Source organism: Balaenoptera physalus (assembly GCF_965194825.1).
Source record: "Balaenoptera physalus genome assembly, chromosome: 4".
Classification (NCBI taxonomy): Eukaryota; Metazoa; Chordata; class Mammalia; order Artiodactyla; family Balaenopteridae; genus Balaenoptera; species Balaenoptera physalus.
The window spans coordinates 64,473,587-64,545,675 of record NC_138891.1 but is presented as its reverse complement, the minus strand read 5'-3'; the positions used below and the strand labels follow the sequence as shown (position 1 = coordinate 64,545,675).

At 39.0% G+C, this 72,089-nt stretch overlaps 2 protein-coding genes and 1 pseudogene across 8 annotated transcripts in view; 2 read left to right on the top strand and 1 right to left on the bottom strand.

The window, feature by feature from the left end:
• Window positions 1-15,009: 15,009 nt before the first annotated feature.
• Window positions 15,010-46,360, bottom strand: SENP2 (SUMO specific peptidase 2). Of its 5 annotated transcripts, XR_014263499.1 has the most exons (18): window positions 46,060-46,360; window positions 44,018-44,073; window positions 39,949-40,082; window positions 39,248-39,314; window positions 37,282-37,372; window positions 33,887-34,055; window positions 31,679-31,782; window positions 29,891-29,985; window positions 29,260-29,311; window positions 28,513-28,576; window positions 26,774-26,950; window positions 25,101-25,232; window positions 23,448-23,651; window positions 22,329-22,408; window positions 20,166-20,250; window positions 18,332-18,405; window positions 17,838-17,933; window positions 15,010-16,303 (listed from the first exon to the last, which is right to left on the bottom strand). XR_014263499.1 is itself a non-coding variant. In XM_082461497.1 (17 exons), exons 1-17 carry the CDS (start codon window positions 46,158-46,160, stop codon window positions 16,241-16,243), a joined length of 1,770 nt encoding a protein of 589 aa, XP_082317623.1. In that variant the 5' UTR covers window positions 46,161-46,358; the 3' UTR covers window positions 15,010-16,240. The 5 variants fall into 5 exon arrangements, 3 of the variants coding, with proteins under 3 accessions (XP_082317623.1, XP_082317625.1, XP_082317624.1); XM_082461497.1 differs by lacking the exon at window positions 18,332-18,405 and having other exon boundaries at window positions 46,060-46,358; XM_082461499.1 differs by lacking the exon at window positions 18,332-18,405 and having other exon boundaries at window positions 46,163-46,285.
• A 15,473-nt stretch (window positions 46,361-61,833) lies between these two features.
• LOC309660661 (DNA-directed RNA polymerases I, II, and III subunit RPABC4 pseudogene) lies at window positions 61,834-69,038 on the top strand (annotated as a pseudogene). Its single transcript has one exon. The product of its transcript is annotated as a DNA-directed RNA polymerases I, II, and III subunit RPABC4 pseudogene (transcript).
• An 812-nt stretch (window positions 69,039-69,850) lies between these two features.
• The window catches only part of LIPH (lipase H), a 48,649-nt gene continuing 46,410 nt past the window's right edge, over window positions 69,851-72,089 (top strand). For both annotated transcript variants that reach the window (XM_082461531.1, XM_082461530.1), the window contains exon 1: window positions 69,851-70,490. In XM_082461531.1, coding sequence (XP_082317657.1) covers window positions 70,442-70,490 — 49 coding nt within the window. In that variant the 5' untranslated portion in view covers window positions 69,851-70,441. The remainder of the gene's footprint in view (window positions 70,491-72,089) is intronic.

Sequence of the window (72,089 nt, the reverse complement as noted above, 5' to 3'; positions counted from 1 at the left end):
CTCACATCAGCCACGTAAGTCACTGTCTCTCTAGAAGCCATGAGTGCTCTTAATAGCTCTTGCTCTCACAGAAACAGCCAACATGAGGGGAAACCTCATGGAGCAACTATATTCTAACTTGACCTCGATCCTCCTGTGTTCTCTTGTAAAAGCAGGGATCCAAGGTACTTGGTTTGTTCCCATTTTAAGATCTAACCTAATATCAGATGTGGCTGACAATATAAACAGTGAAGAATATTCCCATTTGCCTCCAGTAACCTCTAGTGATCAGGGCAAACTCTGAATGAAAAACCAAACTCAAACAGAGCAGTTTATCTGTAATTGCAACAATTCCTAACACGAAAGAGTCCCCTGACCTCTGTGACTCCTGAATGTCCCTGATTCTCGATAGCTACAAAACTGCTTCCAGTCACCCTTACTGAACCTGGCAAAACCTTTTCTCAACTCTAAATTCACAGAACAGCAGTATTGGGAAAGGATTTTCGAGGTCATTTGGTCCACTTTCCTAATATGGAATAATGTCCTCTATACTCTCTCCAAAGTCTGGCCACCCCCCGGCCAGGGGAAACGCGGCTCCTAAGGCAGACAGTTCTGTCGTCGCACAGTCCAGCCTCGTAGGTCTTCCTTCCAGTGATCTGAAATCTGCTCACCCCACAACCACCACACACTGAATCTGCTACATGTTACTTAGGACAACTCCCCTAATGTTTGAAGACAGTTGTCTAGTTCTCCCTTTACTCAGTTCCTCCAGTCATCATCCCTCATCGCTGGGACTTGCTTTCCCTCGGCTCTGAAAAATCATTGTGAAGGAATACAGCCCCACCTCCTTCCTGCACCTTCGAAAGCCCCAGTAACTGGCGGTCAGCATGGGAGGCCTTGCTCAGCAAACAGAGCAAGGGGCTGTGAAGGGAACTTAACCAGGGTGTAGCTCAGCTTTGCCCTAGGGCAGGCCTGAAGGCAGGCATGGGTGCCTCTTTCCCTGTACCAGATCTCTACCAGTCTCACTTTCTCATCAGGAGAATAAGAAAGCCCAGGCCCAGACGTTTTCTCCCTGGTTGCCTGTACACTAGCTAAATAACCTTGTGCACATCACAGCCTCTTGGAGGCCTGTCTCCTCATCTGTAAAATAAAAGTTTGAACACAACCAAGTCTTTGATTCTAACTGATGTATAAGAAGGGACTTTCAAGTCAAAAATGGCTTCTGGTTAGCAGCCTTCAATGTTCCTTCTTACAATTTCTCATTAAACATCAAGAAAGAGGACTTCCTGGTGGCACAGTGGTTAAGAATCCGCCTGCCAATGCAGGGGACACGGGTTCGAGCCCTGGTCCGGGAAGATCCCACATGCCGCAGAGTAACTAAGCCCATGCGCCACAACTACTGAGCCTGTGCTCTAGAGCCCGCGAGCCACAACTGCTGAGCCCGTGAACCACAACTACTGAATCCCATGCACCTAGAGCCCGTGCTCCACAACAAGAGAAGCCATGGCAATGAGAAGCCTGCGCACCACAACGAAGAGTAGCCCCCGGCTCACTGCAACTAGAGAAAGCCCACACAGCAATGAAGACCCAACGCAGCCAAAAACAAATTTATAAAAAAAAAAAGAAAAATCATAGGGCTGGGCCAAGGAGTAGGAAGACCGTGAGCTCACCTCCTCTCATGGGCACAGCAAAAAATTACAACCATTTACAGAGCAACTATCAATGAGAAAACCCAGAAGACTAGCAGAAAAGATCTACAACTAAAGATATAAGAAACCACAACAAGATAGGTAGGAAGGGTGGAGTTGCACTATTGTCAAAACCCACACCCCTGGGGGGGTAACCCACAAATGGGAAGATAATTACAATTGCAGAGGTTTTCCCCAAGGAGCAAGTGGTCTGAGCCCCACATCAGGCTCCCCAACACAGGCGTGCACTACAAAGATGACCCCCAGAACATTTGGCTTTGAAGGCTAGTGGGGCTTACTTCTGGGAGATCCAGAGAGACGCTACTCTTAAAGGGTGCACACAAAATCTCACATGCTCCGGGACCCCGTGCAGAAGCAGTAATTTGAAAGGAGCTTGGGTCAGACCTACCTGCTGAACTTGGAAAGTCTCCTGGAGAGACAGGGAGCAAGTAGAGCTCACCCTGGGGACAAAGACACTGACAGCAGCCATTTTTGAGAGTTCCTTCTACCATGGGGACACTGGTGCTGACAAGTGCCATTCTGGAATCCTCCCTCTAGCTTGTTAGCCTCAGGACCCAGCCCTACCCCCTCCCACCAGCCTGTAGGCCCAAGTACTGGGTCCCCTCAGGCCAAGTAACTAGCCATGTGGGGACACAGTCCCACCCATGAGCAGCCAGGCTGCCTTAAGACCTCCATAGCCCAGAGCCATCCCTGAACACAGCTCTGTCCACCAGAGGACCCAGGACCTGGACCCAGACACTGGACTCAGGACTTCCAAGACCCTGCAGCCAGAGACCCTGGCAGCCAGCTCTGCCCACCAGGGGGCCAACAGCCCAGGACCTCCTGGGCACTGACCCCACCCACCAGTGGGTAGACAGCAGGAACAGAACCACCATGCCCCACAGCCTGCCTTGTCAGGACTCAGACAGAACACCAGTAGGACAGCAGGACCCTCAGGAGCCCCAAGCTCCAGCCCTTTCCATCAGCAGGCCAGCATCTCCTTTGGGACACCTTGGGCACCTCAGCCAGAGGCCTTTGGATCCAGCCCCACCCACCAGTGAGCTGGCAATAGCTCTGGGAGCCCCTGGGCTCTGGCCCCACGCATCAGCAGGCCAAAACCACCTCTGAGATACCATGCACTATTCAACCAGCCACCGCGGGATCCAGCCCCACACACCTGTGGGCCAGCACCAGCTCTGAGACACCCTGGAACCTACAGTGAGCCATTTCAGGAACTGGCCCCACCCACCAGCAGGCCAACACTATATCCAGGAATGCTGGCTCTGCAACCACCCACTCCAGAACCCAGTTCTGCCCAAGAGTGAGCCACCACCAGCCCCAGAGCCCTCCAGGCTTCTGCAGCCAGCCACATGACCTGGCCCTGCCAAACAGTGGCTGGCAGCCTCCACACAAGGCAGACCCTGGCAACCAACCAGACCAGGGGTCAGCCAGTCCTACCAGACAGCCCACAATAACCAGCTCTCTATAATAAAAGGACCCACACAGCCCACATAGGTTAGGAGCACATCTAGAGCATATAGTACTGGTGACCAGAGGAGAGTACACTTCTGGGATGCATAGGATGTCTTCTACAAAAGGCCACTTCTCCAAGGTCAGGAAATGTAACCAACCTACCAGACACATAGAAATAAAAACAACAAATTCAGAAAAGTTAGGTGACAGAGGGAACATGTTATAAAAGAACAGGATAAAACCCCAAGAAGAACTAAATGAAGTGGAGGTAGGCAATCTATCAGATAAAGAGTTAAGTTTTTACAATAATAAAGATGATCAAAGAACTCAGGAGAAGAATAGATGAACAGAGTGAGAAGTTAGAAATTGCTGGGAATTCCCTGGCGGTCCAGTAGTTAGGCCCTGGTTCAGTCCCTGGTCAGGGAACTAAGATCCTTCAAGCTAAGTGGCATGGCCGAAAAAAAAAAGAAGTTTTAAACAAAGACTTAGAAAATATAAAGAACCACCAATCAGAGATGGAGACTACAATAACTGAAATGACTGAAATGAAAAATACACTAGAAGGAATCAACAGTAGATTAAATGATACAGAGATATGGATCAGTAAGCTGGAAGGCAGAGTAGTGGAAATCACTGATGCTGAACAGAAAATAGAGAAAAGAATAAAAGGAAATGAAGTCAGCTTACAAGACCTCTGAGACAATATCAAAACGTTATAGGTGGGACCTCCCTGGTGGCACAGTGGTTAAGATTCCACCTGCCAATGCAAGGGACACGGGTTCGAGCCCTGGTCCAGGAAGATCCCACATGCCATGGAGCAACTAAGCCCATGTGCTACAACTACTGAGCCTGCGCTCTAGGGCCCATAAGCCACAACTACTGAGCCCGCGTGCGACAACTACCGAGCCTGTGTGCGACAACTACCGAAGCCCGCACGCCTAGAGCCCGTGCTCCGCAACAAGAGAAGCCACTGCAATGAGAAGAAGCCCGTGCACCGCAACGAAGAGTAGCCCCTGCTTGCTGCAACTAGAGAAAGCCCACGCACAACAACAAAGACCCAACACAGCCAAAATTTTTTTAATAAATAAATTTAATTAAAAAAAAAAAAGTTATAGGTGCCCCAAAAGGAGAAGAGAGAAAGGGGCAGAAAACATATTTGACGACGTAATAGCTGAAAACTCCCCAAACCTGGGAAAGGAAACAGACATCCATGTCCAGGAAGTACAGAGAGTCCCAAATAGGATCAACCCAAAGAGGACTACACCAAGACACACTGTAATTAAAATGCCACAAATTAAAGATAAAGAGAGAATATTAAAAGCAGCAAGTGAAAAGCAATGAGTTACATGCAAGGGAATTCCCATATGGCTGACTTTTCAGCAGAAACTCTGCAGGCCAGAAGGGAGTGTCATGATATATTTAAAGTAATGAAGGAGAAACACCTACAACCAAAAATACCCAGCAAGGCTTTCATTCAGATTTGATGGAGAGATCAAAAATTTTACAGACAAGCAAAAGCTAAAAGAGTTCAGCACCACCAGATCAACTTTACAAGAAATGTGAAAGGGACTCTCTACCTGAAAAAGAAAAGACCACAACTAGAAACATGAAAATTATGAAAGGAAGAAAAGCACACTGGTAAAGACAAATATACAGTAATGGTAGTAAACCAACCATGTAAAAAGCTAGTAGGAAGGTTAAAAGACAAAAGTAATAAAATCATCTGTATCCACAATAAGAAAGTAAGGGATACACAAACAAAAAAATGTAAAATATGATGCCAAAAACAGTAATCACTAGGTGAGGGGAGTAAACATGCAGGGTTGTTAAAATGCATTTGAAGTTAAGAGATCAGCAACTTAAAATAATCACACATATATAGACGGTTATATATAAATCTCACGGTAACTACAAATGAAAAATCTGTAATAGGTACACAAACACAAAAGAGAAAGGAATCCAAATATAATACTAAAGATAGGGGTTTCCCTGGCAAGGTTAAGGCTCCATGCTTCCACTGCAGGGGATGCAGGTTCGATCCCTGGTCGGGGAACTAAGATCCCACATGCCATACGGTGTGGCAAAAACAAACAAAAAAACCTCCCAAAAAACTAAAGATAGTCATCACATCACAAGGGAAGAGAACAAAAGAAGAAAAAAGGAACAAAAATGAACTACAAAAACAACCCCAAAACAATTAACAAAATGGCAATAAGTATATACCTATCAATAATAACCTTAAATGTAAATGGACTAAATGCTCCAACCAAAAGACACAGTGTGGCTGAAGAGATACAAAAATAAGACCCATATATACGCTGCCTATGAGAGACTCACTTCAGATCTAGAGGCACATACAGACTGAAAGTAAGGGGATTAAAAAAAAAGGTATTCCATGCAAATGGAAATCAAAAGAAAGCCAGGGTAGCAATACTTATACCAGACAAAACAGACTTTAAAACAAAGACTGTAACAATAGACAAAGAATGACACTACATAATGATCAAGGGATCAATCTAAGAAGAAGATATAACAGTTGTAAATATATGCACCCAACACAGGAGGAGTTAAATATGTAAAGCAAATATTAACAGGTACAAAGGGAGAAACTGACAGTAACATAACAGTAGGAGACTTTAACACCCCATTTACATCAATGGACAGATCATCCAAACAGAAAATCTGGTCTTAAATGACATGTTAGACCAAATGGACTTAATAGATATATATAGAACATTCTATCCAAAAGCAGCAGAATACACATTCTTTTCAAGTGCAACATGGAACATTCCCCAGGACAGATCACATGCTAGGCCACAAAACAAGCCTCAGTAATCATATCAGGTATCTTTTCCAATACAACATTAAGAAACTAGAAATTAAATACAAGGAAAAAACTGCAAAAAAAACACAACACATGGAGACTAAACAATACACTACTAAACAACCAACAGATCACTGAAGAAATCTAAGAAATCAAAAAATACCTGAAGACAAATTAAAACGAAAACACAACGCTCCAAAATCGATAGGACACAGCAAGAGCAGTTCTAAGAAAGAAGTTTATAGTGATACAAACCTACCTCAGGAAACAAGAAAACTCTCAAATAAACAACCTAACCTTATACCTAAAGGAACCAGAAAAAGAACAAAGAAAACACAAAGTTAACAGAAGGAAAGAAATCATAAAGATCAGAGCAGAAATAAATGAAAGAGACCAGGGCTTCCCTGGTGGTGCAGTGGTTGAGAATCTGCCTGCCAATGCAGGGGACACGGGTTCGAGCCCTGGTCTGGGAAGATTCCACATGCCGCGGAGCAACTGGGCCCGTGAGCCAGAACTACTGAGCCTGCATGTCTGGAGCCTGTGCTCTGCAACAAGAGAGGCCCTGATAGTGAGAGGCCCGTGCACCGCAATGAAGAGTGGCCCCCGCTCGCCGCAACTAGAGAAAGCCCTCGCACAGAAACAAAGACCCAACACAGCTAAAAATAAATAAATAAATAAATTTATTAAAAAAAAAGAAAGAGACCAAAAAAAACCACCAACAACAAAACAAACAAACAAGAACAATTTTAAAAAATCAATGAAACTAAGAGCTGGTTCTCTGAAAAGGTAAAATTGACAAGCCTTAGCCAGACACATCAAGAAAAAAGAGGGCCCAAATCAATAAAGTCAGAAATGAAAAAGAAGTTACAACTAACACCACAGAAATACAAAGTACTGCAAACAACTATATGCCAATAAAACAGAAAACCTAGAAGAAATGGATAAATTCCTAGAAATGTACACTCTCCCAAGACTGAACCAGGAAGTAGAAAATATGAACAAACCAATTACCGGTACTGAAGTTGAATCAGTAATTTTAAAATCCCCAACAAACAAAACTGCAGGACCAGAGGGCTTCACAGGTGAGTTCTACCAAACACTTAGAGAAGCATTAACACCTATCCTTCTGAAACTATTCCAAAAAACTGCACAGGAAAGAATGCTTCCAAATTCATTCTACAAGCCCAGCATCACCATGATACCAAAACCAGAAAAAGATACCACAAAAAAGAGAAAATTACAGGCAGATATCACTGATGAACATAGATGCAATAATCCTCAACAAAATATTAGCAAACTAACCCAAAAATTCATTAAAAGGATCATATAACATGATTAAGTGGGATTTATCCCAGGGATGCAGGAATAGTTCAATATCTGCAAATCAATCAAAATGTGATACACTATATTAACAAACTGAAGAATAAAAGTCATATGATCATCTCAATAGATGCAGGAAAAGCTTCTGACAAAATTCAACACCCATTTATGATAAGAAAAACTCTCCAGTAAGTGGGTATAGAGGGAACATACCTCAACATAATAAAGGCCATATATGACAAACCTACAGCTAACATCATACTCAACAGTGAAAAGCTGAAAGCATTTCCTCTAAGATCAAGAACAAGACAGGGATGTCTACTCTCATCACTTTTATTCAATATAATATTGGAAGTTTTAGCCACAGCAATCAGACAAGAAAAAGAAATAAAGGAATCCAAACTGGAAAGGAAGAAATAAAACTGTCACTGTTTGCAAGATGACATGCCACTATACATGGAAAATCCTAAAGACGCCACTAAAAAACTACTAGAGCTCATCAACGAATTCAGTAAAGTTGCAGGATACAAAATTAATATACAGAAATCTGATGCATTTGTATACACTAACAATGAACTATCAGAAACAAATTAAGAAAACAATTCCATTTACAATCACATTTTATTCCTAGAATAAAATACCTAGGAATAAAACTAACTAAGGAGGTAAAAGACCTGTACTCAGAGAACTTAAGACACTGATTAAAGAAATCAAAGATGACACAAACAGATGGAGAGATATACCATGTTCTTGGATTGGAAGAATCAATATTGTCAAAATGACTATACTACCCAAGGCAATCTTCAGAATCAATGCAGTCCCTATCAAAATACCCACAGCACTGTTCACAGAACAAGAACAAATAATTTTAAATTTATATGGAAACCCAAAAAACCCCAAATAGGCAAAACAATCTTGAGAAAGAAGAACAGAGCTGGAGGTAACTTGCTCCCTGACTTCAGACTATACACAAAGCTACGGTAATCAAAGCAGTATGGTACTGGCACAAAACCAGACACAGACCAGTGGAACAGAAAAGAGAGCCCAGAAATAAACCCACACACCTATGGTCAATTAATCTACAACAAAGGAGGCAAGAATATACAATGGAGAAAAGACAATCTCTTCAATAAGTGGTGCTGGGAAAACTGGACAGCTAAATGTAAAAGAACGAAATTAGAACATTTTCTCACACCATATATAAAAATAAACTCAAAATTGATTAAAGACCTAAATGTAAGACTGGAAACCATAAAACTCCCAAAAGAAAACATAGGCAGAACACTCTTTGACATAAATCTGAGCAGTGTTATTTTGGATCTGCCTCCTAAGGCAAAGGAAACAAAAGCAAAAATAAACAAATAGGACCTAATTAAACTTAAAAGCTTTTGCACAGCACAGGAAACCATCAACAAAACAAAAAAGACAACCTACATAATGGGAGAAAATATTTGCTAATGATATGACTGATAAGGGGCTAATATCCAAAATATCCAAAATACATAAACAGCTCAAACAACTCACATCAAAAAAACAGATAAGCTGATTTAAAAATGGGCAGAAGACCTGAATAGACACGACATACAGATGGCCAATGGGCACATGAAAAGCTCAACATCAGATAAATGTGAATCAGAACCATAATGAGATATCACCTCACACCTGTCAGAACGGCTATCATCAAAAAGAACACAAATAACAAATGTTGGTGAGGATGTGGAGAAAAGGGAACCCTCATACTCTGTTGCCAGGAATGTAAATTGGTGCAACCACTGTGGAAAACAGTATGGAGGTTCCTAAAAGAACTAAAAATAGAACTGCCATATGACCCAGGAACTCCACTCTGGAATAAATCAGAACACTAATTCAAAAAGATACATACACCCCAATGTTCATGGCATTATTTACAATAGCCAAGACATGGAAGCAACCTAAGTCCATCAGCAGATAAAGCGATAAAGAAGATGTGACACACACACACACACACACACACACACACACACACACACAGAGGAATATTACTCAGCCATTTAAAAACAAGAATGAAATTTTGCCGTTTGCAACAATATGAATGGACCTGGAGGGTATTATGCTTAGTGAAATAAGTCAGAGAAAGACAAATACTCCATGTTATCACTCATATGTGGAATCTAAAAAATAAAACAAATGAATGTAACGGATACAGACTGAGATATAGAGAACAAACCAGTGGGGAGAGGGAAGGGGAGAGGGACAAGATAGGGGTAGGGGATTAAGACTTACAAATTACTATGTATAAAATAAATAAGCTACAAGGATATATTGTACAGCACAGGGAATATAGCCAATATTTTATATAATAATTTTAAATGGAATATAATCTATAAAAATTTTAAATCACTATGTTATACAGTTGAAACTAATATAATATTGTAAATCAACTATTTCAATAAAATAAAGAAATTTTTAAAAGTCGTATTTTTTCCTAGTTGCAGTGCATTTCAGGGTAACCAAATCAGTTGATAAGAAGTTTTTCTTTTATAGAAGAATTCAAGGTAATTAACATAGAGAAATGATAGAATTCGAAAATCACCATTTTGTACCTCTTAATAATGGATCATCAATTAAATTTAAAACCAAGAGGAGAAAGATGAATAGGAACTCTGACAGCCTGAATTACAGATCAATCGTAGCACCAGTAAGTGGAACAAGTAGACATTATGCATCATGTGATACAATACAGTATGACCACTAATGAAGTATCCTTGCCTAATAAATTCAACCTGAATCTGATCAAGCCTCTAGATCAAGCTTACCAGTTTACATGAAATACAAGGGATAGAGGAAGTAGTTAAAAACCACCAAGGAGTTATAAGCCAAATTTAGAAGTGGGATTTTCCGCAGGAACACCCGGTTTCTCTAATAAATAATAGTACAAGGAAGGAGACTATTGTTGAATAAAAGAGACTCAAGAGATATAATAACCAACGGCAATGTGTACATTTTACTGGATCCCATATTACTGTTCTGAGACTGCTGTAACTACCACAGATTTGATGGACTTAAACAGCAGAAATTTATTCTCTCACAGTTTTGGAGCCAGAAGCCTGAAATCAAGGTGTCATCAGGGGCCAGGTTCCCTCTGAAGGCTCTTCCAGCTCTGGTGGCTCCAGGCTTCCTTGGCTTGTGGTAGCATCACTCCAGTCTTGCTTCTGTAGTAGTCTCATTGCCTCTTCCTTTTTTTAATTTTTAACTCCAAACACAAGTTTATAAATTAGAAAGCAACAGAGCCTGTCCAGCCAATCATTAACACTTGGGTGTCTTTTTCCAGATTTTGTTTATACCTAAAAATGGGTATAAAAATAAACACTGCCTAGGCCCATTTCAACGCCTCTGCCTTATCCATCTCAAAACTGTCTGCTTCCTTCTTATATGGCATGTGATTGCACTTACGGCACACCCAGACAATCCAGGATAAATTCCTTTTCTCCAGATCTTAATCACATCTTTTGCCAAAGAAAGTAATACAGGTTCCAAGGATAAGGATGTGGACATGTTTTTTGGGGCCACCATTCAACCCACTATATATCCTGATTAGAAGAATGTAATAGAACGTTTTAATCATCAGGGAAACTTGAATATGAACTATTAGATGGTACTGGCAAATTCTTACCAATTTTGTTACGTGTAAAAATGACAAAGGCTTTTTTTTTAAGTTATTATATGTTAGGGAGACATTCTTAAGTGTTTAGGTAGAAAGACATGTCTGGGTTTTGCTTTAATATACTCCAGACTCTCCCCCTCCCATGAAAAAAAGGTGAATCAAGATTAGCCACATTTTAGTAACTGCTGAAAGGTGGTGATGATTGTTTATGTCTTAAAATTTCCATAATAAAAAGTTTTTTGTAAAGTAGTTGAATAAAGATAAAATTGTCCACTAAAATGAGACATTAAATCCTTCAGAATGAACTTATCCAGAAGACCTACACATGAAAAATATTATAAAACTTAAATCAATGGAGGTACAGGTCATCAGCCTGTGCCAGAAGAAAAGTCAAAATACTAATGGGTGATTTTTACCTCTGATTTTTAAAAAAATACATGTAACTTTAATTTAGAAATTTTAATTCTAAGAACTTCTCCTAAGACAATAACTGAAAACACTGCAAGACAGTATGTCTAACAATACTGATTAAATAAATTATGTTATAACCATATGCTGGAACACTACACGACAATTAAGATGTCAATATTTATTGACATGAAAATATGTTCAACATAAATTAAGTGGAAAGGGGGTTATATAGGCCACATAGTGTGATTCCATATTTGTTAATAACAAAAAATATATATATATACTTGCACAAGCGTGCACAACACACACACTTATTAATACACACGTGACAGAGTATATACCAAAGGCCAGGATATATACCAGAATGTTAATGTTAAGAGTCATTAACTCTGGGTGGTGAGTTTACAGAACTCTTATTCTTTAACTTATTTTTTTTTAATAAGGTCTTTTTTTTTTTTTTTTTTTTTTTTTATGGCTGTGTTGGGTCTTCGTCTCTGTGCGAGGGCTTTCTCTAGTTGCAGCAAGTGGGGGCCACTCTTCATCGCAGTGCGGGGGCCTCTCACTATCGCAGCCTCTCTTGTTGCAGAGCACAGGCTCCAGACGCGCAGGCTCGGTAATTGTGGCTCACGGGCTTAGTTGCTCCGCGGCATGTGGGATCTTCCCAGACCAGGGCTCGAACCCGTGTCCCCTGCATTGGCAGGCAGATTCTCAACCACTGCGCCACCAGGGAAGCCCTTATTCTTTAACTTTTATCAGTATTTTATTTTTCTACTATGAACACCTATTACTGATACAATTAAAGAAAAATATAAGTGGCACCACAGACTATGATCACCACATGCCCTTAAGGAGGCAGTGTGTGTGCCTGGCGGGGGGGGCCTGAGATGGGGAGAGGGGATACTTCCCCAATGTATATTTGAAGCATATGCTTCCAAGAACTCTATGTTGCTTCTCCTGGCGCGTGCCAAACTGTATTTCACAAAACAGTTCCACAGGTGTCAACACAGAGGGCTCAACGTCCAAGTTTTTAGACACACTAGGTTAAGACATTAATTTATTACATTTGCCATGCATCCCCAGGAGGAAAAGACATGGTACACACATCCAGTGGGCCACAGAACCCTTTGTTTTACATCCTACATAGAAGTAATAAGACTTCTACTGAACATATTTCACGAAGTTCCAATGTAAAAACCTGAAGAACAAGGATTGTTTAACCACGTATTTCCATTGAGGGTCTGAAAACTTCTGGCCCGTTTTCCTAGATTTAGATTGATTCATCTCAAAACAACCCCACATTTGTTGTATTTTTGTGGTCTCAAGCATTATAGTTTTGAACATAATTTGCATTTTGCTGTCAGTTCATTTAGAGCAGTGTTTTTCAAGCTGGATTTCTATCCATTAGTGGGTTGAGAAATCAATGTGGTGGTCACACTGATTTTTAAAAATTTTTTTAAAAAAATTTGCGGCGCAGCCAAAAAATACATTTATTACTATGAGTTGCAATCAAAAATATTTGAAAGCCACTGAATTAAAGAGGTGAATTTATTGATAAATAGATAAAATCAACACCTATTTCAAACACCCAAACCCTTCCTTGTATATATTAAATTAAAAAAAAAAAAAAATCACCAAAGCAATACAGACACTTAGATCCCCAACTTACAAACAATTACCAAAAATTTGTTTGAATATTGGGTACCTAGAGCTTTTCTTAAAGAAACTATCATAAAGAGATTAGGTTCCCAATTAGTTCACGAAAGCCAATTTTTAAAAAAAATTTTTATTTATTTTTTTGGCTGTGCCGCTTCGCTTGTGGAATCTTAGTTCCCCAGCCAGGGATTGAACCCGTGCCCTCGGCAGTGAAAGCGCAGAGTCCTAACCACTGGACCACCAGGGAATTCCCTCACAAAAGCCAATTTAAACTGTGTAGCTTAACTATAGTACTAAGGTTGTTACAAACTTAAATTTCTCCACCATATTTATTTATTCATATCTGAAGTTCAATATATCTTCAGGGACACATTCTCCCTGCACCCACACCTTGGTCCCAGCACCAAGCAACTCCTCTCAGTGCAGGCAAACATCCACCATTCAACATGGCATTCCCCAAGCTGCGCTTAGGAGGAAAAGATCAGAAGTTCTAATAGCTTTAGGTAACTGAGGTAGAATAAGGGGCTCTCCAGACATCTTCCATAGGCCCCAAGTCTGTTTCCCTCCCACGCTCCTCCTGGCTCAAAGGTCAAAAATGAGAAAGACATTTGCTCACCAACAGTTGTGGGGGTTTTTTTTCTTCTTCATCATCAGTCTTTAGGAGAGACTGCCTACTAAAAAAAGAACAGTGGTTCACTCCAACTTTTTTTCAGACCCCCAAACTACTGCAATAAAATATAGAGAGAGATATAGATATCTTTCTCACTGGTTTTAATGTTAATAATTTGCTACTGATAATTAGCAAATTATCAGTAGCTGGCTGCTTTTCTCATAAACTGTTTAGGTATTAAAATTCTATTACCAACAAGTATCTGTACACAGAAATGTCAGTGCCTAGAGAAGCATGGCTGTGTTATCTCCTATTAAATTCAGAAACTCAGGGTTAAGTAGAATGGCATTCTCCAACTTGACTCTCTGTTCTCATCAATTCATTATGTCCTAGAAGATTATTAAGAGCTATCCTGAAGAATCACATTAGTGGAAAGCTCAGTGAATGCTGCTCTAAGAAGCCCCTCCAAATACTTGTAATACAAATACATTAACCCCCACCATCACTCATTTGGGCTGCCATTCCTAAAAGGATTTACCCCACATGGAACAAATCTTAACCAAGGTTCTAAATTCTCAGGTGAAACCTACTAGTGCCAAGTGGGAACCAGGCATTCAGTGCATTGCTGACCCAGTAAATCTCTGGCCTTTCTTGGCTGTGCCCGCTGCCTGATCCCAATACATACTGGCACAGCTCCAGAAGCCTCAAGAAAAGAACGGAGGCTGCAGGCAGGGTTCTCTGTACAGCCTAAGCTTGAGGGAGACTCAGCCCAACTGGCTCACTATTTAATCATCACCTAAGCACACGTCCTCTGGTTTGACCATCAAGTAGGCACAGCGGTTTCAATCCTCACCACAGGCCCCAGGTCCTATACCAAGACTTTTACACATCTCAGGGAAAACTGCCTGCAAGAGTATGCCTCTGTAGGGCTTCCCTGGTGGCGCAGTGGTTAAGAATCCGCCTGCCAATGCAGGGGACACGGGTTCGAGCCCTGGTCTGGGAAGATCCCACGTGCTGTGGAGCAACTAAGCCCGTGCGCCACAACTACTGAGCCTGCGCTCTAGAGCCTGCGAGCCACAACTACCGAGCCCATGTGCCACAGTTACTGAAGCCTGCGCGCCTAGAGCCCACACACTGCAACGAAGAACAGCCCCCGCTCGCCGCAACAAAGCCCACACACAGCAACGAAGACCCAATGCAGCCAAAATTAAATAAATAAATTTAAAAAAAAAAAAAAAAAAGAGTATGCCTCTGCGACCAGAAGCCAGGGCCTCCAGGTGGCAGACATGTTGATTCATAGCTAACAGATGCCCAGTTTTTCTGGTTTGACCTCTTACTTTTGTGAACAACGAGAAGTGTGGGAGGTTTAAGTAGGGAAAGGGTTAGAAATCAGCGTATACTTTTCAGGTTCTGCCAGACAACCTTTTATTACATCAGAAAAGCAACACTAGGCACTAGATCTTGCAAAATATGTTCTGACCAACTCTAAACTTTCTGAAATTAAATATGCGTAACCACTGTAAGGTTTTTAATGAACAAAACAGTTAAATACAAATTTCATAGGCAAAATAGACTACTGTATAACTGGCAACCACAGAGCCAAGTACTAAATTTTCTTGCACAGATTTCAGTGGCGGTGGAATGGGGAAATGTAAATACTAATGAGTACAAAACTTAATTTTGGCTTTATATATAGAAAAAAAACTTTGAGGAAAATAGCTTTAAACTGAATAGTATCTTTTGAAATAAACAGCTCAGGCCAGCCCTTACATATCTGAGGCTTATACTCAACCAGATCTGGGATGAAAATGAAGATTTAGGGTTTACAGTGACTTCAAATCCAGTTTCAAGAGTAGCCAAGTCACCTCATTTCCAGAAAGGGAAGTCTCTTTAGGATGACCACGACACTCTTCTGAAGACACTTGGATAGCCAGAGTTCCTTGGCCACAGTTCTACTTTTCCACGACACCACGCCAATGCTGTAGTGTGGAACTTCCTCTGAAAGGCAACCAGAGCCCTACACCACAGCGCTTCTCCTGGCATTTTCAAGCCTCAAAAGAAAGAAGACCTCCTGCTTCAAGTCAGCAGTTACTGCTCCAGCTAGAGAAGTTAATTAACCCTTCCTTCCCCCACTGCTTTCCCTCCTGATCTTCAGCAGGGAGTGGCAGCTTAACATTCCTTTCAGAAATAAATAGTTCAAATGAGAAATTTAGAGTTAACTTTAAAAGAGCAGCAGAAAACAGCCACTGCCCATTATGTTTGCAAATGAGTGAGTGAATGAATACACGTGAACAAACACACAGAAAAAACAAATCATAGAATAAATTCTGCATTTTCCACATTCATAGGGAAAAAAAAAAAATCTTAAAAAAAGTATTAATTAGCGTTTGTTCTTGTGTGGGTTGACAGTCCAGGGCTCTGAGCAGGCATGGCCTTATAAACAGGGTTGCAAGCAGCCCTCCACACACCAAGTCAGGACTAGGGTGCAGAGAGGGGCCTTCATGCACTTCTAACAGCTCAGTACCTGTGAGAGAACAGAGGTGATGCAAGGACTTTTTAACCCACAATGCATGAGGTATATGGAAACGTCCATCCGTGAAAGAACCACCAGCAGCGGGAGGGACTGCGGCAGGGCGTTCTCACAGCAACTGCTGATGAAGGATTTCCCACACCATCTTCTTCCGGAACAGAGGCATCTGGTGCTGCAGAGAATCCACAAGTAACACATACATCACACATGAAAGTGCCCAGCGTCAACAGCCTTTAGTTGTAGCATGTAAATAAAGTAGGATGTCAATGTCCTTTGTGTAAGCCTTGACTTTTCCGCATCATGGTACAGACTTACAAAGCCATAAAAAAAGGAGGTTATTTGTATTATTATATGTATCATAAGCATTTTTACGTGTTAAGGAAAATCAAAGCAGGATGCAGAATTACACAATAGAGTCCAACAACAACTTCATAACAAAAACGTGTACCAAAAAGGGATATAGCTAAGTGGTGGCACAAAAAGTAACTTTTCTACTCATCTGTATTTCAAAACATTCTAAAATGAACATATTCTGCTTTCTTATGAGAAAAACATGAAGTCTATTTAAAAAAAGAAAAAAACAAACCTGCAAATTACTCTGTGCTATACCAAATGTTGTCCACGGCCAATTCTGTTCAAAAAGCAACTTCCCCCCTTCAAATCTCATGTCATTAGGTTCAGAGAATAAATAACTCCTTCTTTAGAAGCATCAAAGAATTAGATGCTTTTCTTTTTTTTTTTCTTTTTTTTTTTTTAGATGCTTTTCTTAATATATTATTCTGCTTTAACTGATAATCACTACATGGTCCAATTTTCAAAGCAACAACATGCAAGACAAACCCAAAACCACCTGTAACTCTTTTTGATGAAATCAGATACCCTTGAGGTACTCCTGGCGTTTCCTTATAAATAGTTGGATATACCATTTTACTATAAACTAGTGTGAAGAGGCCTAAAAAGTCTTAACACATGGATTCATAAATTATTTTAAATAGCTCAAAACATGTAGTAAAAAATTACATATTTATTCTTAGTAAAACTGCTGAAGCTAACCAATTGTATTAATTCAGCATGGGAGCCCTAGTTAGTTCATGTTGTTCAAAAGCTTAGAATGGGGTTATTATTAGTCCTACTATTCAATATGTACAATTTGGTAGCTATCAAAATGAGGTCTGTTAAAGCAAACTATTTTTTAAAGGAGGTTGTCCTTGGTTGTAAAAAGACTGAGAATCCACTATTACAAACATAAATACTCAAGAGTTCCCAACATATTTGAATTTCCACTCAAATGCAGAGCTATGGAGAACCAAAAATAATCAGAACAGAAAGGAAAATCAGGATTCATAGTTACATCTCAGACCTGCAGCTTAAGTTCTCACAAGGCCTGATTTCCCCATGCTGTTACATATTCTGCTGTGCCTCCTTCTTTGGCTAAAAGTATTAGTAATACTCAAGAACCAGTGAACACTGGAGTTCGGAGATATGCAAATTGCCCCACTGGTCACCAAAGACTAGGATAAACGTGAGAGCAGATACAGTGACAAACCCTGATACTAGCAAGAGTAGGGCTATGGCCAAGGTTTACAGCAATAATAGTAGCACAGCTACCATTATTAAGAGCTTAATGTGTGCCAGGCACTGGTAACATGCTCTGAGTTTATCTTGTTTAGTAACAAGTAAATGGATGAGGAGGGGTCTCCACTCACCTGAGTAAATGTGATAGGTTTGTCCCTAGAGATATAATCTGCATATTTACAAGTAAACATTCCACAATCACTCCCATTCAGCTGTTGAGGAATCTCCTAAAATTACAAAAAAAAAAGAAAGGAAGGGGTGAAATTTCATCAAATACAAACTCCTTTGACTTTTTCTAAATATTACTGTGGATAAACAATATTATAAAGGTAAATGTTAAATCTGGTATTACACAAACACACACACACAAACACAATTAGTCTTTATGTGGCATAAAAACCCAACCCATGACATGGGAGTATGTGAGCCTCATGGAAAATGTTTTTTAGAAGGAAAGAGAAAAGCAAAGTGAGAGTTCCATCTCTCAGCTCTCATATAAACCAAATTGAAAGAAGGTTTATTACCAGGAACAGGAATTCTAGTCAGAACTGTTTCAGAGGCATTCATAAATTTTGAAAAGGGCTAAGTGTGGTTCAATCAGAAATATGCTTACAGTACAACTAACCTATTTCCATACTGCAGAGTCTGACTTGTCTTCCCTAGCCGGAAAACTAAGACTACTGCCTTGGACCCCCACAGCTGCAAGCAGGAGAAAGAAAAAAGCCTCTTTATAGGGTTTAACCAGTTAGGAAATCTTGCCATGATGTTTAGTTCTGTCCTGAAAAAAAAACACTACTGCTTGCAAGCAGCACTTAAAGGCACCATAAACCAAAGGCGGTGGATTCAAAGCCCAGGTGAAGTAAACTCACACATTCCCCAAGCCCGTGTCGCACTAATCTTGGCCAGCCCCTTACACACTTTGGCTGTCAGTTATAAGGGCAATAAGAGTATAAGAGAGTCTAATTCCACTGCTGGAAAACACACTAGATGACAACTCAATTTTTATTCAAAAAAATACACATGCTTATTGTAAAAAGGAAAAGACTGAAAATGCACACCACCCATACATACGGTAGGTACCTCGAACTTCTCTCCTGAGCCCAGCATCTCTCACAGAGTGGAGAGAACTATGGACTCCACCACACAAACGAAGAGAATTTGTCTTCTTTATTACATTTCCCATTCCCGAACACAGTTACTCATCCTAACAAACTCTTCTTTTATCTGTGCTTTCCTCGGGAAATTTCAACACTTACTCTTCTAATTATTCAACTTAGAAATGAAAATGCTTTTGGATAAAGATAGTCAGCCATTATATAGAGGTTAGGGCTAAAATTGAACTCATGTAGCTTACTTTAAAAAGGAGCCATGAGGGGACTTCCCTAGCGGTCCAGTGGCAAAGACTCCACGCTCCCAATGCAGGGGGCATGGGTTCAAACCCTGGTCCGGGAACTAGATCCCACATGCTGCAACTAAGAGTTCACATGCTACAACAAAAGATCCCACTTGCCGCAACTAAAGATCCAGCACGCGGCAATAAAGATCCCACGTGCCGCAACTAAGACCCGACACTGCCCAATAAATAAATAAATAAATATTTTTTAAAAAAAAAGAAAAGGAGCCATTAGGACTAAAAGACGTATGCATTTTTTAATTAATTAATTAATTTTTGGCTGCGTTGGGTCTTTGTTTCTGCAAGCAGGCTTTCTCTAGCTGCAACGAGCGGGGCTACTCTTCGTTGCAGTGCGCAGCCTTCTCATTGTGGTGGCTTCTCTTGTTGTGGAGCACAGGCTCCAGGCACCCGGGCTTCGGTAATTGTGGCGCACGAGCTCAGTAGTTGTGGCTCACAGGTTCTAGAGCACAGGCTCAGTAGTTGTGGTGCATGGGCTTAGTTGCTCCGCGGCATGTGGGATCTTCCCGGACCAGGGCTCGAACCCGTGTTCCCTGCACTGGCAGGAGGATTCTTAACCACTGCGCCACTAAGGAAGTCCCAGATGTATGCATTTTTAAACCCTGAATGAGATTCAAATCTGGCACGATCCAAAGCACATTCACAAATAGCACACCTGACTGTTGAGGGCTCACAGCATCGAACCCTTAAGATATAAATATACAAATTTCTCAGATAAGTTTTGAACAGGAGCTTTAAAATTTCCATTAATGCCAACCAAGAAAAGTAGCTGGCTTGAATTTACTGTGTTGTGTTTTTTTCTCAATTTTTTGAGACATGCAGATATTTAACATTTATAGTTTAAGAAACAAGATAAAGGCTTAAAAGCAAACAACTTGGTTAAATGAACTTCTGAAGACTTAGAAGTGATCATTCTAAAGATGTACACCTCAGGAGAATGCATGCCTAAGGATGAGTGAGTAAGGGGAGGAAGGAAGCCAAGTCTAAATAATATGCTACTGACAGGAAACGCAACAAAGTATTTTAAATACAGATGATCACCACTTACATGTGGCTTCATGCTGTAGTGGGTCCACTCTAAAACATTCAGGTCAATATTTCTTTTGGTCTTACTTTCATCCTGTAAATACTGACTGAAAAAACAGCAAAGAAGGAATATATTGATGAATCCCTGTGGAGACTTAGCATTATGACTACAAAGACATTGTGATGTTTAATAGACCTGCCATTCTCAAATCCATCTCTGTTAGATTTTTAAAAATATGATTGTTTTTGGCTTTTTACATTTTATTTTGTGTTTTTTCTGATTACAAAAATCATATATGGTTATATTTTAAAAATTAAAACATAATATGTAAAATGCAAAAGACCCCATAATAACCACTCTGGAAATATTTACTATTAACAGTTTGCTGTTTGCTATTCTAGTTCTCTACTCCACCCCATTTTAAAACACACATTTTATTCTATTTTAAAAAAGTACTTCATTCTATAACTTGCTTTTCCTCACTTAAAAATAGATATAAAACAAGACATCTGGCCTGGAGTCTTAAAAAGAAAAAGGCACTGCCATGGAAAACAAAAAAAAATGTAGGAGACTATTCTAAACTAAAGGAGACTAAAGAGACATTACTTACATGCATGAACCCTGACTGACTTCCTAGATTAGGAAAAAAAGCTATAAAAGATACCTGACGATATCAGAACATGAATCATATATTACACATTAGTGGTTGTCAATTTTCTTAAGTGTGATAATGGCATTGTGGTTATGTAAGAGAATTTCCTCATTCCTAAGTGATATATACTTAAGTATTGAGAGTGATTTAATTTTATCCAAATCTCCAGAGGGTTATCAAATTTAACGCAGGCATCTCAGTTCTCACCCTAACCTGCATAAAAGGTAAACCAGTGCTATGCTAGGGCATGCGCTCTCAACGGGAGCAGCAATGTCACCCCCAGAGAGGTGAAAACTGGTTCTTAGAAGGCAAAAATCTTAGATATTTCAATGGTTTGTAGCCCTCTAAAGCTCAACCCAACAAACAAACAAGTCTCTTCCCTAATACTATTTTCTCTTGTCATGGAGAAATTAAATTAAAAAAAAATTTGGAGTGGGGAGGTGATAATGAAAAAAATTGAGAAAAGTTGGACTAGGGGCATCAGGAAAGGGAGGGGGCCTCAGATACCCAAAGAAGCTGAACTCTTCATATATTAAAAAGGAGAGAGAGAGAGGGAAAAAAAAGTATGAATGTTATAAAAGTATGTTTTTTTGGTATCCTATTATAAGCAACAGACAAAATTTTGCTATATGATTCCAATGAAAACGTTCATAAGTATGTGATTATATGTATGTGTATGTGCACACGTATGTATGTATGCACATTTTACATACATCTTAAGCAGAAAAGACTAGAAGGAAATAACTGCTTTATAAACAATTTGGTTTATCTTATGATTTTTAAAAATTTCTTCTCTATATTTTTTATTCAAGATAAACACCCATAAATAAAAAGGATCTTTTACACTAAAACAACATCAAAGAAGAACTGAATTATTGTTAACTTTTCTTCACATCATTCAACAAGAGTTCCCTACTAAAGTATCCTTATTAAAATTATCCAAGTATCCTTACTAAAATTAAAAACTGGAACCTGCATTTGCTTCCAGTGAGCATAAGGGTTTCAAAATAGACTTGTTTCACTGATTTGCTTCCTCTCTGTGAAATTCCTGTCATCACTTTACATAGCTAATAGATGGCTATGCTTTAAAGGCAGGTTTCTAGCAATTACTATTAAAACAGTTGCCTACAAACCATGTTTTAACTTAAAAATTACCTCCAGGTTCTATGAGATAAACCGAACCATCATGGAAAGCACAGAGACATCAGTGAGTGTGTTTAAGAATTGAGAGAACTAATGTATCAATCCCAGAGAAATCTAATTCAAATCACGGGATTCTGATCAAATATATTTTACATTATGACATATGACAGACTTCTTTTCAATGATGCTATTAAATAAGATTTCTCAGTTAAGATCAGATTTTGGGGTTATTTTTAGACAAAAAGATGGATTCAGGTCAAGTTGTGAACAACGAGGAAGATAGCTCTCACTACACATTAGACTACCATCCACCAGAGGATGGAAAGAAGAAAGACCACTTAACAAAGGGCACACTGAGGCAACACTGAAGTTTTTAAGCCTTTACTTACAGGAGAATCTCACAGATCCTGTGGCCCTTTTGTCCCATAGAATCCAGATATTTAAGACACTTTTTTCTTAGGTCTATCACCTATAATGGAAAAATGCAACATCCAGAAACAACCATCACAAAAATGAGAATTTTATTTCTAAAAAGATAAGCATTTAAAAAAATATCAATATATGTACCAACATGAATGGATTTCTAAGACACATTTTTCATAAAACATCACAGATGATATGAGCTCCATGTCTATAAAATTATATTTTTCTATTCCTAGAGAAAGGCATAGAAACTTATTCCTTAAAACATTAGTGGTCCTCTCAGAGTGATGAGATTTTTTTTTTTGCCTTTTTCTTTATACCTTTACTTTACTACAATAAACCTGTTATCATCTTATAAACAAAAGTAATAAACTAACCCACGTGTATTAAAATTCTTTCCTACTAAAAATCAAAGCTCCTCCACTACACAGACTGTCTTGTAGCTTTCTAAGTTGTTCAACTCAAGAACTAAGAAGGGACTCTGCAGAGTATGCCTTTAACATATACTACGGGACTCTCACTAGACAGAAGAGTCACCTTCATTTCCAGCACACTTCATTTTATTGTGCTTTGCAGACACTGCATTTTTCACAAATTGAAGGTCTGTGGCAACCCTGCATTAAGCAAGTCTATCAGCGTCATTTTTCTAACAGTGTTTGCTCACTTCATGTCTGTGTGTCATATCTTGGTAATTCTTCACATTTCAAACTTTTTCATTATTACTATACTTGTTATGGTGCTCTGTGATCAGTGACCGTTGATGCTACTATTGCGAAAAGATTACAGCTCACTGAAGGCTCAGATGATGGTTAGCATAAAAACTAGTTAGCAATAAAGTATTTTTAAATTAAGGTACGTAGATTGTTTTTTAGATACAGTGTTACTGCAGACTTAACAGACTACAGTGTAGTGTAAACATAACTTTTATATGCACTGGGAAACCAAGAAATTGATGTCACTCTCTTTATTGTAATATTTGCTTTACAGCGGTGGTCTGTAACTGAACCTGCAATATCTCTGAGGTATGCCTGCATTTAACAAAACAGTCATTATCCAAACTCCAACAATTAAACCTCTCGACTTACCACCAGGCTCCAATGTACCTTACGATGAATAGGCACCAGAATAAGTTCCTGTTCAAAGAGATTGACCCCTTTGGTCCATCTTTTCACTGCTTGGTAACCCCCAGACTTTAATTTCGGATAGAAGAAAGTACTGAATGCATAAAGTGCTGGATACCCTTGTTTTTTATTTCTTTCCATCAGGAGATTCATGTAAAAATTAATGACCTGTAATACCAAGAGAGTAAATGTTGGAATATGGCAAGTATATTATCAATACTAGATTTCTACCTAACTGAATTAGGATGAATTAGAAAATAAGCTGAGGGAAGGGAAGGTACTAAGGAAGGGGATAAAAGGGCTGTCTATGACAGAAGATGGAAAACAAAAAATGATCAGTGCAGGGACTTCCCTGGTGGCACAGTGGTTAAGAATCCCCCTGCCAATGCAGGGGACACGGTTCGATCCCTGGTCCGGGAAGATCCCATATAGCGCGGAGCAAATTAGCCTGTGTGCCACAACTACTGAGCCTGCATGCCACAACTACTGAAGCCCACGCACCTAGAGCCCGTGCTCCGCAACAAGAGAAGCCACCGCAGTGAGAAGCCTGCGCACCGCAACAAAGAGTGGCCCCCGCTCACCGCAACTAGAGAAAGCCCGCTCGCAGCAACGAAGACCCAAAGCAGCCAAAAATAAAATAAATAAAATAAAATAAATTTATTTTAAAAAAATGATCAGTGCAAAATGGGAGGGATTAAGAAGGAATGAGACTGTACTTTTGAGGCATATGAGTAGGAGAGACAAGAAAGAACTCAAGGAGAAAGTCTGCAACAATGAAAATGTATATGTAATTATATCACACACAAAATATGCAAAAATATTAACTGGAAGTGAATTTTACTATATATAAATTACACCTCAATTAAAAAAAATTAAATGGAAGGAAATACACCAAAACATTAGTATTTTGTTTATTTTTGAGTTGTGCCACTTTCGAACGATGTTTTTCCTTCACTTCTCCTGTATTTTCTAAATTTTCTATAATAAACGTATTACATTTATAATGTGAAACAGAAACATTCTAATTTTACAAGAATGTGTTTATATGTCACTAGTTATAGCGGGGAGGAAGGAAGGCAAAAGGAGAAAATGCAGGGGCTGAGCAGCTGGGTAAAGAACCAACTGGGAAATTGGCAAGAACCAAGAGCTAGCTTTAGCTAAATACATAAGGATACAAGATGACAATTAGGCAAATTTTACAGTTATCACTCAAATGAAATAAAGAAAAAAATCACATAGTGTACATACAGTGATCAATATATTCCTTTATTATTGAAATAATAAAATGGCTCCTATAAGAATTCATCGAAAATAAAGTATCACTTGCTTGCTTCCTTCCATTTATCACTTGCACCCAGGATTTATAAAAATCTCACTGAAGACTAGTAAATGCAGTGGTGGATGAAATAAAGCACAAATGGAGAAGAGGGAAACATTGCTAGTTAAAGGCAGCAAACAATCAGAATTAATCATCTTTTTAAGGTTTAAGATGTTTTTGTTTTAGATAAACTAAAGTTGCTTTACCAGCCCCTTTTAATTGTGTAGAAACCACTATGGTTACAGACAGAAAATGGTTAAGCATAATGAGAGTCAAAGGGGGAAAAAAAGACAACTTACTTCATCATTGAGCCAGTGATAGTTCTTCAAGGTCTGGATATCTCCTCGAGTGATTCTTAATTTGAAAGCACTACTTAGGATCTCATCCTGTGGGCCATGGCCTAGAGCATTACTGATTTCCTTTTCCATGTCCTGAATTACAAAGTCCAGAGGTTGCTACTTTAATATGGAACCACTATCAGATACTGAAAGTCTGAGATGGAAAAAAGCTTTTCATCTCTGTAATACCTGACCCTTAAGAAAAATATACCATCAAAGACCTACTAAATTGAAGTAGGAAAAGATTTCAATTTAGGAGCACAAAGCAATCTTACTACTAATGGTTATAAAAAATGCTAGTTCAATTATTAGCTTCTGAAAACAATAATTTGGTAATAATATTTAAAGTATACTCTCAATTATCCCACTACTATGTGGGATACATGAGCCAAACATGTACCAGATGCTTGAAGCACACAATTAATCCCTGCTTGTGGGGAAAGTATTATCACCATTTTATAGAAGAAGTAAAGCTCAGAGAATTTTGGTTACATGCTCAAAGTCATATAATGATTAAAAGGCAGAGCCAAGATTTGAACCCAGGAGTGTCTAACTCCTTAGCCTTTGCTCCTTTCACAATACTATAAAAGCATTTTCATACTTTCCTTATCTACCTCCTGAACTTTTATTTTAAAACATCAAAGTAATAAAATTAGGACGTCAAAGAGATCATTCTATCCACTTTTGACATGAAGAGAGTAAGCAGAAACTAGAAAACTAGGCAGCAGTCTAGCAACTGAGTCCTTATTGAACAGATGGCATCATTCTAAAGAATTACAAAGAGAAATGCATATTTAAGCTATAAGCCTGAATCTATAAACCAATAGAAATTATTTCATCCAAATATTTTCAATACTGCTCCCCCCACTACACACAATTTTGCAATTTTATGGATCTCTCTCTCTCCACCTGTATGCCCAACATATAGTAAGTGCTCAATAAATATTCACTGAATAGTACTGACTACCACAACAATGGAGAAGGAGTCAAGATGTGGGCTCACCTTTAAAATGAGAATTTTTAACTACCTTCATTTCCTTGTTTTCTATAAGTCTTTACTTATAGAAATGTTTCAAATACAATAATCATTGAAAGGGACATTTTAGTGAACCATAATCGCTTAACAAAAACCTCAATGAAGAGGAGTTCCCTGGCAGTCCAGTGGTTGGGACTTGGCGCTTTCACTGCCGGGGCCTGGGTTCGATCCCTGGTTGGGGAACTGGGATCCCACAGGCCATGCATCTCGGCCAAAAATAAACAAATAAAATAAAATGTTTAAAAAAAAAAAAACGAACAACTGCAATGAACTCCTTCCTAATGTCAAACCCATACAGTGTAACTCAAAATATTTTAAGTTTAGAAAAAGAATCTACAAAGAACCCATTATATTCCAAGATATGTGACAATTCTGTCTACTCACATTTGCTGAAATTAATCTAATCCCTTAGGCCACTTTCACAGATCACTAAGGATCAGTGTAGCCAGTGACTGAACAGCCCTTGGGCCTGATTTCCTTCATATATACATTCCCCAGCCTGGAGAAACTCTTCAAAACAAAACATTCACTCAAGTCTTAAATAACTGAGGTTATTTAAAAACATGCCCCTTATTCTGATCAACACAAGAAACAATACCTCTGTAAGTTCAAGAAGATCATCTGTCCTTTTAACCCTCTCTTTGCTTGAGCAAGTTTTTTCTTTTGTCTCAAGTACTGACATCTTCCTCCTGAGTAAGCCATTGCTTCCACTGCCCAGGCGGAGTCGGGCTGACACTTCTTCAGATAAGTCAGGTTCCAGCTGGAGTCCCCTCCTCTGATCAAAAAAGTTCCCATATTCTACTGACATGTTTGATGCTTGCACATATAAACATATGTAACACATGAAATATAAAACAGCACCATTATCTTGAAAGAAAAGAGAATTAGTAAATCCCCAAATGAGTAAAGTAGATTAAGCATATCTGCCTGTCCCTGGAAGAGGGAACAAAAATTGTTCAAGACCTAAGGCTCACAACAGGACACCTCAATTATAAACCATGAAACAGAACATTCGTTTTCCCTGGAGGTAGCAAGAAAAGTATTTTCAGTTCTCTTATTTCAATTAAAAATAATACAGTTAAAAGACATTTTGAAAAGCTTTAAAAAAGCAAAAAATATGACCCATAATCCCACCACTCAAAATAAACCACTTCTATCCTTATACCAAGTAAACTTGTTCTACTTCATCCTTTTAAAAAAGTAACTATATATTATAGAAAAATGCACAAAACATTAATGTGCCACTTAATTTTTGTAATATTAACACCTATGTAACCACCATTCACGTCAATAAACAGAATTTTGCCAGCATCCCAGAAACTCTGATAAGAATCTTTCCTTACCATGACCCTACGGAACTGTTAATACTGAACTTAAGTCATCTGCTAGGCAAACTTATCTAAAATTAGGAAATTTATTTAGAAATAGAGCATTGGACTAGAACGACACTCTCAACACACGCAGCCAGTGCTCTTTACTCTAGCTAACTGCCAGGTATACTGGTCCTAGGAAACCAGTAGCTGCTGGCCCTTCCACATGGTCCCAGATTGCAATGCCTTCAGGTTCAGCCAGGATAGAAGCAGGATGTAGTCTTTAGCCAGGTAACAAATACATTAGAGAAGGGAACAATCTAAGACTTAGGACTTAAGATCATGACTTAAGACTATGACTTAGCCTTAAGATTAGTTCTTATGAAGATATCAAATGGGAAAAGAGAATCTTGATCAGACTGATACTTAACACAAAGCAGTTCCCTAAACTTTGGTTATTTCTATTACCTAAAATATGAAATAATCTAAAACTTCAAGTTTGCATTTAATTTAGGAATATAATTCTTTTGGATATGGAGTGCTTAGTAAAACACTTTGCCACTATTATTTAAAATGTTGGTATTGCTACGGAGATCACTGGGACACTTCTTATTCTGATACTTATATAGAAAATGTAAAATCCAATTATGCAGAAGATTGGTAATATTTTCAAGTAAATATGAAATCTTGAATCTGAAAAGAAAGTCCTGAACAACTATTTTCCCTAAAGATGTATGGTTTTAAAAAATTCTCCAAAAGAAGCCAGGCAACAGAGATAAGGGCTGGGATGGAGGCAAGTTAGTCTCTCTTACAAAGGTGGCTACAGCACAGAGATAAAAATCTGGCAACTCAGAAGAAAGCCAAAGGTGTGTATCCTCAATGCCTGCTGCTTCTTCAAAGAAAACAACGGAATTAGAAATCAAAGTAACATGTATCATCTTTCTTATTTTTCATGGGCACCAAAATTTTAACATAAGTCAGGTTGAAAGAATAAAAGACATAAAATTTAACTGGGGTTTCTACTTACACCTTCATTTTCTAGTCTGATTCCAACTGTCTTCTCTGTATCAGAAAGTTTCCCCTTTGAACACCTGAGGAAAAAAAGTGAGAGATTACAGACTGGATGATTGTAATCTGATACATATTAAACTAGTTTCAGAAAGAAGATTTAATAATTGTAAACAAATATTGCCTTGAGTTTATATAGTCCTCTAAACCAAAGGTTAGCAAAATTTTTCTAAAAAGGATTAGACAGTAAATATCTTAGCTTTGCAGGTCTTATGGTTTTTGTCACATTTTCTCAACTTTCATTGTAGTTTCAAAGTGGCCATAAGTAGTATGTAAATGAATGAGCATGACTGTGTCCAACAAAACTTTACTTACAAAAACAGACAGGTGGACCAGACTTGGTCCATGGGCCATAGTTTACCAAACTCTACTATAAATGAACCAGCATCCAAAATCCTAAGGCACACAGAACTGCCTTCACTGTTCATATACTAGAGATGCTGATCACCAGAGATGCCCACCACACCCACGCTCTTGCCTAAGCAGTACCTATGCCTCCCAACCTCTAATGCCTAGGGGAGAAGGGTACCCTCCCAAGCTAGGGTGGACATCTGACACAAGAGCTACCTATGTACCCACATATGCTGACCAGCTACCAGAGCTGAGGAGAGTTCACAATTCCTCAGACATGGTTACTCATAAATATAGTTTATAAAGTAAGAAAATAATATGTCAAAGAAAACTTAGAATAAACTGAACCATGTACCTCTTTTCACTTCTCACTGAACATAGAGGTCCCCTTGTTTCAACAACTCTATCTGTGAGGATGATAAAAAAAAAGAAAAAAAAAGTGTTTCCTTTATTAATCAATCATATAGCTGGAATTTCAATTTACGGTTTCCAAAGTATCAAGATATTAATTTACATTGAAATGCTAAAATGGGTTCCAAAGACATTAGCCTCCATACAAATTAAGTTGCTTAAAAACGCATAAATCTCTTTCTGCTTTAAATATAATCTTTAGTGTAAACTGACTAATATCTGCTCATCTGGTAAGCTATCATTTAGTGTCATTTAGTGAACAGCAACTGGAGAAATACAAGGAAATTAACATACGGAATACAAAGAAATTAATTTTAGGCTCACAAAATATACACTATGATATAGAAGCTAGGAATAATAATCAAGAGGTATTTTATAAATTGGCTTTATTTTGAAATAGCTTTTTTACTAAACTACTGGTACTGGTAGGCCCCCATCAATGCCCTGGGGTCTGATAATGTTTTAAAGTTTGGTACACCATCTTTTACTAGTATGTCATTTTTCAATTTTATATGCACTTGAACTAAGTTCAATATATTAAGACTATTAAGATACAGCTAAATCTGGGAACTCACATTGTTTTGGAACAAATTGAGTTGTTTTGACTCCATGACTTTGCTCTTGCCCCCAGCCTTTGGTCTTTAATGTGTCCATCTGACTTCTTTGAGAACTTAGAAACACAAAAAGTAAAGAAGATCAGATACAAAAGGAAAATCTATTATAAGTATTCATTATCTCTTTCTGGTAAGCTTCTCCAAACAGGAGTTATTGATAACCCAGAAATGTCAAATTACAAGAGAAAGGACGCAACACAGCATCATCTGGGACTAGGATAAAAGGAGTCTGATCCTGATTCTAATATTACAGCCAAGTTACCTAACCTCCAGTTTCTCCATTATAAAAGTGGATGTTCTCAATCCCCAGCACCACCTTGACTGAAAAATCTCAGCATGGTAACACCCAACTTAAAAGATGAAAAATTTTAAACGATATACTGAAATGGATCCCAAAACAACACATTAAAAGAACATAAGAAGAAAAAGAACAACAACAAAAAAACCATAATAAGCAAAATAGTTTGAGGATTTTGCTGACATGACAAAACCAACAGTTCATGAAGCATACTGTTGCTCCCAACAGTGGCTAGTCAAAATGGAAAAAAATATGAACATTCTGATTGACTAAACTGAATTTCTTTTTAAATAAATTTCTTTGTTTTTTGGCTGTGTTTGGTTTTCATTGCTGGGCGTGGGCTTTCTCTAGTGCAGTGAGCAGGGGCTACTCTTCGATGCGGTGCGTGGGTTTTCCATTGTGGTGGCTTCTCTTGTTGCTGAGCATGGGCTCTAGGTGCGCGGGCTTCAGTAGTTGTGGCACATGGGCTCAGCAGTTGTGGCTCACGGGCTCTAGAGTGCAGGCTCAGTAGTTGCGGCACACGGGCTTAGTTGCTCCGCAGCATGTGGGACATTCCCGGATCAGGGCTTGAACCCATGTCCCCTGCATTGGCAGGCGGATTCTTAACCACTATGCCACCAGGGAAGTTCCTGAATTTCTTTTTAAAGTTCACAACCAAAGTTAAAATTCCCAAAGTTAAAATTCTTGTTATTTCTGCATTCAACAAGCTAGACAGTCTTGTGACTTCTTCACCTTCAACTTACTGTTACATAATTTCTGGGACTCCCCTCTGTGTATTCTCACACCGCTTGTCAGAATTATCAAGTAGATCTCAAACCTGAGCTCGCATATTTTTTGTCCCCTTGTTTACAGGGAAATAAAAGGCCAGACATCAGTTCCTTCTGCCATTCTCATCTATTTGGTCAACTCAGCACAGTTAATTAACAAACTGTCTGTAAGGAAAACTTCTTATGACCTGGAATGATTTTAATCTTGTCTCTAGAGTGGAAGATTTCCGACTGTGCTAAGATGCATCCACTAGGATGCCTCAGAGACTATGTGTACATGGCGGGGGGGGGGGGGGGGGGGTGCGGGTGGGAGGAGATGAAGGGAGGGAAGAGCTGGGGAGAAGAGGGGGAAAAAGAGAGGAAGACAGAGGTCATGAGAAACGTGTGTTGGGGAGGTTGAAAAAACTCTCTGCTCCCTGGGAACCTGACTTCAACCAATGATTCCACTTTTCTGTATCAGAGTTTTATGTAAGAGTTCACTTGAACAAAGGACTCTTAAAGCTAACAGAAAATTCTATTTTGTAAAACCACTGTTCAATATAATCCATCAGTACAGACAAATTACAGGGCTCGCTCTCTCAATATTAATCTCTTTTTTCAACAAAGCCCTTCCCACCAATCCCTTCTCCAAAAAAAAGGAAAAAGATGTCTGGCAAAGCATTTATCTTGTTAACGCATCTTTACCTATGATGAGTTGAAGTTACAGGAGGAACAGAGTTTCCATGACCACCTTCTTTAAGTCGCTCCAATAACCTTCGGTATTTCTCTCTTTCCTCTTTTTGAACACCCTAAATAAAAGAAAGCATTTAGATAACTACCAGCACATCAAACCTATAATTAAATCATAAACAAAGACTAAGAGGTCAAACGCAGCTCAAAGATGTGTTTCATTCACCAGCACAGTGTTTTTGTAATTTTAGTGTTTTTAATTCCTTTAATTTTAATTACCAACTTTATAAATTAAAAAGAAAAATCCAATAACATCTGGTCTCTTTTGAAACACTGTATCAACAATCCAGAGCTATGTAAGACTATTTATTCCCTTGGTCACCTATTCACTCCAGCCCATTTCACTCATTTACATTATCTGCTAGACCTTGATAGCATCTGAGTTTTTGACAGTGAAACTGGGTTAACCACAAAAAACTCAGCAGAAATAATCCACTTGCATATTCAGAACATTCAGCTTCCAAAACAGAACTGGTCTCACCAAAGTCACTAATGACCCTCTATGGCCAAATCCAATGGACACATTTTCAGCTCTTCTGTCACTTGACCTCTCTCCAGCATCTCACCCTGCTAACCTCACCTTGCCTTGCTGGACAATACACTCTCCTGATTTCTTTTTTTTTTTAATATTTATTTATTTTCTTTATTTTTTTGGGTCTGCGTCGGGTCTTAGTTGTGGCACGCAGGATCTTCGATGAGGCACGTGGGATCTTTTGTTGTGGCGCGCAGGCTTCTCTCTAGCTGTGGCGTGCAGGCTCCAGGGCGCGTGGGCTCTGTAGCTTGCAGCACACAGGCGCTCCCATTGAGGTGCACAAGCTCTAGTAGTTGTGGTGCGTGGGCTTAGTTGCCCCGCAGGATGTGGGTTCTTAGTTCCCAACCAGGGATCAAACCTGCATCCCCTGCATTGGAAGGCGGATTCTTTGCTACTGGACCACCAGGGAAGCCCCTAATTTCTTATCTTCTCAGTCTCCACTGAATATTATTTCTTCTGACTGCCTGTAAATGTCGATGGTTCTGCCCATTATCTCTTCTCACACTACATACTCTCCCTAAATAATCTCTTCAGCTCCCTTGATTTATCTAACACCAATATGCAGAAGATTCAGAAATGTGTCCCTAACCCTGCCTTCTTCTCAAAACTCCCATATATCCAAAAGTCTACAGGACAGGTCTTCTTGCGTGTTTCACAGGCACTTTAAACAATGTCCATAACTGAAGTCATCACCTTCCCCTAAACACGTAGGGTATCCTGGTCAGTGGCACATATTTATCCAAGATTGAAATCTGGGACTCAGGCTCTTCCATCTAACCTTATATCACACTTAACCAGTAAGTATGTCCTTGCTAATACTACCTTCTAATATTTCTAGAATATGGCCTGTGTATACCCCATACATATCTGCTCAGTCCCATCCCTTATTTCTCATCTAGGAGGTACTGAAGCCTACTTTGACACCTCTCCTTAAAATCCCCTCCAGGGCTGCAGTCCATTCCTTTCTCTGCCTACTTGCTTGCTGATTACAACAATTAATGTATAAGCTCCTAGAAAACAGGGACCATATTTTATTCAATTCTGAATTGCTGGAAACTGGCACAGCACCTGGGACCCAAATAAACATTTCTTTGATGAACTAAGCTAAGTGGCTCAGAAAACCATCTAGCAAATTGCAATAGGTGATGGTCTGGGGCAAATGCCAGAGACAGGAATAGTTCTAAATTCTCCTGGAATAAGTGAAGACTTCAAGAGGGAAGGGAAGATTGTTGATGAAGACATCATGCTAGGTGCCCTAAAAATGGAAGGAAAAAGCAGACATGTACACCATTTACTTCCCTTACTTAGTCACAGTTATTATAGCTTATACAAGAAACAAGTTAGAATAATTCAGGCACCCAAAAAGAAAGAATCTATAATCGTACCTTTTCCTAATATGATTCCTTTTTCTTTCTTTTACCTGAAAATTGACTACATATATACAGAAGAATACATATAAGCATTGGAGTCAAACAGGGGCCAGATATAGAAGGGAGACTGGGAAATTTACAGTCCCTGTACACCCATTTATACCTTTTGAATTTTGTACCACAGAACATATACTATTTATCTGCCCCCCCACCCAAATTCCTAAAATTGCTTTTAAAACAGATCAGGCTAAAAGGGCTTACCTCCTCCACAGTACAATGGGGACGCCTCAGACCCTTGCCACCCTCTTCAGAAATCATCTCTGTTACAACTTGTTCCTGAGGCTTCCACGTTAAGGAACTCTCCAGATTGCCTTTGCTATGGCGACGGCCACCTGGTCTTCTATTACAGGCTTCTGAACTCAAAGTAAAACTGAGAGGAAAAAAAAAAGAAAAAGTTATTCCCAAACGGCTTAAATTGCTGGAATTTAAGCTCCAGACAATCCTGTGATTAAGCTGTCTCAGGTTAAGCTTGCTCCTGGCAAATCAGACAACCACCATTCACAAAAATTAGATCTCTAGAGCAGAGGGCACCCCAGAATTCTGCTATAGAATGTCTATTCCCAGTCACCAGGGCTTCCACATGAAAGCCTTTGCCTTTTTCCTCATGCCCAATTTTCCAACTCCAACTCTGGCTTAGCTCGCTATTACACAACATACCCTCCTCTGGTACTACACTTTTCCTTTAGTCATTTGGCACCACTGAAATTAATTATTGGTGTGACTGATTAATTATTGGTGTCACTGTGGGACTGCATCCCACACTAAACTTTAAAGTCCATGAAGACAGAGATTTCATCCTTCCACCACCGTATCCTGGTGCATGATCTAAGCCAAAAGGCACTCAATCAGTATCTGCTGAATACTAAATTAATGAATACTAAATTAATAAATGCTAAAGAATGGGAAGCCATGAAGCCCTCACCTAGTCATTGTTGCTGGTTGATAGAGCCTGCCTCTCTTGCCATTACCGATAATGGAACAAACTGACATCTTACCTCTCTTGATGTGAGGTTTAAGAAAGGACACATCACATATGCAGTATTTTTACCAAAAAATTTGCATAATCTAAAATAAATCATGAGTAAACATCAGATAAAATTAAGGGATTCTACAAAAGCAATGCTTTGTACTCTTTAAAAATATTCATGCTATTACAGACAAAGAGAGGCTGAGGCGTTGTTCCAGATTAAAGGAGATCAAAGAGACATGAAAATTAAATGTAATACATGATCCTGCCCTGAACTGTGGGCCAGAAAAAAATAATCTCTATAATAGAGAAATTTAAATAAGATTATATAATAGTACTATATCAATGTTAAATTTTCTGATTTTGGTAATCTGTGATTATATAAGTGAACGTCCTCATTCTGAGAAATAAACACACTCAAGTACTTATGATTAAAGGGGCATGAGTCTAAGACTTACTCTCAAATGATTCAGAAAAAAATATTATGTACATATAACAGAGAATGATAAAGCAAACTGGAAAAATAGTAACAACTGGTGAATCTAGGTCAAATGTATTCACCTACAGAGTTTCAAAATACTGTACATGAAGCAGAAACTGACATAACTGGATGAGAGAAATAGTCAAGTCCACAATTACAGTAGGAAACATCAACACTCGATACTCATCAATCAATAAAAAAGTAGACAGAAAATCAGTAAGACCTGTAAAACATTATCAGCAAACAATAACTGACATTAACAGAACACTCCACCCAACAATAGCAGAAGACACATTCTTTTCAGTGAACATGGAACATCCAGACTGAATATATTCTAGGACATAAACAAATGTTAACAAATTTAAAAGGAATGAAATCGTACTAAGTATATTCTCTGACCATAATGAAATTAAACTAGAAATCAGTAACAGAAAGATATCTGGAAAGCCCCAAGTATCTGGAAATTAAACAATATAATTCTACCCTTCTAAATAATCACAGGTTAAAGAGGAGGAGTATGAATGAAGAGTAAAATGAAGAGTATAAGCCTGATGTTTTGTAGAATTAACCTTAGTTTCAGCTTAACCAGTTTTCTCATAATTGTATTCAGATTATTGATCTTTTCAGGAATACTGCATTAGGTGATGATGTCCTGCTCAGTGCAATGTATCTGGAGGCCAGGATGTGAGTTTGCCCACTGTGGGTGATTTAAACTTTGATCCTTTGGTTAAGGTGATATCAGGCAGGTTTCTTCACTCTGAAGTTACTATTTTTCCCTTTATAATTAGTAAGTAATTTGTGGGGAAAAATTCTGAGTTTATATAAATATTCCATACTTCATAAAACTTTTACTTACTAGTTTTAGCTCAACTGACAATTCCTGTATATATGTTATTACTGTGATAGTTAAAAGATGGTGATTTTCTAATTCCATCATTCTTTCTACACTTACTAGTTGGCATTCTACTATAAAGACCTTTTCCTCCCACACTATGTATTTATTAACATGTGTATTCTTGCCTTTATTCATTTGATGCTTAAATTGTCCCCAGCTGGCCAGTGAAAGCCCCTTCAAGTTTCCTCCTCTGTCATGTTGATAATGTCCCCAGGTTTTTAGGGCTCCTTTAATTGCTGGCACAGGATGTTCCACAATCATTTTTTACTTTATCTCTCCTAATCCTACAATCAGCCATTTATCCACCTCCAGGGAACCTTACTTTTTATAGTTAGTGTCTCATTTTCAAACATGAGTGGATAGCCAAGGATTACCAGGTATTTGAATAAGAACTCGTAAGAAAGATAAAACCAAAATAAACCAAAGGGGGAGAAGTAACTCAAAGGAAGCAGACAAAGCAAGGAGGAGAAGAAATTTTAAAATAATTAACAGCTTTAAAGAGATAAGAAAAGATATTGCACCTCTATAATAAGAATTCGATGGTTGGAGAAAGAAAAAGCCATGGGGAATAGGGAGTGGGAGGATGCTTACAACTTAAAAACTATGAAGCCAAAAAAAAAAAAAAAGTATACATATATGTTATCTCGGTGGTAGAAGATTTTTTTAAAAAAAGGGTAAGGACAAAAACAAAAGAGAATTATATATGAAAATTAAATTAGATCAATCCATAAGGTCCGATATCCAAGCAACAGAAGTTCTAGAAAGTGAGAACACAGAGAGAAGAAAATTACTAATAAAATAATAACAATTCATTGTATACATGATTTCTGCACTGTTCTGAATGCATATTATACTTCAAAAAAAAGTTTAGAAGTGAGTGACAATTCTTTTTTAAAAGGTTTTAAAGGGCATTCCCTGGCAGTCCAGTGCTTTCACTGTCGAGGGCCTGGGTTCAACCCCTGGTTGGGGAACTAAGATCCAACAAGCAACATGGTGAGGCCAAAAAATAAAAATTAAAAATAATTTTAAAAATTAAAGGTTTTCAAAATCACATTATATAGGCATATGATATGGTAGAAAAAGTAACACACACTTGAGTATGTCTCTCACCAGCTGTATGATATTTGGCAAGTTACTAACCTCAGAGTACTTACTTAACAAGATTACATAATAGAAGTGAGAATGCCTAGCAAGAGTGACCACCTAAAAATTACTAAGTTTCCATTTACAGAAAGGCAGAATTTAACACTTACCCAAAGGAAGGCAGGACTCTGCGTGGCTGATCTCGAGTTACTGTCACTCTGATCTTTGGATAGTCACTTATTCCATTAGGAGATTTATTACCTATTTTTAAAAACCATTTGTAATTGTAAAAGAAAAACAAAACACACACACAAAAATACCTGTGAACAGTCTGCATTAGAAAAGAAAATCTGGACTTCCCTGGTGGCACAGTGGTTAAGAATCCGCCTGCCAATGCAGGGGACACAGGTTGGGGCCCTGGTCCGGGAAGATCCCACATGCTGTGGAGCAGCTAAGCCCGTGTGCCACAACTACAGAGCCTACGCTCTAGAGCCCGTGAGCCACAACTACTGAAGCCCACGCACCTAGAGCCCATGCTCTGCAACAAGAGCAGCCACCGAAATGAGAAGCCCGCACAGCACAACAAAGAATAGCCCCCACTCGCCGCAACTAGAGAAAGCCTGCTTGCAGCAACAAAGACCCAACACAGCCAAAAATAAATTAATTAATTAAAAAAAAAAGAAAAGAAAATCTGTGAGCAGTCTATACTGTAGAACTAAATATCTTATTTTTTCAAATTCTATTACTTTCTAGCACACATTTTGTAAAAGTTAAAGGAAAAGCAATAGTGCTTAGTCTGTCTTTGCTCTCAGGTAGGTAGTAACAATTCATAGGAAAGCTTTACTAGTTTTGCTTGCTGGGGCCAACAAAAGGCATGAAGAACTCAATGATTATAAACTCTGTAATCTAATCAAATTGAGTAAATTTTTCAAATTGTTTCTTCTTCTCAAGAAAACAGAAGTATTTTTAAATGAAAATCTGCTTTGTTACTACATTTCCCTGGAAGCTTCTAATACCTGTGAGACGGTTACTATACCTCAAAAAAGGGTAACAAAATTTTCATCAGCCACGTTATCTGCTGGAGCTACTATAGGGGTTTGGAGTCCCTGAGGACTCCAAAATGCAAAGAGGGCTAAAGCTCAAAGTTTTTTCTTAAGTCAGTAGCAGCAAAACGTGAACTGACCTGCACTCATTTGTTTGTAAAACCTGACTTGAATCAATGTTCAATCCTGTTGGGGTTTTTAAAATAATATTCAATAAACAACTGAAAAATGTGGAATTCCCAAACATATCTCCAAGCATTTCTGATTTGAGATTGTGTATTTCTTTATATAAGAAATCTGCCCTAGGAATACCCATGCTTCTCTGACTAGGCTACACAAACCCACAGAAATATAGTGCTGGTACTTCAGGCACAAGATAAATCTACCATCCTCTCTATATGTCAATTTTCTGAACCCACAACTTCTCTAAAAGCTCTTTTTCCCCCTTCCTCTCAAACTTTACAAGCCTATCTGTGTGGCAGAGATCACAATCATTTTCAGGACTCTGGCTTCTTTCTATTTTTCCCCACCAGAGCATTTTATATAGTATATATAATAATTACAATTCAATTTCGGGATCTAAGGATGATATGGAGGTTCCTAATCCACAAAACCATGAGAACTGGAAACCTAAGGTTGCTCCCCCATCAGATGATGTCCCTCAAAGGCAGGGTTTTATTATTTTGTTATTTTATTATGTTGTTATTTGTTTTGCTATTTTGTTATTAAAGGTTTTATTATTCTATTATTTTGTTTTGTTATTTTGCTACTAAAGGTTTTATTATTTTGTTATTCCTGATAACTTAGCACAGTGTCTGACAGAGTAAGCTCTCAGGTAACACTTTTTTTTTTCTTTTTAATAAATAAGCCCTGATCTAAGTCACATTAAAGACGCTGATAAAGCAAATAGGAAACATAACAGTAAATTCAAAGACAATACTAAAGGAAAGCTATTTGCTTTTTAGAATGGTAGGGAGAATATATCTGTGTTCTCATCTGAAGCCAAATCAGTGTTTTCCTTTCACATTCCCAAAACTCAGAGAACAGAGGCAGAAGGAGGTAGGGGAAGCAGAAATGTTTTTGACCACCTCACCCAGTTTCAGCATGTTGTTCCAGGATCCGGAATCTGTCAGTTCAGAAGATGAAGAGTTCGAAAATACCTTAAAATCAAAAAGAATCATCTCTGTATTAACTCTTAGAATTTAAATAAGTCTTAATATGAAAAAAAAAATCACTCTATTGGTGATGATTTAGTTACCTCACAGAAGAAACTTCATCAGTAAGACCAAGACTCACAAAATGATGTAAAAAGTAACAATTCCAGATTCTTCACACATATTTAAACAAGAAAACCAGATGTAGAGTTGACTCTTGAACAAGGGTCTGAACTCCGTGGATCCAATTAAATGTGGATTTTTTTCAATAGTAAATACTAGTGTATTACATGATTACTGATTGGGAATCCACTGATGCAGAACCTCAGATACGGCAGAACCAAGGATCTGGAAGGCCAACTATGTGAGTTTTTGACTGTGTGGAGAGTTGGGGCCCATAACCCAAGCATTGTTCAGAGGTCAACTGTATTAGTAATTAGGCTCCTTATAAATATTTTTTAAATGTGCAATTCCTTAATCTTTCATTTTTTGGTCTCTGTATCAAGGCTAATTAAGACATGAACATTTCAGAAAGAAGTCATCCTACATATTAATTCCTAAAAAGAGAATATTTCTAAAATTTAACTTTAATGATTAAGTACAAAGACCAGTAGCCCCAGTGAAGCCTTTCCCCACTGACCTCTCCTGAAGGGACCACATTCCGTGTTCCATTACAAGCAGAAGTCACCATGGGCTTTGTGGTCAGCTGGAATGGGAATCCAAATAAGCTGGCAGCATTGTAGAGACTGTTTTTCACTTGGTGAATAAAGCAACCTAGAAAGTGTAATATAGATTACATATACATATATAGAGTACTTAAACTTTTAGCAAGAAAAAAAAAAAGATTATATCTTAGAAAAGGCCTCTCTCAATTTTTATTAGAAGTCCTATCTTCAACCATTGAGAGAAAAAGGTACCTGTAAAAATAATTTTTCTCGTATCTGAATAACTGCAATTCCAGCATTAGCATTTTGGGGTTTTTTTAGTAAAATATCTAGGAGGTTACAAAAGCATGAAACCATCATTTTAGCAAATCACATACTGATTCACAAAAAAAAGTCCTGAAATGACAGCTTTTAAGCAATGAGTTCCCCAGAATATATACTGTAAAATAAATCTTTTCCAGAGACATAAGGGCATAACTTAGACAACCTGGAGCATATAGTTACTAGGTATGGCAGAATTCTAGGAAGCATTACCATTTACTCACTGGTTTGTCCTTACTTCTCAGGCAGGTTAACAATATAGTTGTCCTAAACAACTACTTACTACCTTGGCTATATCCAGGATGGAAATTAGTGAAGTATAAGATATGTGGCTCCTAAACGTCTAGGATGAAACAAAGCTATGCCTCTACTGGAGAAGATGTGTTGGAAGATCTCAGACTCACCCCTCCCTGCCACCAAAAATAAAGATTACAAAATAAGTAAGTAAATAAATAAGGGTGAGGGGTAGATTTCAATGCTTTCCCCACTTCCTCCTTTTATCACACTACCCCCTTCTCACTTCCTACACTGCTGATTTGTTTTCTACAATTTCCTTTCTATTTCCTAATTAAGGTTTTCTAAAGCACTACTTTGAGATAAAGGGGTCATCATGTTTTTTTTTTTAAAAGATCGTTTTGTGATCTCAGATTAACATCTTTATTCTTAAATTTACTTATTTATTTATTTTATTTTTGGCTGTGTTGGGTCTTCATTTCTGGGCGAGGGCTTTCTCTAGTTGCGGCGAGCGGGGGCCACTCTTCATCGCGGTGCGCGGGCCTCTCACTATCGTGGCCTCTCTTGTTGCGGAGCACAGGCTCCAGACGCGCAGACTCAGTAGTTGTGGCTCACGGGCCTAGTTGCTCCGCGGCATGTGGGATCTTCCCAGACCAGGGCTCGAACCCGTGTCCCCTGCATTGGCAGGCAGACTCTCAACCACTGCGCCACCAGGGAAGCCCAAGGGGTCATCATCTTAACGATATTCTGCTTTAGAGAAAAATACCCTGAAAGTGAAATGGTGGCTTTTAAACATCAAGCACTCCAGAACATATAAGATATAAAATACTTTCCAGGAAGACAGGGGAATAACTTAAACAACAAGAAAGATGTGCTAGATGGGTAAAGCAGAATCCAATTTGAAGTAATCTGTCACTATAGAATAGTTAGAAGCACCAAAATTTGCAAATGCCTTATTTCTCATTTTAGGAACTGGAGAGAATTCCAGGTTATCCCTCTAATAACGTTGAGGGATATCACTTACATTCTACTGTGCTGTAAGTGGGAGAAAAAGAACTTTAGGGATTGGTGCTTATCATCCAGACTGTCATCCAGACTCCAAACGGCAGGAAGTACTCGTAATAACATAAATGTGTAATAACATAAGTGCGCACAAACAGTACTGTGATATTTATTTTCCCATAAGTTTTGTCAAAATCTGAGTATGCCCCAAAATTATGTCAAAAGATCTCATTGATTAAAAAAAAAAAAGCAGGGCTTCCCTGGTGGCGCAGTGGTTGGGAGTCTGCCTGCTAGTGCAGGGGACACGGGTTCGAGCCCTGGTCTGGGAAGATCCCACATGCCGCAGAGCAACTAGGCCCGTGAGCCACAACTACTGAGCCTGCGCGTCTGGAGCCTGTGCTCCGCAACAAGAGAGGCCGCGATAGTGAGAGGCCCGCGCACCGCGATGAAGAGTGGCCCCCGCTTGCCACAACTAGAGAAAGCCCTCGCACAGAAACGAAGACCCAACACAGACATAAATAAATAAATAAATTAATTAATTAAAAAAAAAAAAAAAAAAAGCAGGCAGGAAGGCCCACTTCATCTGTAAAATGAAGATAAGACCATCTTATTTTGCTGAGACTAGACTAAGTAGATTGCTTCAGATACCTTTCATCTGTAAGATCATGAGTCTGCAATTCTAAGCTGCTTCTTCTTTTCACTCTTCCTTTTTTTCTCTCCAAAGCAGCCAACAGACTCATACGGTCCAATATAGTAGCCAGTATCAACAGGTAGTTACCCAAGTTTAAATTTAATTAAAATTAAATTCAGTTCCTCAGTTGCATAGCCCCACTTCAGGTACTCAATAGCCATCATCTCAGAGAGTTCTACTGGCCAGCACTGCTAGAGACCTTTACAAACTCTACCAGGAAGTATTATCTCTGCTACCCACTGCTTCCCCCTTGGCTTAGGCTCCCTTCTATAGTTTCTAGTCAGAAAATCTTAATATATATTTCGTGGAAATCATGGACGGTGAGAACCTTAACATACCAGAATTATTTCAGGAACCTTCTCTAATACCACCATCAAAGATTTTTGTTTTTTGTTTTTAACCACATACAGCTGTTTATTTATATTTTTCTATAAAATTGACTCACTTTTTTTTGCTAAACAAATGTATTTGTGAAAGGTAACTTTATATTACTACTGTTGATGTAAAGCAACCTCATTTGCCTTATGAGGAAATGAAAACAACAATATTAAGTTCTAGCTGGGCCTGTTAAAAAAGGGAAGATTAGCATGTATTAGACAAGTTTTAAATACATGCTAGCATTAAATCAACATGTTTTCTGCTTAAAATAATCATAAATTAAAAATAACTGAAAAGGATACAACATTTTTAGTTTATAACATAATTCAGATGATACTTAATGCTATGAATGTTGTATCTTCTAAAATCATTTCTTGAATTGGTATCTATCCTGTGCTTTGGGAAATACTGTCCTAATGAATTTAGTATAAATTCCTGGCATTCAAAGTCCCTCTGTATTTTGAACTCTCTCTTTGGTCAACTTTTTCTCTAAGTTCTATTTGCTATTTCCTGAATTACATAATTTCCCATACTGTTCCCTCTGCCTAGAATGTTTTTCCTTCCTATTGCTCTCTGTTGATACCCTATCTATGCTTCAAGCAAGACTCATTTCACATATTAGATCCTTCATCAAATATTTACTGAGACTCTTAACCAGCAGAAAATTGGACAGTATTTTGTTACTACCTTTCTTATATCACTTATCATATCCTCATAGACATTAGTATTATTTATGTACTTGTCTTAAAAACCCCCACTATATAATCATACACCCCCTACAATTTTAAGGCCCTTAAAAAGAGACCCTGTCATACTTATTTTTGTACTTCCTGTGGAACCTAACACATTGCTTAACAGTAAGACAGGCTCCATAAGCACTCATTGGATTTAAATGAAATCTTAACACAGACATGTCCACTCTTTACCTCATCCGGAGGTAGATTCAAATTCACGTGCATTTTTGAGAAAGAGGAAAGTATTACTATAGTATTCCACTGTGCCTTTTCTCTTTACTCTAATCTAGTTTTATTCTCTTCTACCAAGCAATGTCTAGCCCTTCAGATATAGGGAAGTAAACAATTTGAGGTAACAGATTACACTGGTTCACTCAGCTATCTGAACTAGATGACTCAGTTTGAAGTAGTTTTTACAGTGTTTTCTCCCCAAATTTAAAAAGCACCTTTTCTGTATAGGAAGATTTGGAATTTTGAAATGCACTTTCAACATACAGGCTTATTTATCTGGAAAGATACTTACGTCTCTGCTAACACTGGTTACCTCTAGAGAAGATAACTGAGTAGAAGAGGGACAGGAAAGAGACTTACTTTTCACTGTATGTACTTTTAATCTTTTGAATTTTGTCCATACATAAACTTTTCTTATATAAAAAACTAACTTTTAAAATTAATATTTAATACCTAATCTCGGTCTTTTGGCTGGTATTTCATCAGTGTCCACTGTAGAAAGCAGAGTGCTGAAAAAAAAGAAAAGAGATATATATGCATATATTCATATACACACATACGCACTCCTATAAGTAAGCTTACTATTCATGCAACACACCCCCTTCCATTCACTTTGTCATAAAATGAGATCCAACTAACGTTTATGCTATAGTAGGCCTTTAGCATTTGAGGACATAACACTATGGTTTCAACTATATGAGATCCAAAACTCCCTATTACATAATAATCTGTAGTCTGGCTAAAGTACAAACATGAAACTGGTCAGAAATCATTTAACTAGTAAATGAATATAGGTAAAAGCTTAGGATTATGCTATTCCTTTTCTCTCCAGAAATGATTTAAGAACAAATAATTTCCTTTTGAAAGATGACACCCTCCCCAAAGAAAGTCACTTTCTACTTCAGATAGAAGTAGACAATACAAGAAGCCTCAAAAGATAGTTCTCAGCCAGAAAAAGGTGTTATATTTAACTGCATTTTTATCGTGGAAACTATGTTACAGTGATAACAAAGAATTTGGAAATTCAGGAAACTTTTTGGACCTATACCTCAAGAATGTTAAAGGTTCATGGTATAATCATCCTTCTAAAGATGATTATGAATGATCATATTTACGAAAAAAATGAACAGAATAAATCCCAGGAGAATACCATTCAGTTCATAACTTTAAACATCCCAACAAGACTTACTATCTTCATCTGGACTGAAAAATGGCTTACATTTAAAAGAGTTGTTTTAGATAAAGGATGTGGTAAAGAACTGGAGTTTGACCTACAAGCCACTATTTCCCTGACCAGCAGAGATTCGCAGTAAAAATAAAGGACAGGGGAGAGGAAATTAACATTTCCTTATTCAATAAATATGTACCAAGTGCCTGTCAGGCACCAGCCTCTGCACAAGGCCCTTGGGGCAGAATATACAAACACTACCCTTATATACCCTAAGCATCATTTTAGGTACTTTACAACTTGTTGTCAAATGATCCTTATATCAACCCTACAGAAAGGTAGAAAGAATACGTTAAAACCTTGCCCTCTCTGGAACACATGATGGAATTTAGCTCACAGCCAATTCATCAATGATCTGAATTCTTAGACTCATACATTAGGTAATCATCTTGTTTTCTCAAGCTCCAAGAAACCATCCTCCAATGATCTTGAGGCTTAATTTAAAAAATGAAATTAACACTTGATCATTAAAAGTTGGGAGGTTATGTATAGAATTGGTATGGTACTTTATTCTCTAGATTAATTCTTAGGGAAGGGGATAGACACTATGAAATAGGACAAACCAACAGGTAAATGCTGAGAACAACTTTTAGTTTCCCAAAAATTTTAACTGAATTTTAGAGTACAGACTAGTGATCTTTTTAAAGGAATGAAGTACCTACTTTTTTTTTTCTCATACGCTAATTCTAAAGCACAGAATCACTCTCCCTCCCCAGCAAAACACACACACACACACACACACACACACACACACACACACACACACAGTTTGACAGCTGTTTCAGAACAAGACAGCTGCTGTCTCTCGGTGCTAAGAGAACAGTAAGTGTAACCGAAAGGGCTTTGGGCAAGCTGTGAGTCTCACTTCCCTTAACTGCACTTATTGCGCACAGATAACACTTGGGAGTGTGCTTTGTAAACAGGAGCCACACAAAGACAGTACTCCTTCAATTTTCAGTTTTCAACCTAAGAGCAGCAAAATATGATACAGCCCCATTTGCTGACAGCAACCAGCTTTAACTCTGACAAGAAAGATCCTAACCGTCACCGACCACTAGCTCCTTCCATCATCAGGATTCGCATCTGCACAGCGCGGAGGAGCGACTACGTCACCAGGGCATCCGCGACACGCACCTCTAACCGCCTCCGCCCCAGCTACCTGTTTCTGCCGAGCGGGGCCTGCCTAGCTGGATCAGCGCTATGCCGGCCGAGCCCGGGGTGGGGGAGGGGAACAGCCAGGCCGGCGCTCGGCCCCCTCTCCTCTCACCTGTTCGAGCGCCGCCTCTTCAGGAAGGCCCTGGCAGGGGGCACCGGCCGATCACAGAAACGGAAAATGGTGCCGAGAATCCTAACCAGCCATTTGTACATACCAGGCCCAAGCAGCAGCGGCGGCCGACACACCCCGAGACGTAAACCCCAGAGCTGTCGCCGCCGCTGCCGCCTTCGCTGCCTCGACCACCAACGCCAAAGCTCAGTCGCCGACTTGTGACGCGGTCCTAGGGCCCACAGATACAACGTCACCTGAGCTACAGGACGCCCCCGCTTGCCACCGCTTCTGACGTCACCTCCTCCCGCCCGACCGGAAAGCATCTTCGCCCTCAACCTGCGCAGGCGCAACCTAGGTCCCCACCTCCCGAGCCTAGCAACCAGAATGCCTGCGGGATGGTCCCAGCCCAATCGCTAACGAGATCGCAAGGGCTGTGGGCGGGGTTTTCTCTTCGGCGGAGCCAGTCCTGAGGCTGCCCGCGGGACAAGGCCCACGGGCCGCACGTGAGGTTTCTCCACCCGGGAGGGAGCGCTCCCAGCCCTGAAACACAGTAGGTGATCAGTAAATGTTTGAGTGCACCAAATAAAGGTTAGGTTAATTAACAAACGTTTACGCTGCTAGGCGCCCCTTACTTTTCACATACTTTATGTCTGGTATTTTACACGCAGTCACCTTCATTTCTCCCAGCAACCGCAGGCGATGCGGAGCCTTGTGCCCATTTTTAATAAGGAAATCCAGGCATAGAGCGATTAAGTAATTGCCTAAAGTCAAAAAGCTAGCTAGTGGCACAGCTGGAATTTGAACCGCAGTTGTGTACCAGCGCCACAGTCCCTCGCCCTTGAAGTCCGTCTACTGGCAGAAACATGATTACAAATTACAATACAAGATAATTGGCTGTAAGTAAACTATACTTCAATTAAATTTTTAAAAAGATAATTGGCTGCTCTGATAAAGGTGGGTAGAAAGTGCAGTAGGAGCCAGAGAAAGGAAAACCGTCGGCTAGGGAAGTTAAGGAAAGGGCACAGGTCAAGGAAGGCTTCACAGAAACTTAAGGATGAAAAGCTACCTGTGGCCTACTAGTACCTACTAGTCCCCCCCTGAGCTGGCAGGGAGTGCTGCTAATTACTCTCCCTCTCTTATCTAGAGGTCCTACTTCAGATTAATTATCAACAACAGAAAAGGACCCACCCTCTTACTAAAGGAAAATCCAGTCCCCTGGCCCAACACTCTTGGGAATCCTCAAATGTTTTCATGACCCACGAATCCATCCCTGAATGCACTTGATCCTTAGTCTGTGATTCAGTTAAGGTCAGACTTCCAGATTTGCTTGAACTTCAACACAGGCACTCCCCAGTAAGCCTCATCATTTGCTCGATAGACATTCTTCCTAGATTCTTTCTGCAGCAAGCCACCCACTAGAGCCCCAGAAGCAACAGCAACCCACCTGTGGCTACCACCACACTGGCCTGGGGGGATGAGGGCAGGTCCTAGAGGGTAGAAGCAAATCCTAAGTGTGAACATGGGATCCTCCCTCAGTTCCCTAAAATATAGCTAACACCTGTCTGTTACAGATAGTTTGGGAATAATAGGAGAATTATTAATATAAAGCTGAGAAGGTTCAGAAGTGGCTATTACAAGTACAGCATCTATAGCCCATTGCCTCCCAAAAGGATTCTGGGCCCCTCAAGGTCATCTCTCCACTCTTCTCAGCAACTTCTACGTGTCACCAACAGAAGATAATTTCCCTTCCACATTTGCGTCTACCCATTTCAGGCTGGTCTCGCAAGTTAACTTAAAAGGAGATTACCATTGGCATTATGATGCAGGGCAGTTCAGCTGTGTCCCAACTGTCCATTCCACTATAGAAGTCTTTGCTTTTGCCAAACCAAGAAGACCACTCAAGTATTGGAAAGGAATTCTCCAAAACAAAAGAGTGGTCTTCATTAAAACATAAATCAGAAAACTGCAAGCTGCTTTAGTTAGAAGAGCAGCTTCTCCCAGGTTCTGGCCACCAAGATTTAAGAAACATTGGCATCAGGTCTCAGAGCAGACTACTACGACACCACAACACAATTTTTTTTTCTTTTCTGGCCTCATTAAGAGCACCCTCACATACCCAATACTGAAACATAGGTCACCCGCCATGAAAAGTGGGAGGGCTTTGGGATTACAAACCTCAGTCCGAATCTCTGGACCTCATCAGCAAACAATAACTCTGCCAGCCCCTCTGCACACATACATCACCTTTGTGTCCTCCTAGTTCTCTAGTCACCCTCTGAAATGGAGAAGGAAAGGGGATTCAGCCTTACAGTCGCTTCTGCCTGGGTCTCGTCTGCCAGTTGGTGCCTTCGATGTCCTGTCGTCCACAGTAGAGGCGTGGACCACTGCCCATCCACTGACCAAGGAGTGGGATTATCCTTAACCCCAAATCCACTACTGCCGGAGCCATTCCCAGACTCAGGAACTCTTCACTGGAGGCCCAGAGGAGAATCCCAAAATCACATGGAGTAACAAGGATACTGAGATTTCTGCCCTTGGTTTGGATAACTTGCACCCATGTACCGCCAGAGGAGCACAACCTCATTGCTTCAGTTTTCACAGGATATCCTAACCGGTTACCCTAATTTTCCAAAAAGAGCTCCTCCTCCTCCTCCTGCGGAGATCCTCTCCTTCAAGCCTTTCCATGGCCCCTCCCCCATCTTCCTCAAAACCTACCTCCCCTCCACAGAACAATGAAGACCCAGCCCTCCAAGCCATTCTTTAGTCTTGCAAATTTTCCCTTGGCCAGCATTCTCGAAGTGTTAAAAGATTTCCTCCCAACTTCGTTTTTGCTGACCCCTGTCAGAAGAGAGATCTGGGCCCTTTGACTGAAGCGGGGTATAAACCCATAGGTGAGGTGTTGTTGGTTTGGGCCTAACGTGCCTAAAATCTAACATAATTCACCACCATGAAAATTAATTTCCTTCTGGGGACCAACTCCTCTGGTACTCAAGAAAAGCGAGCCCTTCTAATAATGTGACTTTGATCTTAGTCTGTCCAACAACTTTGGCCATATTATGCCAAAAGCAAGTACAGCTTTCCGTGTCCTAGATTTTATTACAAAATTTGCTCACATCAACTACAAATGGTTTGGCCTGCCTCAAGTGGAGAAATAATAGCATCAGGCCCTACCTAAGCCTATTTCCTCATCTGCAAAACAGAGTTCACCAAACCCGTCTCTCAGATCTGTGGGCACATCAAATGTGTTGATGTATATGAAAGGGCTACTTCAATGCCCAGCATAGCTAAGTGCTTAATGTTTCTCTTCCCTCTCTTTCCTTCTCATATCTAATAAGTCATTTAACTTGACAGTTCTGCATCCTATGTTTTCTACAGATCTGCCTGTTCCCCTCTCCAAATGTTACCAAGACTGTTAGCCTTGAGCTCCAATCCTCCCCCTTCAGCTGCAGGGAGGTGTTATCCTACCTAGTCTTACAGGAAACCACCAGAAGAGAAAAACAAGAGCCCACCAAACCAGTTAGAACCAACTATGTCCAAGGTGGTAGAAAACCTGACCTTCACTAGACCCTCATTATATGCTCACTGTAATACATTTGCATAGTAAATAACACACCTGATAGTTGACAATTGCCACGGAAAGAGCCAGAAGAGCCCATAGAAGGACTGAAAATGGGTGTTGTAAAACGGGTGTTGTCCCAGTTCCTAGCATACCACACCTCTGTTCTCAGATAAGTCATAAATATTCCTCACTCTCTTTTTTTTTTTTTTTTGCTGCGTTGCTTGGCATGCGGGATCTTAGTTCCCTGAACAGGGATTGAACCCATGCGCCCCTGCAGTGGAAGCCTGGAGTCTTAAGCACTGGACCTCCAGAGAAGTCCTCCTCCCTCACTTTACTCAGTTCCCTCCTTTTACCTCGACCCTCCTGTATATGTAGTGTCTCAAGCAGGTTGAGAAGTTGATTTTCTTTCTTTTTTTTTTTAAATAAACATTTTATTTTAGAGTAATTTTAGATTTACAGAAAAGTTACAGAGAATACAGACTTCCCTTATACTCTTCACCCATTTGCTCCTAATACATAACTGTGGTACATGTATAAAAGTAAGACAGTAACACTGGCACATTACTATTTTTTTTCTTTTTTTTTTTTTTGAATTTTATTTTATTTATTCTTTTATAGAGCAGGTTCTCATTAGTCATCCATTTTATACACATCAGTGTATACATGTCAATCCCAATCTCCCAATTCATCACACCACCAACCCCACCCCCTGTTGTTTTTCCCCCTTGGTGTCCATACATTAGTTCTCTACATCTGTGTCTCAATTTCTGCCCTGCAAACCGGTTCATCTGTACCATTTTTCTAGGTTCCACATATATGTGTTAATATACAATATTTGTTTTTCTATTTCTGACATACTTCACTCTGCATGACAGTCTCTAGATCCATCCACGTCTCTACAAATGACCCAATTTTATTCCTTTTTATGGCTGAGTAATATTCCATTGTATATATGTACCACTTCTTCTTTATCCATTTGTCTGTCGATGGGCATGGAGGTTACTTCCATGACCTGGCTATTGTAAATAGTGCTGCAGTGAACACTGGGGTGCATGTGTCTTTTTGAATTATGGTTTTCTCTGGGTATATGCCCAGTAGTGGGATTGCTGGGTCATATGGTAATTCTATTTTTAGTTTTTTAAGGAACCTCCATACTGTTCTTCATAGTGGCTGTATCAATTTACATTCCCACCAACAGTACAAGAGGGTTCCCTTTTCTCCACACCCTCTCCAGCATTTTTGTTTGTAGATTTTCTGATGATGCCCATTCTAACTGGTGTGAGGTGATACCTCATTGTAGTTTTGATTTGCTTTTCTCTAATAATTAGTGATGTTGGGCAGCTTTCATGTGCTTCTTGGCCATCTGTATGTCTTTTTGGAGAAATGTCTATTTAGGTCTTCTGCCCATTTTTGGATTGGGTTGTTTGTTTTTTTAATATTGAGCTGCATGAGCTGTTATATATTTTGGAGATTAATCCCTTGTCTGTTGATTCGTTTGCAAATATTTTCTCCCATTCAGAGGGTTGTCTTTTCGTCTTGTTTATGGTTTCCTTTGCTGTGCAAAAGCTTTTAAGTTTCATTAGGTTCCATTTCTTTATTTTTGTTTTTATTTCCATTACTCTAGCAGGCAGATCAAAAAAGATCTTACTGTGATTTATGTCAAAGAGTGTTCTTCCTATGTTTTCCTCTAAGAGTTTTATAGTGTCCGGTCTTACATTTAGGTCTAGAATCCATTTTGACTTTATTTTTGTGTATGGTGTTAGGGAGTGTTCTAATTTCATTCTTTTACATGTAGCTGTCCAGTTTTCCCAGCACCACTTATTGAAGAGACTGTCTTTTCTCCATTGTATATCCTTCCCTCCTTTGTCATAGATTAGTTGACCATAGATGAGTGGGCTTATCTCTGGGCTTTCTACCTTGTTCCATTGATATATATTTCTGTTTTTGTGCCATTACCATATTGTCTTGATTACTGTAGCTTTGTAGTATAGTCTGAAGTCAGGGAGTCTGATTCCTCCAGCTCCGTTTTTTTCCCTCAAGACTGTTTTGGCTATTCGGGATCTTTTGTGTCTCCATACAAATTTTAAGATTTTTTGTTCTAGTTCCATAAAAAATGCCATTGGTAATTTGATAGGGATTGCATTGAATCTGTAGATTGCTTTGGATAGTATAGTCATTTTGACAATATTGATTCTTCCAATCCAAGAACATGGTATATCTCTCCATTTGTTGGTATCATCTTTAATTTCTTTCATCAGTGTCTTATAGTTTTCTGCATACAGGTCTTTTGTCTCCCTAAGTAGGTTTATTCCTAGGTATTTGATTTGTTTCGTTGCAATGGTAAATGGGAGTGTTTCCTTAATTTCTCTTTCAGATTTTTCATCTTTAGTATATAGGAATGCAAGAGATTTCTGTGCATTAATTTTGTATCCTGCAACTTTACCAAATTCATTGATTAGCTCTAGTAGTTTTCTGGTAGCATCTTTAGGATTCTCTATGTATAGTACCATGTCATCTGCAAACAGTGACAGTTTCACTTCTTCTTTTCCAATTTGTATTCCTTTTATTTCTTTTTCTTCTCTGATTGCCATGGTGAGGACTTCCAAAACTATGTTGAATAATAGGGATGAGAGTGAATATCCTTGACTTGTTCCTGACCTTAGAGGAAATGCTTTCAGTTTTTCACCATTGAGAATGATGGTTGCTGTGGGTTTGTTGTATATGGCCTTTATTATGTTGAGGTAGGTTCTCTCTATGCCCACTTTCTGGAGAGTTTTTATCATATATGGGTGTTGAATTTTGCCAAAAGCTTTTTCTGCATCTATTTAGATGATCCTATATGGTTTTTATTCTTCAATTTGTTAATATGGTGTATCACATTGATTGACTTGCATATATTGAAGAATCCTTGCATCCCTGGGATAAATCCCACTTGATCATGGTGTATGATCCCTTTTTATGTGTTGTTGGATTCTGCTTGCTAGTATTGTGTTGAGGATTTTTGCATCTATATTCATCAGTGATACTGGTCTGTAATTTTCTTTTTTTGTAGTATCTTTGTCTGGTTTTGGTATCAGGGTGATGGTGGCCTCATAGAATGAGTTTGGGAGTGTTCCTTCCTCTGCAATTTTTTGGAAGAGTTTGAGAAGGATGGGTGTTAGCTCTTCTCTAAATGTCTGATAGAATTCACCTGTGAAGACATCTGGTACTGGACTTTTGTTTGTTGGAAGATTTTTAATCACAATTTCAATTTCATTACTTGTGATTTGTCTGTGCATATTTTCCATTTCTTCCTGATTCAGTCTTGGAAGGTTATACCTTTCTAAGAATTTGTCCATTTCTTCCAGGTTGTCCATTTTATTGTCATAGAGTTGCTTGTAGTAGTCTCTTAGGATGCTTTGTATTTCTGCGGTGTCCATTGTAACTTCTCCTTTTTTCATTTCTAATTTTATTGATTTGAGTCCTCTCCCTCTTTTTCTTGATGAGTCTGGCTAAAGGTTTATCAATTTTGTTTATCTTCTCAAAGAACCAACTTTCAGTTTTATTGATCTTTGCTATTGTTTTCATTGTTTCTATTTCATTTATTTCTGCTCTGATCTTTATGATTTCCTTCCTTCTACTAATTTTGGGGTTTTTTGGTTCTTCTTTCTCTAGTTCCTTTAGGTGTAAGGTTAGATTGTTTATTTGAGATTTTTCTTGTTTCTTGAGGTAGGCTTGTATAGCTATAAACTTCCCTCTTAGAACTGTGTTTGCTACATCCCATAGGTTTTGGATCATCGTGTTTTAGTTGTCATTTGTCTCTAGGTATTTTTTCATTTCCTCTTTGATTTCTTCACTGATCTCTTGGTTATTTAGTAACATATTGTTCAGCCTCCACATGTTTGTGTTTTTTACGTTTTTTTTCCCTGTAATTTACTTCTAATCTAACAGCGTTGTGGTCGGAAAAGATGCTTGATATGATTTCAATTTTCTTAAATTTACTGAGGCTTGTTTTGTGACCCAAGATGTAATCTATCCTGGAGAATGGTCCGTGTGCACTTGAGAAGAAAGTGTAATCTGCTGTTTTCAGATGGACTGTCCTATAAATATCAATTAAATCTATCTGGTCTATTGTGTCATTTAAAGCTTGTGTTCCCTTATTAATTTTCTGTTTGGATGAACTGTCCATTGGTGTAAGTGAGGTGTTAAAGTCCCCCACTATTATTGTGTTACTGTTGATTCCCTCTTTTATAGCTGTTAGCAGTTGCCTTATGTATTGAGGTGCTCCTATGTTGGGTGCATATATATTTATAATTGTTATATCTTCTTCTTGGATTGATCCCTTGATCATCATGTAATGCCCTTCCTTGTCTCTTGTAACATTCTTTATTTTAAAGTCTATTTTATCTGATATGAGTATTGCTATTCCATCTTTCTTTTGATTTCCATTTGCATGGAATACCTTTTTCCATCCTCTCACTTTCAGTCTGTATGTGTCCGTAGGTCTGAGGTGGATCTCTTGTACACAGCATATATATGGGTCTTGTTTTTGTATACATTCGGAGAGCCTGTGTCTTTTGGTTGGAGTATTTAATCCATTCACGTTTAAGGTAATTATTGATATGTATGTTCCTATTACAATTTTTTAATTGTTTTGGGGTTTTTTGTAGGTCCTTTTCTTCTCTTGTGTTTCCCACTTAGAGAAGTTCCTTTAGCATTTGCTGTAGAGCTGGTTTGGTGGTGTTGAATTCTCTTAGCTTTTGCTTGTCTGTAAAGCTTTTGATTTCTCCGTCGAATCTGAATGAGATCCTTGCTGGGTAGGGTAATCTTGGTTGTAGGGTCTTCCCTTTCATCACTTTAAGTATATCATGCCACTCCCTTCTAGCTTGTAGAGTTTCTGCTGAGAAATCAGCTCTTAACCTTATGGGAGTTCCCTTGTATGTTATTTGTCATTTTTCCCTTGCTGCTTTCAATAATTTTTCTTTGTATTTAATTTTTGCCAATTTGATTACTATGTGTCTCAGCATGTTTCTCCTTGGGTTTATCCTGTATGGGACTCTCTGTGCTTCCTGGACTTGGGTGGCTATTTCCTTTCCCATGTTAGGGAAATTTTCAACTATAATCTCTTCAAATATTTCTCAGGTCCTTTCTCTCTCTCTTCTCCTTCTGGGACCCCTATTATGCGAATGTTGTTGCGTTTAATGTTGTCCCAGAGGTCTCTTAGGCTGTCTTCATTTCTTTTCATTCTTTTTTCTTTATTCTATTCCGCAGCAGTGAATTCCACCATTCTGTCTTCCAGGTCACTTATCCATCTTTCTGCCAGCGTTATTCTGCAGTTGTTTCCTTCTAGTGTGTTTTTCATTTCAGTTATTGTATTGTTCATCTCTGTTTGTTTGTTCTTTAATTCTTCTAGATCTTTGTTAAACATTTCTTGCATCTTCTCGATCTTTGCCTCCATTCTTTTTCCGAGGTCCTGGATCATCTTCACTATCATTATTCTGAATTCTTTTTCTGGAAGGTTGCCTACCTCCACTTCATTTAGTTGTTTTTCTGGGGTTTTATCTTGTTCCTTCATCTGGTACATAGCCCTCTGCCTTTTCGTCTTGTCTATCTCTCTGTGAATGTGGTTTTTGTTCCACAGGCTACAGGATTGTAGTTCTTCTTGCTTCTGCTGTCTGCTCTCTGGTGGATGAGGCTACCTAAGAGACTTGTGAAAGTTTCCTGATGGGAGGGACTGGTGGTGGGTAGAGCTGGGTGCTGCTCTGGTGGGCAGAGCTCAGTAAAACTTTAATCCGATTGTCTGCTGATGGGTGGACCTGGGTGGGTCCCCTCCCTGTTGGTTGTTTGGCCTGAGGTGACCCAACACTGGAGCCTACCCAGGCTTTTTGGTGGGGCTAATGGAGGACTCTGGGAGGGCTCACACCAAGGAGTACTTCCCAGAACTTTTGCTGCCAGTGTCCTTGTCCTCATGGTGAGACACAGCCACACCCCGCCTCTTCAGGAGACCCTTCAACACTAGCAGGTCGGTCTGCTTCAGTCTCCCCTGCTGTCACTGCTCCTTCCCGTGGGTCCCGATGCACACACTACTTTGTGTGTGCCCTCCAAGAGTGGAGTCTCTGTTTCCCCCAGTCCTGTCATAGTCCTGCAATCAAATCCCACTAGCCTTCAAAGTCTGATTCTCTAGGAATTCCTCCTCCCATTGCGAGACCCCCAAGTTCGGAAGCCTGACATGGGCTCAGAACCTTCAATCCAGTGGGTGGACTTCTGTGGTATGTGTTCTCCAGTTTGTGAGTCACCCACCCAGAAATTATGGGATTTGATTTTATTGTGATTGCGCCACTCCTACCGTCTCATTCTGGCTTCTCCTTTGTCTTTGGCTGTGGGGTATCTTTTTTGGTTAGTTCCAGTGTCTTCCTGTCAGTGGTTGTTCAGCAGTTAGTTGTGATTCCGGTGGTTTTGCAAGGAGAAGTTGATTTTCAAACTAAGTTCCTGCTTCTCCATTCTCTGGCCATTGATTAAAGCCTGTGCTATTTCAGTCTTAGCATCCATTTTGTTATTGGCTGTGTAAATCCGAATGGAAAAAGAACCCTCCCTGCTTAGGCAGGGGGCTTTGGCTGGGCTAGGGCCCAAGTGGGGGTGAGGTAGAAGATAGATGGGCCCCTGGGTCGAACAGCTGTGTTTGTCAAGTGGAGTAAATTAAAGCTTTGTTCTCACCCAGACACTCCAAGGACAAAGGTACTGGCAGAAGCTGAGCTCTGCTGAAGTGAAGAGATAAGATGACCACTGTTGAGGTCAAAGAAAATTTCCCTGTCTGCACATGTGCAGGAAGGCTCCTTGGGGGTCAGAAAGGGAGGGGGTGCCACCCCACAATAAGTGTGGACATGCACCCACAGACCTCTGTGGTGGGATCCATCTTAGCAAAAAATTGCACACGCGTAACTTGGTTCAAGATGGCAGAGTAGAAGGATGTGCGCTCACTCCCTCTTGCGAGAGCACCAGAATCACAACTAACTGCTGAACAATCATCAAGAGGAAGACACTGGAACTCACCAAAAAAGATACCCCACATCCAAAGACAAAGGAGAAGCTGCAATGAGACGGAAGGAGGGGTGCAATCACAATAAAATCAAATCCCATAACCACTGGGTGGTGACTCACAAACTGGAGAACAATTATACCACAGAAGTCCACCCACTGGAGTGAAGGTTGTGAGCCCCACGTTAGGCTTCCCAACCTGGGGATCTGGCAATGGGAGGAGGAATTCCCAGTGAATCAGACTTTGAAGGCTAGCAGGAATTGATTGCATGACTTTGACAGGACTGGGGGAAACTGGAGTCTCCACTCTTGGAGGGCACACACAAAGTAACGTGCACATCAGGACCCAGAAGGAAGTAGGAGTGACCCCATAGGAGACTGAACTAGACGTACCTGCTACTGTTAGAGGGTCTCCTGCAGAGGCGGGGGGTGGCTGTGCCTCACCACAGGGACAAGGACACCGGCAGCAGAAGTTCTGGGAGGTACTCATTGGCGTGAGCCCTCCTGGATTCTGCCATATAGCCCCACCAAAAAGCCTGTAGCCTCCAGTGCTGAGCTGCCTCAGCCCATACAACCAACAGGGAGGGAACTCAGCCCCACCCATCAGCAGACAAGGGGATTAAAGTTTTACTGAACTCTGCCCACCAGAGCAACACCCAGCTCTACCCACCACCAGTCCCTCCCATCAGGAAGCTTGCACAAGTCTCTTAGATAGCCCCATCCACCAGAGGCCAGTCAGCAGAAGCAGGAAGAATGACAATCCTGCAGCCTGTGGAAGGAAAACCACATTCACAGAAAGAGAGACAAAATGAAAAGGCAGAGGGCTATGTACCAGATGAAGGAACAAGATAAAACCACAGAAAAACAATTAAATGAAGTGCAGATAGGCAACCTTCCAGAAAAAGAATTCAGAATAGTGATAGTGAAGGTGATACAGGACCTTGGAAAAAGAATGGAGGCAAAGATCAAGAAGATGCAAGAGATGTTTAACAAAGTCCTAGAAGAATTAAATAACAAACACCTAGAAGAATTAAAGAACAAACAAACAGAGATGAACAATACAATAACTGAAATGAAAAATACACTAGAAGGAATCAATAGCAGAATAACTGAGGCAGAAGAACAGATAAGTGACCTGGAAGACAGACGGTGGAATTCACTGCTGCGGAACAGAATAAAGAAAAAAGAATGAAAAGAAATGAAGACAGGGCTTCCCTGGTGGCACAGTGGTTAAGAATCCGACTGCCAATGCAGGGGACACGGGTTTGAGCCCTGGTCTGGGAAGATCCCACATGCCGTGGAGCAACTAAGCCCGTGCGCCACAACTACTGAGCCTGCACTCTAGAGCCTGCAAACCACAACTACTGAAGCCCGCGCGCCTAGTGCCCGTGCTCCGCAACAAGAGAAGCCACCACAATGAGAATCCCACACACCGCAACAAAGAGTAGCCCCCGCTCACTCCAACTAGAGAAACCTCGTGTGCAGCAACGAAGACCCAATGCAGCCAAAAATAAATAAATAAAAAATAAATTAAAGTACAGAATCTTTAAAAAAGAAAAAAAAAAAAAATGAAGACAGCCTAAGAGACCTCCGGGACAACATTAAAGGCAGCAACATTCGCATTTTGGGGTCCCAGAAGGAGAAGAGAGAGAGAAAGGACCCAAGAAAATATTTGAAGAGATTATAGTCGAAAACTTCCCTAACATGGGAAAGGAAATAGCCACCCAAGTCCAGGAAGCACAGACAGTCCCAGGCAGGATAAACCAAAGGAGAAACACACCGAGACACATAGTAATCAAATTGACAAAAATTAAAGACAAAGAAAAATTATTAAAAGCAGCAAGGGAAAAATGACAAATAACATACAAGGGAACTCGCATAAGGTTAACAGCTGATTTCTCAGCAGAAACTCTACAGGCCAGAAGGGAGTGGAACGATAGATTTAAAGTGATGAAAGTGAAGAACCTACAACCAAGATTACCCTACCCAGCAAGTATCTCATTCAGATTCGACGGAGAAATCAAAAGCTTTACAGACAAGCAAAAGCTAAGAAAATTCAGCTCTACAACAAATGCTAAAGGAACTTCTCTAAGTGGGAAACAGAAGAGAAGAAAAGGACTTACAAAAACAAACCCAAAACAATTAAGAAAATGGTAATAGGAACATACATATCGATAATTACCTTAAATGTGAATGGATTAAATGCTCCAACCAAAAGATACAGGCTTGCTAAATGGATACAAAAACAAGACCCATATATATGCTGTGTACAAGAGACCGACTTCAGACTTAGGGACACATACAGACTGAAAGTGAGGGGATGGCAAAAGATATTCCATGCAAATGGAAATCAAATGAAAGCTGGAGTAGCAATGCTCATATCAGATAAAATAGACTTTAAAATAAATAATGTTACAAGAGACAGGAAGGACACTACATAATGATCAAGGGATCAATCCAAGAAGAAGATATAACAATTATAAATATATATGCACCCAACATAGGAGCACCTCAAAACATAAGGCAACTGCTAACAGCTATAAAATAGGAAATCAACAGTAACACAATAATAGTGGGGGGCTTTAACACCTCACTTACACCAATGGACAGATCATCCAGACAGAAAATTAATAAGGAAACACAAGCTTTAAATGACACAATAGACCAGATAGATTTAATTGATATTTATAGGACAGTCCATCTGAAAACAGCAGATTACACTTTCTTCTCAAGTGCACACGGACCATTCTCCAGGATAGATTACATCTTGGGTCACAAAACAAGCCTCAGTAAATTTAAGAAAATTGAAATCATATCAAGCATCTTTTCCAACCACAACGCTGTTAGATTAGAAGTAAATTACAGGGAAAAAAAACGTAAAAAACACAAACATGTGGAGGCTGAACAATATGTTACTAAATAACCAAGAGATCAGTGAAGAAATCAAAGAGGAAATGAAAAAATACCTAGAGACAAATGACAACTAAAACACGATGATCCAAAACCTATGGGATGTAGCAAACACAGTTCTAAGAGGGAAGTTTATAGCTATACAAGCCTACCTCAAGAAACAAGAAAAATCTCAAATAAACAATCTAACCTTACACCTAAAGGAACTAGAGAAAGAAGAACCAAAAAACCCCAAAATTAGTAGAAGGAAGGAAATCATAAAGATCAGAGCAGAAATAAATGAAATAGAAACAATGAAAACAATAGCAAAGATCAATAAAACTGAAAGTTGGTTCTTTGAGAAGATAAACAAAATTGATAAACCTTTAGCCAGACTCATCAAGAAAAAGAGGGAGAGGACTCAAATCAATAAAATTAGAAATGAAAAAAGGAGAAGTTACAATGGACACCGCAGAAATACAAAGCATCCTAAGAGACTACTACAAGCAACTCTATGACAATAAAATGGACAACCTGGAAGAAATGGACAAATTCTTAGAAAGGTATAACCTTCCAAGACTGAATCAGGAAGAAATGGAAAATATGCACAGACAAATCACAAGTAATGAAATTGAAATTGTGATTAAAAATCTTCCAACAAACAAAAGTCCAGTACCAGATGTCTTCACAGGTGAATTCTATCAGACATTTAGAGAAGAGCTAACACCCATCCTTCTCAAACTCTTCCAAAAAATTGCAGAGGAAGGAACACTCCCAAACTCATTCTATGAGGCCACCATCACCCTGATACCAAAACCAGACAAAGATACTACAAAAAAAGGAAAATTACAGACCAATATCACTGATGAATATAGATGCAAAAATCCTCAACACAATACTAGCAAGCAGAATCCAACAACACATAAAAAGGGATCATACACCATGATCAAGTGGGATTTATCCCAGGGATGCAAGGATTCTTCAATATATGCAAGTCAATCAATGTGATACACCATATTAACAAATTGAAGAATAAAAACTATATAGGATCATCTCAATAGATGCAGAAAAAGCTTTTGGCAAAATTCAACACCCATATATGATAAAAACTCTCCAGAAAGTGGGCATAAAGAGAACCTACCTCAACATAATAAAGGCCATATACAACAAACCCACAGCAACCATCATTCTCAATGGTGAAAAACTGAAAGCATTTCCTCTAAGGTCAGGAATAAGACAAGGATGTTCACTCTCACCACTATTATTCAATATAGTTTTGGAAGTCCTCGCCATGGCAATCAGTTAAGGAAAAGAAATAAAAGGAATACAAACTGGAAAAGAAGAAGTGAAACTGTCACTGTTTGCAGATGACATGATACTATACATAGAGAATCCTAAAGATGCCACCAGAAAACTACTAGAGCTAATTAATGAATTTGGTAATGTTGCAGGATACAAAATTAATGCACAGTAATCTCTTGCATTCCTATACACTAATGATGAAAAATCTGAAAGAGAAATTGAGGAAACAATTCCATTTACCCTTGCAACAAAAAGAATAAAATACCTAGGAATAAACCTTCCTAAGGTGGTAAAAGAACTGTACTCAGAAAACTGGAAGACACTGATGAAAGAAATCAAAGACGACACAGATGGAGAGATATACCATGTTCTTGGATTGGAAGAATCAGTATTGTGAAAATGAATACACTACCCAAAGCAATCTACAGATTCAATGCAATCCATATCAAATTACCAGTGGCATTTTCTGCAGAACTAGAACACAAAGTCTTAAAATTTGTATGGAGACACAAAAGACCCTGAATAGCCAAAGCAATATATTTTTTGTTTTTTTAATTAAAAAAAATTTTTGGCTGCGTTGGGTCTTCATTGGTGTGCGCGGGCTTTCTCTGGTTGTGGCGAGTGGGGGCTACTCTTTGTTGCGGTGCGCGGGCTTCTCATTGTAGTGGCTTCTCTTGTTGCAGAGCACAGGCTCTAGGCACATGGGCCTCAGTAGTTGTGGCATGTAGGCTAAGTAGTTGTGTCACATGAGCTCTAGAGCACAGGCTCAGTAGCTGTGTCGCACGGGCTTAGTTGCTCCATGGCATGTGTGATCTTCCTGGGTCAGGGTGCGAACCCATGTCCCCTGCATTGGTAGGCAGATTCTTAACCACTGCGCCACCAGGGAAGCCCTGCCAGAGCAATCTTGAGGGAAAAAAACGGAGCTGGAGGAATCAGACTCCCTGACTTCAGACTATACTACAAAGGTACAGTAATCAAAACAATGTGGTACTGGCACAAAAACTGAAATATAGATCAGTGGATTAGGATAGAAAACCCAGAGATAAACCCACGCACCTATGGTCAACTAATCTATGACAGAGGAGGCAAGGATATACAATGGAGAAATGACAGTCTCTTCAATAAGTGGTGCTGGGAAAATTGGACAGCTACATGTAAAAGAATGAAATTAGAACACTCCCTAACACCATACACAAAAATAAACTCCAAATGGATGAAGGACCTAAATGTAAGACCGGACACTATAAAACTCTTAGAGGGGACACAGCCGTGAGTCGGAATCTGTTTGCAAGCACAGAGAAGTTTCTCCATGTTACATGGGTACAACAATGGACACCCAGAAGGACGTTCAACGCCCAAAGCAGCAGCCAATGATATATATCTGTGGAGAATGTCACACAGAAAATGAAATAAAATCAAGGAATCCAATCTGATGCACAGAATGTGGATACAGAATAATGCACAAGAAAAGGACTAAAAGATTGGTGGTTTTTGATGCTTGATGAAACACGAAATTCAGAGGAATATCTTCATTTGTGTTTTGATTTGCTGTTAATGTTGTATAGCTTTTGATTAGTGTACTTTATGAATACAACTATACACACATGATTTCATTTTAAAAGCCATATTGTATTTAGGTATCTACTAATACTTTATATAAGGATATTATTTTTTGTTCAGTTACATGGTTTGTAATTTAATTTTATCATATATGTAATATGACACACAATGAAGGTTAAAAGTGCTTCCCCAAACTACACTTTAATCAAAACCTAGAATCATCTGGGACCCTTGTTAAAAATGAAGTTTGCTAGGGCTCTTTAAAGATCTGATTAAGTAAGTTCCTAGGAAACCACTGTTTTACATCACCAATTGTTTGTAAACTCTCCAGCATCATTTTGTATAGAGTATACCAATGCACTTACTGTCAGTGTGCATATCTCATTTTAAGTTATAATTTTCATTTGTTAACTTGGCATAGGCGTTTCTGTATTTGTATATAATGCTTGACTATTTTTTAAATCTTTGGCAAGGGAAAAGAAACTTTAATGGTTGCTTTCTGTAAGGCAAAGTCAATCCCAAGTAAAGTGGATGAAGCAGACTATTAAGGCAGGTGCAATTTCCCAGGCATAATCATACATTAAGGTAAAAAACTCTGCTTTCGGGATATTAAAAAAATGAGTTGGTTTACACTGAATTGTTGGATGACTGTTTAAAGCTTTTGCCTTGATCTTAGGGATATGGATGCTCAGATACTCCATCTGTTCCAGGATTCGATTAGATATATTTCAACTTTGTTAATAGCTTTGTGTGCCTCTCACATTCAAAGTATTAACTGTACCATTTAAAAAAAAAGACTTATTTCTACTATCATCCTCAAATAGCAAGTTCTATAAATTTATTATGTGCTATACAAAGTACTACCATACTCAAGATTTTTAAAGAGTGCTTCCTTGGTCCAGGTTTTCCTGGACCATGGCTTTCATAATCTTGTAATTCTGCCATGTTCCTTCTTGAACTTGTCCTTTCTATACAAAAGAGTCCCAGTAAATATCTCTTTACAACCACAACAACAACAACAAAAAAACTCTTAGTGGAAAACATAGGAAGAACATTCTTTGACATAAATCACAGCAAGATCTTTTTTGACCCATCTTCTAGAGTAATGGAAATAAAAAACAAAAATAAACCAATGGGACCTAATGAAACTTAAAAGCTTTTGCACAGCAAAGGAAACAGTAAACAAGACGAAAAGACAACCCTCAGAATGGGAGAAAATATTTACAAACGAAGCAATTGACAAAGGATTAATCTCCAAAATATACAAACAGCTCATGCAGCTCAAAATTAAAAAAACAAACAACCCAATCCAAAAATGGGCAGAAGACCTAAATAGACATTTCTCCAAAGCAGACATACAGACGGCCAAGAGACACATGAAAAGCTGCTCAACATCAATAATTATTAGAGAATTGCAAATTAAAACTACAATGAGGTATCACCTCACACTGGTTAGAATGGGCATCATCAGAAAATCTATAAACAAGAAATGCTGGAGACGGTGTGGAGAAAAGGGAACCCTCTTGCCCTGTTGGTGGGAAGGTAAATTGATACAGCCACTATGGAGAACAGTGTGGAGGTTCCCTAAAAAGTAAAAATAGAATTACCATATGACCCAGCAATCCCACTACTGGGCATATACCCAGAGAAAACCATAATTCAAAAAGACACATGCACCCCAGTGTTCACTGCAGCACTATTTACAATAGCCAGGTCATGGAAGCAACCTAAATGCCCACCGACAGACGAATGGATAAAGAAGATGTGGTTCATATATAGAATGGAATATTATTCAGCCATAAAAAGGAACGAAACTGGGTCATTTGTAGAGACATGGATGGACCTAGAGACTGTCATACAGAGTGAAGTAAGTCAGAAAGAGGAAGACAAATATTGTATATTAATGCATATATGCGGAATCTAGAAAAATGGTACAGATGAACCAGTTTGTAAGAAATAGAGACACAGATGTAGAGAAAAAATATATGGACGCCAAGGAGGGAAAGTGGCGGGGTGGGGGTGGTGGTGGGATGAATTGGGAGACTGAGATTGACATATATACACTAATATGTATAAAATGGATAACTAATAAGAACCTGCTGTATAAAAAAATAAAAATAAAATAAAATTCAAAAAATAAAACATTTCTATACAAAAAAAATAATAAATAAATTTTTTTTAAAAGTTGCGCACGCATGTTGGGGAGGGTCCTGGGACCAGTCAGGTGTGAAAAAAGAAACGAGATAATTAGCCAAAGGTAAACAAAGACCCAGAAGGACTGTCCTATTTAAATATTAATTTAAATCACTTCATTACTGCACTCTTTGTTCAGGACGCCCATAAGCTTTCTCTCTGGGTATGTATTTCTGCCTAGTTTCTGTCTTAAATAAACAAACTGTTTATGCTCTGTGTGCTCTCCCATACCTTGTACTGTCTCTAATAATAAACTTTGTACCTATTTTTACAGTTTTTGCCTCCTTGAAACATTCTTGCTTTCAACTAGGGGAAAGGGCCAGGGCGACTTTCTTTCTAGCCTCTAGTCTAGCGGCTAGGATTCCTGGTTTTCATCCAGGCTACCCAGGTCCAATTCCTGGGCAGGGAACTAAGATCTCTCTTCAGGACTGCTCACTGCTGTCTCTCCGAGATCAATTAGACCAACTCAGTAACACAAACCCATCAAAATCACTGTCATTCAGGGCCTGATCATTTCTCACACCATTGCAATAGCTGCCTCTTCTTCTACCCTGTCCTTCTTCTATGTATTTTCAGGATCTCTCTTTTTCTGTCTTGTTTTTGTTGTCATTATTGTTCTTTTGTTGCCTTTTGTTGTTGTTGTTAAGGAAGGTAAATTTATATTATTGTTGTTTTTAAAAAATTTTTGTCTATTTATTTATTTATTTATTTATTTATTTATTTATTTATTTTTGGCTGCGTTGGGTCTTCGTTGCTGCCCGCAGGCTTTCTCTAGTTTTGGCGAGCGGGGGCTACTCTTCGTCAGCGGTGCGCGAGCTTCTCATTGCAGTGGCTTCTCTTGTGGAGCATGGGTTCTAGGCGTGCAGGCTTCAGTAGTTGTGGCTCGTGGGCTCTAGAGCACAGGCTCAGTACTTGTGGCTCACAGGTTTAGTTGCTCCACAGCATGTGGGATCTTCCCGGACCAGGGCTCGAACCCATGTCCCCTGAATTGGCAGGCGGATTCTAAACCACTGTGCCACCAGGGAAGCCCTGTTGTTCGTATTTATTAAGGAAAGTAATTTATAAGTTACATTTCTAGTTTTCTGTTACTGAATCACTAAAAATGGTTTGGTTGACTTTCACCAAATTTGGGAGGTTTGTTTGGAGTAAGTCTGACTTAAAATATGTGGCAACGCTAAAATTTACGTTGGATGGCCCTAGGGAGAACCTCAAAAAGAGAGACAGGTATCTCTGGGAGCAGCTGAAACTGAGGTGCAGGCAGAAGAAGAGGAAGCCACCTGGTAAGAAACACTCTCCTAATTTAGACAGCGTGAGCCCCTCAAATGGTTCACAATGGTTCCAAATGGATGCCCAAGCCAAAAGTCACAAGGATAGACCTTCCAAATGCCAGGGGTGGACTTTTCCATAGAGTCTTGCACAGACAACTTTGTGTGCATGCTCCAGGGAATAATTGTCCAATGAAGGTGCAGGATTCTCATGACAAATGATTGGGAAGCCAGCTAAATAAAAGTAAAAACCTGACTCTAATATGTATTTCAAAACAACAGTTTAAGGTCCAAGTAAATCTAAAAAACATGGTACCAATGGACTTTAAGTATTGAACATTCCCCTGAAATTTTTGTTGATTTTTCTTTTTTAATGAAATTTTAGTAAGTAAAAAGCATTTTGCCTCTGTCTTGCCATTGTGCAAGGCCTTGCTAGAGCAGTCTCTCTTTGAAATGTTCTGAGCAGCACTCCAAAAACAAGCAGTTACTGAGAGCAGTGGACTTGCACTGATTTTGTTCAATACATTGTTTGTAAGGAAGCCATGCTTTCTAAAACGAAGTAGCTCTACTCAATGAAAAATACTTCTTAGGCCAGAAAAGTAGTATGTAGACATTTTCTTTCTTGTTTTGTAATGAACTACCAAAAAAATTATTCACATAATAATGTTAACAAGTTAGCATAAATATATTATTTTATATTTATATTATTTATTACATTTATTATATTTGATCATATAATATTTATATTTGTTTGTATTATTATGTAATAGTAATACATTAACATATAAATAGGTGAACAAGAAAAAAAATCTAGGTTCCCATTGTCTTGAAGATAAAAAGCCAATATCCTAAGCATGACATAAAGTTCTTCACAACCTGTCTTCAAATTACTTTATCATTTCCTATTCATACACACCGAACTCTCAATCCACACTTCTTTTATGCCTCCAAGTTCATTCCCTCTGCCTGGAATGCCTTGCTTCCTCCTCCTTCAGCTCGTAAACTGCTGCCTAGTCTTTGAAACCCAGCTCAAAAGACTCTTCCTGTGTGAAGCTTTTCCAGTGGTTCCTCCCTGGGATTCCTAGCACCTCACTGCTTTCTCCTCAGTTCCCCTATGGAATGTGTACCCAAATCTCTATATTATATTGCATTGTAGTAGTAGTAGCAGCAGCAGCAGCAGTAGTAGTAATAGCAGTAGAAGTAGTAGTAGTGGTAGTAATGTGTCTGTCTCCTTGAGGGAAGGAGCCATCTCCTACTTTTTCCTTATTATATTTTTAATGGAAGCTCAAGAAATGTTCAATAAATGAAGGAATGAAGAAATGAAACAGGGACTTCCCTGCTGGTCCAGCGGTTAAGACTCCGTGCTCCCAATGCAGGGGGCCCGGTTTCGATCCCTGGTCAGGGAACTAGATCCCACATGCACAACGAAAATCCTGCATGCTGCAACTAAGACTCAGTGCAGCCAAATAAATAAGCAAATAAATATATTTTTTTAAATGAAATGAAACAAATACATAGATTTGGAGAAAGTTACCCTGATCTCCTTATAGAATATGACTCAAGGAAACAGACTTATCTTTCCAAACCTGGACCTCAAGTGAGAAATTGCAGGGCCACTGATGCGGATGAAAAGACAAAAGGACATTATAGTGAGTCATATACCAGCTTGGAGCCCTAGACCAGGGCGGGAGGGGACACAGGTCAACTTTTCTGACTGTTGAAGTCAATGAGAGTTATAAAACCACCTCCCCTCAGTTCCATTACATTTCCATACCTGTTTTTCCTGTCCCTCCATTTGGAAGCTTGCCTGCCTCTTTCTACTCTGCTCTCTGTAGCAAGTGATTTCTAGGTTAAAAAAAAAAAAAAAAAAAAAAAGCCAGTACGTAATACTAAACTGGAAATGAGGAAAATTCTAATGTTCTTGAGTTGTCATTTATCAGGGTCATAGTACTGAGAAAACTGACCATTATTCATTCTTATCTAGCTGATGAGAAATGAAGAAATGGTTTTCCATAGAATACCTTTGAATAAATGTTATCATTCAAATGGTTAGGAGTTGGCAGATCATTTGGAATTTTTAAAACCTTTTATTTGGAAATAATGATCAGTTCATAGGAAGTTGAAAAATAGTACAGGGATGTCCCTTGTACACTCACCCAGTTTCCCACAATTGTAACATCTTATATAAGATGTTACAAAACGAGAAAATCAAACTATCAAAAAACTATCAGAAATTGCACTATCAAAGCCAGAAAATCGACTTTGGTACAATTCATAGACCTTACTTAGATTTTACCACTTTTATATGCACTCATTTGTGTGTGTGTATTGGGGGGGGGGAGGGGTTCTAAGCAACCTTATCACACGTGTAGATTCCGGTAATCACCATTACAATCAAGGGAAGGAAGTAATCCACCTCTGAAAGACTCCTTGTGCTACCCCTTTATCACCCATTTTCTGTTCAGCCCTTCCTCACTCCTCCCCCAATCCTTTAGAATGTTTTATGTTTTTTTATATTTGATATTTTTCACTACCCAAAAAAGAGGGGATGAGTTCTCTCACTGATTCTTGTGCTGTCCTGAATGCTGGAAGTAGAAGGGAGCACACAGCTAGGAAGTTAGGGGACTTTCTGTGTCCCCAGCAGGACAATCATTAATAGTAACACAAAGAGGCCTCCCAACGGAAATGATTCTTATTCCTATAATTGGCCAGTTTCCAGAAAAATGTACATTGGCTCTGTCTAGATAAACACTTGGCATGGTACTAAAACTGATAGGAATTCAACAAATTTTATCAGGCAAGTACACTGAGCCAACAGGGGCAATGCATTCCATAACATGTTCCTAACAGAATGTGAAACAATTCTCCATTTGTTCCAGAGGGCAGTTGTTTTCAAATTAGTAAAGCTTACTGCAAATGGAAAAAAAAAAAACCTAACAGGCCACCTATCTGGTTTTCTTATTTATGTATCCTTAATTTATTTCTCCAAGCAGGAGACAAAATACCAAAACAGAGAAGTGCTGGCTAAAATTATTCACCTGAAACATCACTGCTAAAACGTCCTCTTCATTCCTACATTCCCACAAAGCTTGTCCACCTAATCCTTCTTAGTACTGTGTGGCTCACCTTCTGAGGGGAGGGAAAGGTGCAGACTGTGTGACCAGTTAGGTAATAACAATAGTTACCAAGCGGTGAGTGCACTTACCCTTGGTAGTAGGCACAGTGCCAAGACCTTGACTTACAATATCTCATTTAATCCATATAACAGCCTGGTGAGATGTGTAGTTTTATCATCTTCATTCTACAGTGGAGAAAACGAAGAGTTAGAGAACTTCTTGTTTTGGTTAAGGCCACTCAACTAGTGAGTTGAAGACATGGGATTTGAACGCAGGTCAGTGGACCACTGGTAGGGAGTCTTGGCATTCATTAGGTCTGAGGTGTGACACAGAAATCCATATACGATACTTTTAAAAGTTCCCCCAGTGATTCTGATGTACTGATTACTTGGAGAGCATTGCTAGAATCTACTTCCTACAAGGAATGGGGTGCAGGTGCAGAGAATTATATGAGTATAATTTCTCATATAATTTCTCAAACTTATATGAGAAAACTGATAAACTTATATGAGAGATGCTGTCACTTCATAAACAATACTAAATGACTAGTGAATTTTGCCTATGCTTTGGATGAAAATGTATTCTTAAGTTGTTTCTGTATTTATTCATCTATCTTTCAGCTCTTCAGACCACCATCACAAGCCTGAGTAAGTGTTGCAAGTACTTCTACCAGAGAGAGAATTAAATTACCTTGTAGCTATGGAGCACAAATTTAGTTACTTCCAAATTTGAGGTGGATGGATTCTGGCCTAGTTCTCTATTTAAAGCTTTTTCATCTATTTTTCCTTGAAGAAAAAGGAGAAGAAGGAGAAGGAGAAGAAGGGGAGGAGGAAGAAGGGAGAGGAGGGGGAGGGGAGGGGGACGGGAGGGGGAGGGGGAGGAGGAAGAAGAAGGAAGAAGAAGAACTAAGAGAGAGATGGGAAAAAATAAAAATAAAGATATATAGTACCATTTTAAAAGTTGCCTTTAATCTGAAGCATATTTTTACAAATATAGGTACTTGATTAGACTTAAAATGTTCTTAATAAAATCTAAAGCCTGCCCTCTGAGAAATAAGTGTGTAAATAAACACAAAAAGTAGTTTTGTATACACAGGTCAACAGAAGACTAACTGGATTTGTTTCATTCACAAAAACAAGAGGGGAAAATATCTCAAATCACACTTGATTTCAACACACCAAGCCAAACAGCTAATAAACCGCCCACAAAGAATGAAACTATTTTGAACTCATCATTCTGCACATACATAATATCAAGATATGCATAAAATCGTGTAAGCAGAAATGTACCTGACCTTTTATTGAAAAGGGGAGGAGTCACATAGCCTGAAAGGGTTGGGACCCGCCTGCGGTCTCTTGGGAACTTCCTGTTGTCACCACACCTTTGGGTTAGTTATTTGAGCTCTCTCTGAGGGGAGAGTCTAAGGCTCTGGGAAGGAAATCATTCTTCTTGTGAATGCGACACACACTGTCTCCAGTTTCCATATGCTGAGATTATACTTCCTCATCAGTTTGATGTGCTTGGTGAGACCAGGTTGGTCATTTATTGAATGGCTTTCTTAATTATTTAAAAAATATTTAGTATAACTGTCATTCTATCATCCCAGTTCCTTCACTGGACTTTTTAAGTTTCACACAGCGATTTTTCAGGAAAGAAGATATGGATTAAATGAAATTTCGAATTCTGAAAAAACTTTATTTTTCCTCAGTAGTAAAAGAAACTATTATTCCTTTGAACTGGCCTGTTCTTCTGATGTACAAAACTTAAATATGCTGAAAAATCTAGTATTGTTTCTTTCATAGTTCATTTTTCTGTGCCTTTCCACTTCTATGAAATAAGATCATTTATTTTCTGAGAATTTTAAATTTTATTTTACTATAATATCTAATACAGAGAGGACAGGTTTTTACAGCTTTAATGCATCGTGTTTATTTAAATTATTTTTATTAAAAAAACCATGATTTTATATGTGTAAACCTCTTGGAATGGTGCCTGGCATATTGATTACTTAAAATTGTTGATCATAATGGAGAAATAAAAATTAAAACAGTAATGTACACAGCAAGGAAATAAAAATAAAGTGAAATGCTTTTTTTTTTTTTTTTAAAGAAAAGCTCAACACTTCTCAGCTTTTTAGGAATCTAGTACTTTTTCACATAGTTTGCTATAATGAAGACTGGCACAATTTTTCTGAAGGGAAGTATGTTATATATTAGGACCCATAAAAATGTTCATGCCCTTTGAAACTAGTAAAACCATTGCTGGGAATTTGTTCTAAAGAAATAGCTTGTAAAAGAAAAACAAAGAACCTATATACAAAGAATGATTCTAACTCTGTTATTTATAATAAGTTAAAACTAGATACAGCAGAAATGTTCCTACATACAGGAATGGATAAAGTACAGTGTAACAACTTTTAAAAATATGTAGCCTTTAAAATAATTCTGAAGCTATGCAGAAATGTGCAAACATGTTTATAACATAATGCAAAGTCAAAAAAGCAGAACTCAAATTTGTAGATAAACTAAGATTACAACTATGCAAAAATCATGTGTGTATGCCTGTAAATAAAGTTTAGAAGGGAAATGGAAAATTAATATAGTTGTATTAGGATTTCAGGCTTATAAATAACTTTTTCTTAATTTGTGCTTTAGAAGTTGACTTAATAGTAAGTTAAAATTAAACTAGTGATGATATTTTAAATTGAGAATTCAACGTTTTAAAATTTGTGTGTATCATCACTTAAAAAAAAATTTTTTTTTGGTCGCGAGGCATGGGGGATCCCTGGCCCCTGAGGGGACCAGGGATCAAACCCTTGTCCCCTGCAGTGGAAGCACGGAGTCTTAACTACTGGACTGCCAGGGAAGTCCCTAAAATTTTAAAAAATAAAATAAATTTAGAGATAGCTTAAGGGGAGTGGGAACTAACCTTCACACAAAAACCTGATGGTAATTTGTGAGTACTTTCTTCCAGTCTCCCATTATATATCTCAGTTTACAAAGCTGGAACTTAATTTTTTGTGACCCGCCTTTTTAAAAAAATGTATTTTTAAATTAATTTTAAAATTTGAAGTATAGTTGATTTACAATGATTCAGGTGTACAGCAAAGTGATTCAGTTCATATACATATAT

Coding starts and splice junctions, on each gene's coding strand:
- SENP2 (XM_082461497.1), bottom strand. CDS start 46,160: ATGTACAAATGGCTGGTTAGGATTCTCGGCACCATTTTCCGTTTCTGT. Junction 28,577..29,259: donor TCAGTGAGAAGTGAAAAGAG/GTACATGGTTCA, acceptor TTTTTTCCTCAG/GTGTTCAAAGGGGAAACTTT. Junction 25,233..26,773: donor ATCTTCTTGAACTTACAGAG/GTATTGTTTCTT, acceptor TTTGTAATTCAG/GACATGGAAAAGGAAATCAG.